Raw genomic sequence first — 72,089 nt, forward strand, 5'->3', positions numbered from 1 at the left:
GTGTGTCTTCATGTCTGTGTTTGTCCCCCAATATCCGCTTGACAACTGGTGTTGGTGTGTTTAGATCCCCGTAACTTAGTGGTTCAGCAAAAGAGACTGATAAAATAAATACTAGGCTTAGAAAATAAGTCCTGGAATTGATTTGTTGAACTAAAATACTTCAAGGTGGTGTTCCAGCATGACTGCTGTCAAAAGGTCTGATACTAGTGAAAGAATAAAAGAATATACATACATACATATATATATATATATACACTTAATTATATATATTCCCTCCTATCTATCAAAGGAGACACAAGCACTTTCACCATATACACATGATGGCCCACTATCAAATTCACTCACAAAGCTTTGGTTGACCTGAGGCTATAATAGTGTGTGTGTGCGTATATATATATATATATATATATATATATATATATATATATTTATATATTCATACATATATATATTTTTACATACATACATACATATATATTTATACATACATACATATATATATATATATATATATATATATATATATAATTATCTCTCTCTATATATATATAAATTATCTTGTACAGTTATACAGCAAACATGAGTTTATAAATTTAGCATTCATATTTATGTAACAGATGCATATTTAATAAGATTGACATACATAGAATATTTACATTAGCCACACATACACACGATGTAAGAGATGCATGTGCTTGTGTGCATGCCTCTGTGTGTGTGTGTGTGTGTGTGTGCTAATTTTGGGGTTGTTATTTTAAAGGAGGAGTAAGAATAATGGTTGGTGGTGATTCAATGCTAAGAGGAGAGTTAAATTTGTTATGAAATTTATTTTGACTGCCACTTCAAGATTCACCCACCAGATTATTTAAGATATATATACCAAAAGGATCTGTTATAATACTATTCCACATATATAAAAACAGCCATACCAACAATCAAACATACCTCTATCATCAGTTGCCTCACGGATATCATTATGGTTTCGACACCTGGCCAGTACCATTCAATCCAGCAATGTCAACAGCACTAAAATAAGTATTGTTTGGGAACAAACAAACCAAAGAAACCACAACTTTCAAATTCATTTACTTTATGTACAACCGCGTCAGTAAATAAATTCAATAAGTAAATTACAACTACTCCTGAATATGTAACTAAACAGCAACAAATCTATTAAGTCATAACAAAAATTATAATCCCTACCGTCTTCCATAGTGTAATATAAAAATAAAAGTTTAATAACCACATTATTTCAATCAATCAATATATAGGCAGGATTAAATACATGTATGTGTGTGTGTGTGTATATAGATATAGATATATATATATCATCATCATCATATATATATATATATATTCAGAGAGATTAGAAAGATATATACATAGACAGATAGATATCAACAGATAGATGGGAATTGGCAGCACATAGTACAAGCAAAGACCCAAACATCAGTGACAAACAGGCATCAAGATAGTGGTGACAGAATTTCGTGTGTATAATATATCTACATTAGGCTTTCCACCCATTCTAGTTTGCTGCTAAATCTCCAACTACGTCCATTGCGTCTCTTCCAATACATCTTACCTGCCATATCACTTGTAATGACATCTTACCTGTTTCTTCCTCAATTCCTCTCTCCTCACTGTCCTCCATATCTCAATGTCACTTTCATTGCAGTGGTTCTATCGCAAAGGATCACAATGAAGATGTCCATATCTCAGAGTTGTATAATATTCTGTTATTCTTTTGTTTCAGTCATTCGATTGTGACCATGCTGGAGCACTGCCTTGGAGGGTTTTTTTAGTCAAACAATTGGCACCAGGTTTATTTTTTAAGCCTAGTACTTATTCTATTGGCCTCTTTTGCCGAACCGCCAAGTGCCAGCACCGGTTGCCAAGTGATGATGGGAGGACAAACACAGATATAAAGACACACTCACAGATATATATATATATATATATATATGACAGGCTTCTTTCAGTTTCCATCTATTAAATCCACTCATAGGGCTTTGGTCAGCCCGAGGCTAGAGTACTTACCCAAGTTGTCACACAGTGGGACTGCACCTGGGACCATGTGGTTGGGGAGCAAGCTTCTTGCCACACAGCCACGACTGTGCCTATAGAAATAGATTTACACCACATGTAACCAAGTTCGACTGAGTTGAAAAGCCAACTAGTCATGATTTTCTACAGACAGTATTCTTTGTGATGTATTCATCTGGTTTATTGTACAAGTTTCTTTAGTGGAAGAACAAAATGTCGCTGTTAATTGAAAGCTCACTTCTGATATTTTCACTGTTTTATACGCAGCTCTTGAGAAACAAGAATTTGTATCAAGAGGGCCAGAGTCACCCTTCTACCAGCTAAAAATTTATAAATTTAAGCATTCATTGTTTTTCTTAATAGAAATATCCCTGCCTTACCAGTTCTTGGATGCTACATTTTATTCTTGGTACTGAAAAAAAAAAAAAAAAAAGTTCCATTTCCCTGAACTGTATGGAAACACATCCAACAAATAATAGCAGCCAGATTTTCCTCAAATTAAACCTCTAATGTCTTCTAAAAAAAGCACATTGATCTTGGACAAGGTAGTTTTAGTTATGCAGAAAGCTGAAAGGTCATGGCTGGAAGGCCTTTCATCATAGATCTGCTTCATGTCCCGGTTGGCTCAAGGTTAAACTATGACAACTACTATAAAGTTAAGAGGGATTAAAAAGTTCAGATAAAGGCACAGAGACTTATAAAAGGTATTCTTTCTGTGAGCATTACTGTTACTACTACTACTACCACTACATCATCCAGTACCATCACCACCACTACCATGACTACTATTCCTACTACCACCACCACCTTCACATTTTCCTCTCTTTGCCCTTTGGTAAAGGTTTCTCGGTCAAATGGAGCTTTCCCTTTACTTCCCTAAATCTAATTTATCTTAACCTATCTCAATGATATTTATATGATTGTTAGGTATTGACATAAAACTCTACCATAAATACTGAAGTCTCTAACAACTGAAGCATGACATCTTGTTTCTGAGTTCAATCCAAGCAATGGCGTAATCAATTTCATTATGCTCCCACTGTTTACACACATGTACGGATTCTAAGCAGTTTTCAAGTGAAGTCTGAAGATGGAAACAATTTCTATAATAATCCTTCTTACTATAGGTACAAGGTCTGAAATTTAGGGAGAGGGGGTGAGTTGATTACATTGATCCCCAGTACATGACTGATAATTACTTTATTGACCTCCAAAAGGATGAAAGGCAAAGTCAACCTCAGCAACATACTACCACTGGCACTCCATCAGTTATGGCGACGAAGGTTCCAGTTGATCCAATCAATGGAACAGCCTGCTTGTGAAATAAACGTGCAAGTGGCTGAGCATTCCGCAGACACGTGTACCCTTAACATAGTTCTCAGGGGAGATTCAGTATCACGAGGCTGGCCCTTTGAATTACAGGTACAACTCATTTTTGCTAGCTGAATGGACTGGAGCAACATGAAATTAAGTGTCTTGCTCAAGGACACAACATGTCGCTGGGAATTGAACTCACAACTTTGTAACTGTTAGTCGAATACCCTAACCACTAAGCCATGCACCTTCACACTCAGAACATAAAGACATACAAAATGATTGCTGAGGACTGGCAAGCCAGGAGGTTGCACCAGGTTCCAATCTGATTTGGCAAGGTTTCTACAGCTGGATGCCCTTCCTAACACCAACCACTCCGAGAGTGTCATGGGTGCTTTTTATGTGCTACTGGCACGGGAGCCAGTCAGGCAACATTGGCAGTGACTACACCTGAATGTTGCTTTTTATGTGCCACCAGTACAGGACCAGTCAGGAGGCACTGACATAATATATATATATATATATATGTATATATATATTTATATTATAGAAATATGTTAGTGATATTTAATTTCTGAATGGTTTTGCTGCCATTTGTTTATGTAGTTTGATTTCTTTATCCATCAGTTTCTACCAAGATAGAGATGCAAGTAAAATTAATAATAGAGAAATGAAAATAAAACTTTGGAAACAGCCTAAAGGGAGATTAATCTAGAATCCTTGTTCGGTACCAGATTAATCCCAAAATCTAATCAGTTTTAGGAGTCCAAAGCCCCGAGAAAATAATAATAATATTAATAAAGCATTTGCTGCCTTCCACACATACAGGCTTGTCCTTTTAAATGCTGATGCCACTTAAAAAGCACCCGTGCCAACGCTGCATTAACACACCCATGCTGGTGGCATGTAAAAAGCATGCAGCACATTCTGTTAAGTGGTTGGCATTAGGAAGGACATCCAGCTATAGAAACCATGCCAGAACAGACAGCTGGAGTCTGGACAGCTCCCTGCTAGCCAGCTCCAACCCATTCCAGCATGGAGAGCAGACATATAATGATGATGATATAGGAAGAAAGAAACATAATGAAGGAGGTATTTAATGGCATGGGTGGATGGGTGGGATATGTCTAATTGGGTGGTGGAGGCTGTGGAAGAGGTCAAGAACAGAGATGTGATATTAGTGAAGAGGTAGAGTAGTGTGTGTGTGTGTGTGGAGGTGTGAGTGTATTGGTGTATGGATGTGTTGAGTTAGAGTGTGATAAGAGAGTCTATGTGACTGTGAGTTACACTGTATCAGTGTATGCAGATGTGTGTGTGTGTGTGTGTGTAAAAAATGAAAGGGAGAGGCAATGTGATAGAGTATGTGTGAGTGTATGTATTAATATGTGTGTGTGTGTATGTGTGAGTGACAATGAAAAGATAAGACAGGTTGTTACCAGGTGCTCAAGTGATAATAAATGTGATTCAAGTTAAATGTACTAAAATGTGGAACGTTGAAATTAAACACACACACACACACACACCTAAGAGGGGGAGCTGAAAAGTTCCTGGCTTCAAGGATGTTGCAAAAGGCCTGGTTGGAGGCCCAAACATCCAAGTTCTTTTACAGGGGTTAGTAAAATCAAAGGACCACTGTAATAAATGTGTGAATCTGAGAAGGGAATTTGTTGAATAAAATCATAGTTAAATGATTCTGTTGTATTTTCTTTTGCCCAAAGCCAGGGACCTTTCAGCACTCCCTCACACACTAGCTTAAAAGCTGCACTCTGTGTGGACTTTTAAGCTAGCCCTTGCAGAGGGCTAATAGGGAACTTCAGCTGAAAACTGTAGGGGGCAATAATAATAATAAAGCATTTATTGGTATCCTACAATTTCAGACTTAGATCACAGATTTTTGGATTACTGTAAAGCAGCAACATGAACAACATTCTTGGTTTTACCATTTTTTTGTGAGTACAAAGAGATTGTTGCCATTTCCAACTCTAGAACAACCAACATAAAGCTGACCTTGAAGAAAGCACTGTTGCATCAACTGAAGTCCAACAATTTTGTGTGGATTATCCTTAATGCTTTGTTAATTAACATTTGCAAAACTTCTCTTCCTGAAAACTGAAGTCCCTTGAATCAAAAGGGCATGCCTGCAAGGCTAAGGCCATTGTGCATGCAAAACCATTGGTCACTCTATTTACTGGACATAAACTTAATTACTTTTAACACATTATTGCTCTGTGCTTCTTTTTTGGATATTAAATGAACTGAATTGAAAATATCTCTTGAACTCACAAAGTTTTAAAATGAAATTCATGGTTTCAGTCAGTTTTCTGACAGACAAAATGTTGTGTTAATTATTGTAGGTAACGAAGGTAGCTGTCAGAAAATATTTGGTATCAAATTCAAAACATTTTCACCAGTTTTCTGACAGACTGAATATCACGTTTATTATTTGAGTAAGGGAGGTAATTCTCGTAAACTTTTTATGGTCGCTTTTATCTGCTAGAAATAACAACCCAAATGCTTTTAAATAAGATCCCAATGCTGGATGTTCAAGAACCAAATGAAGGTCAGATTTTCAATCCTAGGATCATCCTGATTCCAAAAAGGTAAATGTCTAGACTGAAGTACAGGGGTCCCAGACAAACAGAATTTCATTTTCTATTTATCATCATTTAACGTCCATTGTCCATGCTGGCATGGGTTGGATGGTTTGACTAGGCTTGACTCCAGTCCGATTTGGCATAGGTTTCTATGGCTGGATGCCCTTCCTAACGCCAAACACTCCAAGAGTGTAGTGGGTGCTTTTACGTGCCACCGGCACAAAGGGCAGTCAGGAGGTACTGGCAACGGCCACGCTCAAAATGGTGTATTTTACGTGCCACCTGCACAGGAGCCAGTCCAGCGGCACTGGCAATGATCTCACTCGAATGTCTTTACACGTGCCAGGAAGGCGACGCTGGGCACAGGTGCCATCACGATAACCTATATGAGTGATAAATATGACTTTACAAGAGATTATATTCAATGTTGCTTCATGCGACGTTACTTTAGGCAAACATTCTGTCTGCGCTTCTAATAGGAATGAATTTGTTTTTATAGGGTTATGAATGAGATTTGGCGTTCGCACCCGATGAAGATAAAGAATGGGGTAACACCTGCATTTTACAATCCGTTCATGTCATTCGCAGCACATTACCTTTTCACACGTAGCGAGAGGAGAATTTTCCCGAGGAATATTTCTATAATAGGTCTTCCATCATCTTAATGCCAACCATGTCAAATATGATTTTATCAGAATGAATATGTTTTATCTTGTTTCAGTCATTTGACTGTGGCCATGCTGGAACACCACCTTCAGGTGTGTCTTAGTCGAACTTATCAAACCCTAGAGCTTAGTTTCTGTTCTCTTCTTAGGACTGCTACTTACTCTACTACTAAGTTACAGGGATGTGTACACTCTACACTGGTTGTCAAGCAACGGCGGGGAACAAACACAAAAAGCACATACATATATGATGGGTTTCTTTCAGTTTCTGTCTACGAAACCCACTTGCAAGGCTTTTGCCAAACTGTTACTCAGAGTTTCACATAACCGTTCATCAGGCAGTTGTGGTAATACTGTATCTATATTATCACGACTGATGAATGGTCACATGAAACTGAGTAAGATTTTCCCAGCTTTAATAAAATAGTACTTTACTCTACCTTTTTCCATCTATGTGCTTGCTTGTGTGTATATATTATTCTTTAACAAGAATAGCGTTGACAGTAACTTTGAAGTTTTGGCCAGCTAAATCATCAGACTGTGGTACACTTGAGTGCATCATGGCTTTAAAGAGTCTGTCAAAATTTCTTAATGAAAAAATTCTCCAAGATGTTTGCTTACCAACCACATGGTTCCAGGTTCAGTCCCACAGCATAGCACCTTGGGCAAGTGTTTTCTCCTATAGCCTTGAGCCAATCAAAGCCTTGAGAGTGGGTTTCGTTGACGGAAACTGAAAGGAGCCTGTTGTATATATATAATTAATCCAAAAAAACAAAGAAAACAACAACGTGAGGACTGTGGTACATGCAAAGTATTAAAAGACACTCAGGGAAAGAAAGAAAGGGTGTTTTATGTTTTGAGCAAAGCTCTTCTTCAGAAACAGGAGAGAGAGGAAAGTCCAAGAGAAAAGGAAGATGGAAAGAAAAAAATTGCCAACAATCTCCATGTAGTTACATTCTGAAATGACCGCACGTGTGTGTGTGTGTGTGTGTGTCTTTGTACCTCCCCCCACCACTATTGCTTGACAACTGATGTTGGTGTATTTACATCCCCGTAACTTAGCAGTTGGGCAAAAAAGAGACTGATAGAAAAATCCCAGGGTTGATTTGTTCGACTAAAAACCCATTAAGGTGGTGCTCCAGTCAAATGATTGTAGTAACAAGAATCAAAGAGCACCTTGCCACCACAACCGAAGACAACAGATGTTAAATGATGATGATGAGAACTCACCCCAGAAAATGTCAACTTACCAACAGACGCTATGTAAGATTAGATTTGCAGCACAGCAACAGATGGCAACACGCAACTGCATGCACAGTAAGAATTACTAGCGACCGTCATGAAGGCAGTGGGTTGAGTGACATCACTGTGCAGGTTGTGAAATTGATCATGTGTGTATACTGTAGTCTGCGATTTTGTCATGCACAAGAACAGAGCCAATGTGAAAATTTGGGAAGTCTGCTACAGAGGCATCGAGCATGCTTTAGCAAGTTTACGGTGATGAGGCAATGGGTTGTCTGCGATGTTTTGAGTGGTATAGGCATCAAGAACTCATCCCCCAGGGCCAGACCATCAGTCGTGAGTTCTACTGTGACATTTTAAAGTGTTTATGAGGGGGGACATTCAGCAAAGGTGACCAGTTCTGTGGAGCACAAAAGTTGGATTGTGATGACGATGCACCCTGTCACCAAGCAGTTTCTTTTGCCAAAAACAACATGCTGTCACTTGCGCACCCACCCGATTCACCTGCAGCCTTCCATCTCTTCTCCAAGATGAAAAAGCAGCTCAAAGGTCACCGTTTTAATACTGTTGCTGCACACAGCGACAATTTCAAAGGCGATGATGTGAAAACTCAGGTAAATAAGTTATTTTCTATTAACCATAACCAGTCTGGGAACTTTTTTGATACCACCTGGTATTCAAAATGGAGACTATCACACTTCTAAGCAAATCTACTTCTTTGGATGCAAAAAAAACAACAACAAAAAAAATCCAACTTTTGAAGTACCACTCACAAGTACAGAGTCAGAAGCAGTTTTATCCTGAAGCTGGATTACAAAATAAAAATCAAGAAAATCCATTGCATATTTTGTTTTCTGAAATCTATTTTTCAAAATATTAAAAGAAAAAAAATTAATGCAATTGTCATTCAAGATTTTCGTTTATTTTTGTTAAATAAAAAAAAATTTCCTTTTTATTCAAAAGGTTATTTGTCAATATATATTTTATAAAGGTGTAATTGTCATGTGATTCAAGAGATTTTTCTGCTGAATTTAGAAAAACAGAAATATTATATAATTAGGATTCTCCATGAAGATTTTTCTATGTAGTCCAGTTAATTATTGTATTTTCATAGGATTGTAATTTTGTAAGCATTAGTTAAATAAAATCACATTCAGACCCTTTTGCTTTTGACATTAAGTGATTTAAAAATATTTGTAGACTTTACTGGTGCTAGTATTGGCAAAATACTAGCATTGAACAGTTCAATAGTTTAACACACACCCCCTAATACACACACACACACACAAAACAAAATTGATGGCAGGTGTTCAGATCTTGACACACCATTAGTTTTGTATCCCCTAAATTCCAAGAGATGTCTTTTTTTTAGGTTTGTTATTTGTTGTATTTGCATTGATTGATAGATATCCGATTAATAAATTGATTTCTACCATAGGTGCAGGGCCTCAAATACATATATATATATATATATATATATATAAGAGTGTTGCAGTTTGCTTGAAGAATTGTAATGCTGAAGAAGGTAAAAAGGGAGAAAATGAAATGTCTCTGACAATGCAGAAAGTTTAAGAAAACCTTTATAGTTCAGGTGCAACCATCTTCAGAAGAACAGTTGAGAAAAGTCCAGTTCTACCGACACAACTAGACTTTTCTCAGACTGTTCTTTTCTTCTGAAAATGAGTCTTTGCGCTTGGAATACAAAGGTTTTATTAAACTTTCTGCATTGTCAGAAGCTTTCTATTTTCTCTTTACTTTCTTCTATATATACATTTTTATAAACAATCTTAGAAGCGCTGAGTGAGTTGGCATCTTGCAGAAAATAGCAGAAAGCTCAAACGTAGGATGGCTGTGAAAACAACTCAGAAGACTGGGTAAACGCCATTAGGAGACAGAAAAGCTGACTAGAGAGAATCGAGAGGTACAGGGTTTGGTAAGATCTGTCCCCACTTAAATGTGGATGTTCTGTTAGAACAAACTATATTACTTCAGACAAGCACGTTTAAGTGGGGACAGATGTTACATGTCAGTATCAATATTGCCTGTCACTAATAATGTACAGGGTTTAATCCTCTGTAGCTGCCTTCTATCAACCCATCTCCAAATGCTATTCACTCAATTTTCTTCTGGTTTCACAGCTATTCTGCATTCAAGATTTACTTTATTTTCTGTAAAAATTTTGTTTGCTTTTTTTTTTTTTTTTGGAAGAGGGAAAGCATAAATAGTTATATTCAACCTCAGTATATAACTGGTACTTTATTTCATCACCTCTGGAAACATGAAAAGATGAAAAGGGTGGAATTGGAATCAGAATCATAGCAAAAATACTGCAAGTCATTTTCTTCAACAGATGATCTCTCATTTCTTTCAATCAACTGCTCTAATTAATCTTGTTAATTAGTAATTTGTTTGCAAGAACCAGCACAAGACTAAACATTTTGGTTGCTTTTTATTTTTATAGTTTGTTTTTTTTCCTTTTACTTGGCCCATGTATCACAAGGGATACACAGGGCATATCTCCCTCAAGTCTAGTGGGATACACATTCCCAATGTTTTTTCAACCAAGTCACTTGGGACTTATGAAAGGAAAGCTTTATATTACTCAGAACATATGAAAATGCTTTGGATAGATTAAAGCTTGCAGGACTTCATCCACATTAACTCCCTTCCAATAGATTTCCATATTTTGTGAAAGATGACCAGCACACCTCTCCCTCTCATTTTCCCGGTTTTACTTCTTCCAGCAAAAATTTCGTAAACACACAATGTAAAATGTAAAAATTAATAAATGCTGTTAGGAATTTTTTTTGCAATGTGTGCCACCACCGTTTTTGCCAACTCACTGCTTCCTAATTATCATCATTAATGCTAACTAATTAGTATTTAACTCTTTAGCGTTCAAACCGGTCATATCTGGCCCAAATATTCTATCTGTTTTGTCACCAAACTGACAGATTAGGCCTCTCACAACTGAAATGGCATTCTAAAAGTAAACAAAGAGATCATCAAAATCTCAAAGCTATGAGATAATGCATGATTAATTGAAAACAATGTGAATAAATAAGCAATAGAGTTGACAGAATAATCCGAATGCAAAATGGTTAAAGAAACAAATGCACAAATGAAATCAATAAAGAACTAAAAATGATGGGAAAGAAACTTATCCAAGTTCAAATGCTTGAAACAGTTACCGGAAATGGTTAAGAAGACTGACCCCCTCGAGTTTATAAAATGGTCTTAATAGTCTGATACGCAACACTGCATTGACCAGACTATTGGATGTTGTTATACATCGCTGGTCACAATGCGCTTCCTTCCATTGTTGTGGCTTTTGAATGATGTCACTCTGCTGGTTCGGTGAACAGGCCTATATATTATTTTTTACTTGTTTCAGTCATTTGACTGAGGCCATGCTGGGGCACCACCTTGAAGGATTTTAGCAGAACAAATCAACCCCAGGACTTATCTTTTTACGCCTAGTACTTACTCTATCAGTCTCTTTTATTGAACCACTAAGTTATGAGGACGTAAACACAGACACACACATATATATGACAAGCTTCTTTCAGTTTCCCCTCAACTAAATCTACTCATAAGGTTTCAATTGGTCTGAGGCTATAGTAGAAGACACTAACTACCACACAGTAGGACTGAACCTGGAACCATGTGGTTGGGAAGCAAGCTTCTTACCACATAGCCATGCCTGCACCTATATATATATATATATATATATATATATATATATATATATATATATACATACATACATACATACATACATACACACGCATCACTGTATTAACCAGACTATTGGATGTTATTTTGGACACAAAAAGCTTGCTGCTTCCTTGCAGTGTTGTAGCCTTTGAACAATGCCATCATATCAGTTAGGGGGTCAGGCCAACCTTTCCCCTGAATGGAATGCCAGTCCTTTGCAGGGTTAGCCATTTACAGCTGGGTGAACTGGGGCAACATGAAGTCATTTGCTCAAGAACACAACTATGAAACCACAATATTGCTATCAGAGTGCAACACCCTAATCACTAGGTCACATGCCCCCCACCCCCACCCCACACACACACTCAGAGAGGATTGTTTATACAAACAGGAGAAATACAACTCTAAACATTAAGCGTAATGCCTATTAATATTATTAATTATAGCCAAGAAGAATCATCAGTGATGAAAAAGAGAGACTTGAGCAAATATAACTCACCAAGTAGTTTGATTGTTTGCACAGAACTGCCAGATCTTGGCGTCAATGATGTAAATTCATAATAGACCAAGGGCCGAGAGGAAGAGGAGCAAGAGACCCAGAAGCCAATTAATTCCAAACACTACATTCTTCAATAATGCAAAAGAATTCATTAGTAGTAGTCATAGCAACAACAGAAAATACCAGAACAAGAAAAAAAAAAAAACACAAACACACAAGCACTAAACAGTTTCAAAAACTTTTTCTTCATTCTGTATATTTTATTATTATTATTTTCTTTTTATTCCATTCTTTCAGATGGTGGTAGTGGTTTTCATCCACTTTTGCTGTTATTCCCAACTTTTATAAACTAACACCACTGAAACCCTTCCCCTCAAAATGACTGTTGCTTCGTTCATTCAAGAAATTGAATTTAATTAATTAACCCTTGCCTGCCCATCCTAATTTTCTTTTTATTCACCTACCCATCCCAAAACTTCAGGGGTTCTGTTAAAATGAACTCCCACCCCAAATTAAATAATAATGGTTTCAAATTTTGGCACAAGGCCAGCAAAGTTTGGGGAAAGGGATAAGTTGATTACGTCAACCCCAGTACTCAACTGGTACTTATTTTATTGACCCTGGAAGGATGAAGGTAAAGTCAACTCTGGCGGTATTTGAGCCCAGAACATAATGCCACTAAGCATTTTTGTTCTGCATGTTAACAATTCTGCCAACTCCACGCCTTAATAATAATAATAATAATAATAATCCTTTCCACTGAAGATACAAAGTCTGAAAATTGGAGGGAGGGGACTAGTTGATTACATCAACCCCAGTGTTTCACTGGTACTTAATTTATCAACCCTGAAAGGATGAAAGGTAAAGTCAACCTCAGCAGAATTTGAACTCAGAATGGAAGGACGAAATGCCACTTTGCATTTCTCTTAGCTCGCTAACAATTCTGCCAGTTCGCCACCTTAATAATAATAATAATAATTTCTAACTTGGCAATAGGTACAAGGTCAATAGATTTGTAAAGAAATGAAGGGAGTTGATTAAATTGCTCCCAGTGAGAGATGAAAGGCAAATCAATGCCAGCACCACCACCATGACCTCTCCACTGAATTTCAACCTAGATCATAAGAGATCTAAAGCAACTAGTATCAGGCCTTTATTGCTCTTGGCTAACCAATCCAATGTAAATTTAGTCAAGTACTGTTGATTGTTTTGTGTTTTTTAAATCAATCTCTCAGTAATTATTTTTAACAGAGGCCCAAAGGCCACCACAGATTGTCCTTACCATTAATAGTTGACTGATAACTTATGGTTCATCAATCTCATAAAGATAAAAGGCAGTCAACATTTGAATGTTGAACGTAATTAGGAAAAATTAAAAAAAGAGCAGAAAACAAGGCTAGATTTTGTCTGTTGCTTTAACAAGTTTGTCAACAACAGCCCAAATAATAACTATAACAACGATGATGATGATGGATTTAACTTTTGACACAAAGCCAGCAATTTCAGGGGAAACATTAAGCCGATTATATCAACCCCATGGCTCAACTAGTACTTTATTTTATCAACCCTGAAAGGATGAAAGGTAAAGTTGACCTCGGCAGAATTTGAACTCAGAATGTGAAGACAGGCAAAGCATTTTGCCTGGCATGCTAACAATTCTGCCAGCTTGCTGTCTCAATAATAATAATAATAATGATGATGATGTCTTTTCTACAATAGGCACAAGGGTTGGGATTTTGGGAGAGGGGGGGGGGCTAGTCAGTTACACAGACTCCAGTACATGACTGGTACTTATTTTCTATCAACCTTGAAAGGATGAAAAGACAAAGTGGACCATGGCAGAATCTGAAGTCAGAAGAAATAGAGCAAAGCAATTTCCCTGATGCACTACCGATTCTGCCAGTGTGCCACCCCAACCCTATGCCATTCAGATTATTCGGTCCAGTGTGAAACCCGTTTATTCACGTTGTTTTGAAGTGATTATGGATTATCTTGGAGCTTTGAGATTTGCTTATTTTTAGAAGGACATTGTAGGGTAGGTGAGAGAGGCTGTATCTGGCTGGTTTGAACATAAAACATGGAGAGTATTTTGGCTGGTTTAAGTACTAAAGGGTTCATAATAATAATAATAATAATACTTTCTTATATAGGCACAGGTCCAGAAATTTGAAGAAGGAGTTAGATTATATCAATTCCAGGACTGGACCTTGGTGGGATTTGTAATGAGGAATTAATGTGTCGCAATAAATACCACAAGGCATTTTGGCTGATGATCCGATTCTGCCAGATATTAATAATAAATGTATGCTTATCAACTAGCTTATAAACTATGTCTTTGATGAATTCTTTAAGAGTTTCTAACACTTTAGGCCACCAAACAGAGATCAGAAAGATCTGGCGGGGAACACACGGATGGACATATTCAATACATCCTTCTCCAATTCCACAGACCTCTGGCATGAGCTGAAATCAGACTCTAAAGAGATGGATAGAACTAAAAAAATTAGCGCAAGCCATTCTTGGTCAATGTTCTACAGTTTCTGCCAACTCCATTGCTTGTAAGAATAAATAAATAAATAAAAATAAACAACAATGGGAAATTCAACTCTGGCAGGAATTGAACTGTGACCAGAGAAGTATAAAAAAAAAAAAAAAAAAAAAAAAAGAAGAAAAAAACTATGAAACCACTTGGTATCGTATGCATTACTGTTTCAGCCCAAACATCACCATTATAAAAATTATCATAATAACAATAACAATCCTTTCTACTATAGGCACAAGGCCTGAAATTTGGGGAGAGGGGGATAGTCTATTACATCGACCCCAGTACTCAACTGGTACTTAGTTTATCAACCCCAAAAGAATAAACTCCGAACCTAAAGATGGACAAAATGTCACTATAGGCACATATTGTCTGGTGTGCTCATGATTCTGCCAGCTCACCACCTTAATAATAATAATAATAATAATTCTCTCTATTATAGGTACAAGGCCTGCAATAATTATGATAATAATCCTTTTGACTACAGACACTAAGCCTGAAGTTTTGGGAGAAAGAGTAAGTTGATTATCCATTGATTCCAGTGCACAACTGGTACTTAATTCCTTGACCTCATCACCACCAAAAAGATGAAAGGTCAACCGTGGCAGAATTTGAACTAATAAAAATAATAATCCTTTCTACTAAAGGCACAGGGCCTGAAATTTGAGGGAAGGGGACTAGTTGATTATATTGACCCCAATGGCAAAGTCAGCGTTGGTGGAATTTGAACTCAGAATGTAAGGATGGACAAAATACCGCAAAGCATTTCACCCGGTGTGCTAACAATTCTGCCAGCTTTCCACCTTAACTAATCATACCAGTAATAATCTTTATAATAACAGGTGCAAAGAACCGAAATTTGGTGGGGGGGGAATAGATGTGGGGCGTTACAGTTGATTAATTTAACACCAGTATTTACTTTAGAAGTTAGCGACTTTTGGTAGGAAGAAAAGTGAACTTGGCTTCAGTCGGATTTGAACTCAGAATGCAAAGAGATGTAACTGAAACATTCTGTTCCCTCTACCAATTTGGCCAACCCACCACCTTCATGATGATAATAATAATAATAATAATAATTGATTAATTATAATGTGTTGGTAGCCCCCATTGGTGGGGAATAGGGAGGGGTCAGAGAAGCAAGCAAGCCACAGCAGAGCAGCAGTTTCAGTCCAGTGAATGAATGATTGTTTGGTTGGTTGGTTGGTTGGTTGTTATTGTTGGTGGTGGTGGTGGTGGTGGTGGTGGTAGTGGTGGTAGAATTGGTGAGAGGGGAGGAATTGAAGAGCTGCAAACAACTCAACCAGCTCAGTGAACCACCATCACCATCATCATCATCATTTTCTTCTTCTTCTTCAGTGCAAATAGACAAATGGTTTAAGTGACTTTATATATACATATACAGTTCTCATTGGAGGACCAAACCAACCTGGATAGGACAAGAAAAGAAGAAATATTAAGATGTGAAGAGAGAGAGAGAGAGTATTAAGAGAAAGAGATAAAGGTAGGTAAGAGGGAGATAAGAAAAGGAGAGGGGGAGGAGTAGATGGAGGGAGGGAGAGGAGACAGAAAAGGAGAGAGGGAGAAGAAGAGAGGGATGGAAGGAAACAGAAAGGAAAGGAGAGAGAGGAAGAGAGAGAGCTAGGTAGGAGGAGAGAGAGAGAGAGAGAGTTAGGTCGGAGGAGAGAGAGAGTTAGGTCGGAGGGGAGAGGGAGAGAGAGAGAGAGAGAGAGAGAGAGAAAGAGAGAAGTAAAAAGATTGAGAAGCAATGTTTGAAACTAGTTAAGAGGGAAGTAGATAGAATGATAAAATGTGAAATTATGTCCACGGTTAATGATTTTCAGTCGGAATACATGTAAACAGTTGGACAGACAGAGACGCAGATCTCACCTGATGGGCCTCCATGGGAGTACATTTCCAGTTGTACAGGTAATATTGTAGATTGCCATCACCAATGCCAAACTTTAATTTCTCTAAGAATTCTCGGTTGTTCATCAGGTCCAAAGCATTGAAAACATCAAATCCCATCTGTAACAAACGACAAAAATTATATACACTGTGTATATACATATATATATATATATATATATATATAATTTGTATGTGTAAATGTGTGTGTGTGTGTGTGTACTATTTAAGGGGAAAACAATTGTTTCTAGTTTTTTTTTAATGTCGAGGGATCTATATCAAAGAGTAAAGAGCATACACATATTTCCATACAATTGTTTATTCTTTTTTCTTCTTCTCATTTGCATAAGATAAGGGTCATTGCATTTGACACCATCACTCCTTGGCAAAATACTTACATTTTTCGCTACAACAAGGGCGTCTTGCATAAGGTCGAGCCAGGGCGTCTGAGTGCTGACATTGTAGAAGGAATAAGCTGCTTTGAGGGTTTTGTGGACTGGATGATGCATCACGGTGGAGGGTAGAGTGTAGAAACTGACAAAGTCAGTAATTTTACCATCATTCTGGAAGAAGACAAGTTAAACAAGATAGTTAACAGTGTATTTATATTCTATATATTATACATATGTGGGAAATGGATGTTAAAATGATGATATATATATATATACATTTTTATATAAATAAGGATAAGGTCATTATTTAAAATACCAATCATATCAAGTGGCCAGCATAGGAATAAAAACCTTATAGGTAATAATTATTAGAATTATAATTAAGTATACCTAAGAGATACCACCATGCTAGAGATAGCAGTCAAAACTTGACTCTAAAACCACTTTCTCTATTCACACAGGCCTTTCAGATGGCTCATTGCCTTCCAGGGATGTTCTTCTGCTTTCGATGCCACTCAAAACATTGCACACAACTCACTGCCTCATCGTTGTAAGCTTGCCAAAGCATGCTCAATGTCTCTGCACTGTTTATTGCTCCTGAGCATCTGCCACATACAAAAACTATCTTCCTAGTTAGCCTTCCTTTGATATTGTTGCACCTCTTATGTGTCCATAGCTTGCACTGGGTACATCTTATAGAGTTTCTACCTACGCCTTTTCTACAGATCGAGCAGGCCTATCTACCGGAAGGGGTTTGTGTTTTGTCTACCTTCCTACTTATTAGGACTTTGGTTTTAGCTAGGTTGACTCTAGGGCCCTCCCATTCTAGTCCTTGCTTCCACACCTGAAACTTCTCTAGTTCTGATAGTGACTCAGCAATTAGCGCAGGGTCATCAGCATAGAGGAGCTCCCAGGGGCATCCTGTCTTGAATTCCTGTGTTATTGCCTGGAGGACTATGATAAATAGGAGGGGGCTGTACATATCTCGCAGAGCTCTCACTAACGATTCATCTGTCCCTAGTTTCCTCATTGACCACCAGATAAGGGATCTGGGGACCCTGTCAAAGGCTTTCTCCATGTCAATGAAAGCCAGGTACAGAGGTTTATCTTTGTCTAGGTATTTCTCCTGCAGCTGTCTTACCAGAAATATAGCATCAGTGGTGCTTTTCCCTGGCACGAACCAAAACTGCATTGCATCTAAACTGACTCTCTCCCTAATTAGTTGGGCTATGACCCTCTCCGTGACTTTCATTACCTGATCCAACAACTTGATACCTCTGTAATTATTTGTGATTGTTTATATTTAGAATGACATTGTAGGGTAGGTGTAAGAGGCTAAATCTGGCCAGTTTAACCCTTTAGCATTCAGATTACTCTGTCAAATGTAATGCTTATTTATCCACATTGTTTTGAATTAATCATGCATTATCCAGTAGCTTCAAGATTTCAATAATGTGATTGATTTTTAGAATGACACTGTAGGGTAGGTGTGAGAGGTCAGATCTGAACATAAAACACATAGAATATTTGGGTTGGATACAGCTGCTGGTTAAAATGTTAAAGTGTTAAACTTAACTCACCTCAACGACATAGCTGTCTACTATTCCAGGACGTGGCAGAAACCAGTGTCTGAACTCCTTTTCACTGAATATAGGTGCTAGGTCGAATTTATGGAGATACTGCAATTGATATAAGAAACAGAATGAACGGTTGGGCTATGTGTGTGTGTGTGTGTGTAGTGTGAGAAGTGAGAAGAGTTATTGTGGTGGGAGGGAATGAAAGAGAAAGAGTCAATGTCTTGTGCAGAAAGGGAGAGAGGGAATGAAGTAGAGAGACAGGAGAAAGGACGAGTGAGGAGTGAGAGAGTGAGGAAAATAGTGAGTGATGAGTGAGAAAGAGTGATGAGTGAGAAAGAGTGAGGAAAATAGAGAAAGAGTGATGAGTGAGAAAGAGTGAGGAAAATAGAGAGTGATGAGTGAGAAAAATAGAGGAGTGATGAGTGAGAAAGAGTGATGAGTGAGAAAGAGTGAGGAAAATAGAAGATGAGTGATGAGTGAGAAAAATAGAGAAACAGTGATGATTGAGAAAGAGGAAAATAGAGAAAGAGTGATGAGTGAGAAAGAGTGAGGAAAATATAGAAACAGTAATGAGTGAGGAGTGAGGAAAATAGAGAGAGTGATGAGTGAGAAAGAGTGAGGAAAATAGTGATGAGTGAGAAAGAGTAAGGAAAATAGAGAAAGAGTGAGGAAAATAGAGAGTGATGAGTGAATAAGAGTGATGAGTGAGAAAGAGTGATGAGTGAGAAAGAGTGATGAGTGAGAAAGAGTGATGAGTGAGAAAGAGTGATGAGTGAGAAAGAGTGAGGAAAATAGAGAAAGAGTGATGAGTGAGAAAGAGTGAGGAAAATATAGAAAGAGTGATGAGTGAGGAAAATAGAGAGAGTGATGAGTGAGAAAGAGTGAGGAAAATAGAGTGATGAGTGAGAAAGAGTGAGGAAAATAGAGAGAGTGATGAGTGAGAAAGAGTGAGGAAAATAGAGAAAGAGTGATGAGTGAGAAAGAAAGTTGAGTGAGAAAGAGTGAGGAAAATAGAGAAAGAGTGATGAGTGAGAAAGAGTGAGGAAAATAGAGAGTGATGAGTGAGAAAGAGTGAGGAAAATAGAGAGAGTGATGAGTGAGAAAGAGTGATGAGTGAGAAAGAGTGATGAGTGAGAAAGAGTGATGAGTGAGAAAGAGTGAGGAAAATAGAGAAAGAGTGATGAGTGAGAAAGAGTGAGGAAAATAGAGAGTGATGAGTGAGAAAGTGAGGAAAATAGAGAGAGTGATGAGTGAGAAAGAGTGAGGAAAATAGAGTGATGAGTGAGAAAGAGTGAGGAAAATAGAGAGTGATGAGTGAGAAAAATAGAGGAGTGATGAGTGAGAAAGAGTGAGGAAAATAGAAAATGAGTGATGAGTGAGAAAGAGTGATGAGTGAGAAAAATAGAGAAACTGATGATTGAGAAAGAGGAAAATAGAGAAAGAGTGATGAGTGAGAAAGAGTGAGGAAAATAGAGAAAGAGTGAGGAAAATAGAGAGTGATGAGTGAGAAAGAGTGAGGAAAATAGAGTGATGAGTGAGAGAGTGAGGAAAATAGAGAAAGAGTGATGAGTGAGAAAAATAGAGAAAGAGTGATGAGTGAGAAAGAGTGATGAGTGAGGAAGAGTGATGAGTGAGAAAGAGTGATGAGTGAGAAAGAGTGAGGAAAATAGAGAGTGATGAGTGAGGAAAATAGAGAAAGAGTGATGAGTGAGAAAGAGGAAAATAGAGAGTGATGAGTGAGAAAGAGTGAGGAAAATAGAGAGTGATGAGTGAGGAAAATAGAGAAAGAGTGATGAGTGAGAAAGAGGAAAATAGAGAGTGATGAGTGAGAAAGAGTGAGGAACAGCTTATTTTTGCCAGCTGCACAGACTGGAGTAGTGTGAAATAAAGCGTCATGCCCAAGGATACAAAGTTGTTGTCAGGAATTGAACTCATGACCTTACAATCCTGAGCCAAATAGCCACATGCTTTCAGAAAGAACGAGAAAGAGAGTTTGTGTGTAGAGGGAAGGAAGGAGAGGATGTTTGTGTTAAACCGGTGGTTTATACAATCCCTAATATTGTAAAAATACAATAGCTGGCTATGAGGGGTCACTTGAATAAAATAGGGACCACAGAGGTCCGTAGGTAGAAAGATGGTTGAAAAATCAGTGTTAACCAGTCGGATATTTTTTTTAAATTTTTTTTTTATAAAGATACTGTAACAGTAAGAGAGAAAATACTTTGGTCAATGGTGTGTACATGTCAAAGAGTACAGAAAGACAGAGTCAGAGATGTTAACAAACCTTCAATACAAGCTGATAGGCATTTTCCACATCCTCTACTCTTAAATCTCGGAAACCTTGAGTTTTAGTTTGCTGCAAAAGACAGAATACATTTGTTAATTCTTGGGTAGTTGTTTTTAAAGGAATTTTAAGGAATCACAATAGAGCATTTACTGAAAGGAGAGGAGGTCTCAATATGAAAAGTAGAAGCTAATTTATTACAAAATTAGTTTTGACCAAGAGCTTTGCTTATATTATTCAAGAAGACTGTATCAATAAAATCATGAACTCCGTTAAAGATAATCAGACACACACGGAGTGGAGGTGCATGGCTTAGGGGTTAAAGTGTTGGACTCATGATTGATGGATTGTAATTTCGATTCCTGGGCTGGGTGATTTCACATTGCTCCAATCTACTCATCATCTTCTTCATCATTATCATTTAATGTCCACGGGTCGGACGGTTTGAACGGAGCTGCACCAGACTCCAGTCTCATTTCAGCTGGTTAAAATGACTAACCTTATGACAGACAGGCATATTTTCCAGGGAGGAATATATAAACCAGAGAAACTAGGAGATTGGCCTTGTGCCCACCCTCATATAACTACATACACAGGTACACACACACACACACATCTACGAAAGACAGGTATGTATACAAATATACACACACACTGCAGATTTATAGGTGTATGCATGGCTATGTGGTTAAAAAATTTGCTTTGCAGTCACAGGGCTTGGAGTTCAATATCACTGTACAACACCATGGACAAGTACAGCATGGAAACTGAAAGTAGCGTGTGATATATCACGGTATATTAGGGTATCAACCAGACTATTGCTGGTCAAATGACCGAAACAAGAAAAAGAATAATTAAAAATCTTTCAAAGTTGTATAAAAAAAGTGTTAAAATATTTTGCATTTTGTAGAAGTATAACAAATCTATTGTTTATAAACTTTAACAATGGAATCTTATATGGACCCCCAAGGGTCATTTGGACCCTGGTTGAGAACCACTGATCTAAGCTTTCAGATTTTGCTATTTTTTACTCTTTCAAAAAGAGGGTTCCTTAAGCGAATTAGTATAGGAAATGCCACCCAAGAGAATGGACTCAAGTTGAGAGAGAAGCAGCAACGTTAGGGTTAACTTTCTAGACTCATCTACTCCCAATTAAGCATACAGCTCATACAATATTTCCAAATATAGCATTTAACAGGTTATCAAGAAGTTTGGTCGATCAAAACACTCACGTCAGGTAGTTTATAAAACTTTAGAGTCCTCTGCATTGTCATATTGCGTCCCAGGTGAGAGAATCGTACTTCAATGAGTTTCCGAGGATTTAAAGAACGATGCCAATACCTATACAAATAGAAAAGAACAACAACAATAATAATAATGGTTTTAAATTTTGGCATAAAGCCAGCAGGTTGGTGGGGAGGGAGGTAAGTTGATTGCATCAACCCCAGTGTTCAACTGGTACTTATTTTATCAACTCTAAAAGGATGAAAGACAAAGTCAACCATGGCAGAATTTGAACTCAGAATGTAAAGACAGACAAAATGCTGCTAACCATTCTGCCAGCTCATCACCTTAACAACATTGATAATAATAATAATAATAATAATAATAATAATAATAATAAATCTTTTTGCTAAAGGCACAAGGCCTGAAATTTCAAGGGAGGGGACTAGTCGATTATATGGCCCCTAGTGTTTCACTGGTATTTCATTTATCGCCCCAAAAGGATAATAATAAGGATGATTTAACATTTTGGCACAAAACCAGCAAATTCAAAGGAGGGGGTAAGTTGATTGCATCGATCCCAGTGCTCAACTGGTAATTATTTTATCAATCCCGAAAGGATGAGAGGCAAAGTCAACCTTGGCAGAATTTGAACTCAGGATGTAAAGACAGATGAAATGCTGCTAAACATTTTGCCCGGCATGCTAATGACTCTGCCAGCTCACTACCTTAACAACAACAACAACAATAATAATAATAAATAATTTCTCACTTTGGAACAAAACTACACATTAAGAGATGGATGAGTTCATGCTAAACAATTATATCAACTTTAAAATATCACAACTGCTTACTTTATTTTGTCTCTCTTGACAAATGAAAGGTAAAGTCAGAACACAAAAGAATGAAACTAAATACGAGAAGGTATTTTAGTTGGGCAACAATAATTATAGCAGTTAATTGATTCTAATAGATATTTATCATCAACTCTTTTGTTACCATATTTCTGTCAATATATGATACCTTTATTTCAATTAGTTGTTTTTTTGTTTTAATTATGAAAGATTTAATAAAATAACTTTCCCATTATTAAGCTGGGGTCTGGAACAAATAAGCATTAAGAAATTTTAAAACAGATAATCTTAAAATAAGGGAGTGATAAGTGCTAGTGACTAAGAATTAGGGAGGCAAAGGCTTGACTGGAGAAATGGAGAGAGGGAGAGAGAGAGAGAGAGAATGGAACAGGCTTTGTACATGGCCCAGGATATTGTAGAAAATACTTGCCCAAGGTCCTACACAATGGGATGAAACCCTGTCTTAATCTCACCACCCTGTATGTATTGGCCATCCAATATTGTTTTTAGCCAGTGTATCTAGGACTACAATGTTCAATGTTGTGTGAGAAAAAAGACAAGAAAGGTAAAGGGCTTACCTGCTACAAGCTATGGGTTTGGGTAAAACAACACCAGCAGTGTAAACAGCCTGGAACAAATCACGTTGATGGACTCGTCTCGTTATCTCCCGAATTAAAACAGGAGCCACCCGTTTTGATCTAAGTTTCTTATGTACACACAAAAAATTGATTTCTACCATATCTTTAAATCTGAAACAAAGTATAATAATAATAATAATAATAATAATAATAATCATCGTTTAACGTCCGTTTCCCATGCTGGCATGGGTTGGACGGTTCAACTGGGGTCTGGGAAGCCAGGAGGCTGCACCAGGCCCCTGTCTGATCTGGCAGAGTTTCTACAGCTGGATGCCCTTCCTAACGCCAACCACTCCATGAGTGTACTAGGTGCTTTTTACATGCCACCAGCACAGGGGCCAGAGGAGGCTGGCAACAGCCACGATCGGTTGGTGCTTTTTACATGCCACCAATACGGAAGTCAGTCAAGGTGGCGCTGGCATTGGCCACGTTCAGACGGTGCTTTTTATGTGCCACCGGCATGGGTATCACAACTACAATTTCCATTTGATTTTCATGTTGATGTTGATGTACTTGACTCAATAGGTCTCCTCAAGTACAGCAGGTCACCCTACAATCCAAGGTACTTTTGAATGGGCTGGGGCTGGTTATGCAAAACTGGTGTAGGACACAGCCGTGAACTCACTTTATTTGCTGGGTCAATAATAATAATCCTTTCTACTATAGGCACAAGGCCTGAAATTTTGGGGGAGGGAGCTAGTTGATTGCATCGGTCCCAGTGTTTCACTGGTGCTTGATTGACTTCGAAAGGATGAAAGGCAAAGTCAACCTTGGTGGAATTTGAACTCAGTGTGTTTAGGTGCATTGCTTAATCGTTAAGGTGTTGAAGTCATGATTATAAGATTGTGGTTTCAATTCCTGGAGCAGGCAATATGCTGCATTGTTGAGCAAAACGTTTCATTTCACGTTGCCTCAGTCCACTCAGCTGGTAAAAATGAGTCATCCTGCAATGGACTGGCATCCCATCCAGGGGGAAAATATAAACAGCATAGCAACCAGAAAAACAGCCCTATAAGTTGATACGACTCAGAAGGAACATTATTATATCATTTTCTACACTAAAGTAAGACCCAGAAAAGAAAACAGCCACTGCAGCCAATACAAGAATGCAGAACCCCAGCAGTAGTCAGACCCCCCCCCCCCCCCAGACACTTACTTTTTATATACTTTAATGTGCGCAGGCACGGCACTGATAAATCCTACTAGTTTAGCATTCTTCGTTACTCGTACACCACAATGCCAATCCTTTACCCAACCAGGAGGTTGTAATGCCCTGTAGAAAGAAGACAAAACAAACATATAGCAAACAAAGAAACAAAAGTAACAACATACAGACGGACGTCAGCTTGAAACCAGGCCAAATATTTTGCCTGTTTTATGTTGAAACCAGCCAATTCTGGCCTCTCACACCTATCCTTACATTGTCATTTCTGAGATAATCCAGGATCAATTCAAAACAATGGGAATAAATTAAGCAGTATTACATTGGACAGAATAATCTGAATGCTAAACAGTCAATTTACATTTCTTATGGCATTAGTTACCTTGTCCGTGTTTACTCATTATTGCTGAAGCATGGAATAAATTGCCCGCATCAATTGCTGAAATTCACCAATTGTACACTTGATGCCCCCCACCCCCACCCCCTGTTTTTCTTTTTCTTTTTGTTTTTTAATAACTTATTCACTGCTCACTTCCTAAATGAAAGATATGAAAAAAAAAAAAAGAGAGACACACACAGTGGACACTTTTGTGTTGTGAAGCTGTGGCTTAGAGAACGCCAACAACACAGGCCACAGAGTAGTCAGCAGTGTTGTTAACAACAGGATAATGAGTGGCCAACACAACTGAAGACACAGATCATACAGTGACCAGCAGGATTGAAAACAACTGGCCAGGTTATGTAGTGATGACCCTTGAACAGGCCTTTTATGTTCAAAATGGTATTTGTTCCCCTAAAAAATGTTTAAAACAATCAGATAAAAATAGCACAAGCTGTGTATGTGTATACCTGTGAAAGAGAGAGTGTGTGTGTGTGTGTGTGTGGGTACATATATATATAAGAGCAAGGCACACACAAGAAATTTTTAAAATTTATCAACTGACCATTGAAGAAATTCAGGAGAATAATCAAATCTGAACATATTATCATCATCTTCAACATAATTCTCACTTAAAAGGATGTACAGCTCTTTCAACTACAAAAAGAAATAATAATAATAATAATAATGATAATAATAATGATGATAATAATAATAATACATGAAGAAAAAAAATGCTTTCTAATTGATGTATCAATACCAGCAGATGACAACGTTTCTCTAAAAGAAATGGAAAAACTTTCAAAATACAAAGACCTGGAAATAGAGATAACTCGAATGTGGAATCTAAAAACAGAAACAATTCCTATCATAGTAGGTGCCTTAGGTATAATAAAAAAATATTCAGACAAATACATAACAAAAATAGCAGGACTTACAAATATATATAACATACAGAAAATTGCACTACTGGGTACTGCACACATTCTACGTAAAACACTTTCAATACAGTAAACATAAGAGCACCACAGCAAACCACAGCACGTACCCAAGGCACACAGAGCTGCGCTCGGTAGTGAAGTGAAAGCACGTTATAAAAATAAAACTACTGAATAATAATAATAATAATCGTTTCTACTATAGGCACAGGGCCTAGAATTGGGGGGAGGGGCATAGTTGATCACATTGAACCCCAGTACTTGACTGGTACTTAATTTATCAACTAAGAAAAGATGAGACAAAGAGAGACAGAATGAAAGAGATGTAGATAGAGCGAAAGAAAGACATACAGAATGACAGATACCAGCTGCCTCTTTCATTCTATATAAGTAAACACACAAGGAAGGAGATGGAAAAACAGAGAATTAATGAAGCAGATATAATTGAAAGAGCCAAATAAAAAGGTGAATGGTGAGGAAAGGGGCTCTACTTACTATATCTGGTTTGTTGATATCTAACGTATCCCAATGAAAGCCATCTGGTAGAGAGTAAGATTCTTGACGAATGTCATCAGGGAGCTTGTCAGTTTCAATACATTCATTAACATTTTCATCTATTTTCTCCGCTGGAAATTTAAAACAAACATCAACATGTCTATAGTTTTGTTATTTTGTTTGTTGACATTATTGTTTTACACCTCTGGGCCAGATATTCCAGCCAAAATCACCCTGTCTTGTTATTCAGATATATAATGTTATTGAGAACTGTATAATCCAATGTCTTCTTTTTAAAGACTGCAAGTGTGTGTGTGTGTGTGTGTGTGTGTGCATTCAAGGACCAAGTCAGTCAGCTACAACCTCCCCTTTATCATCAACCTCTCTAAACTATAGTCACAGGACTAGTTCAGCATAAGACTGCAACCTAACACAACACTCATCAATTTTATAGTGCAGCCACTACTTGCAATTAGATGACTTGCTAGAAACAGCTACTGAACTTCCCTTAAACCCTGCCTTACTGTTATAAAATAAGCACATAGCTGAATGTGATAGCATTTACAATGTCGGAAAGAATAACAGGACAGTTAAAACTGAAATATCTTAGATCACAGGTATTATTCAGTTACTGATGGCCAGGGGCTAAACAACAACACAACAAATTTTCTAAATAAAAAAAAAAAAAAAAAACTTACAGAGTTTAGGAACAGGCTGTGTCTCCCAAAACTGGTATTTCTTTTTGTTTGCTTCTTCTAAACTTTTTGGAGCACCTTGTGGCATAGAGAGTAACTCCATGGCCCACTGAATCTTCTGAAGACCAGCTACAATAGATTGATGCTGAAGACAAAAATAACAACAATAATAAAAATAAAGGGGAAAAAAAGAAAGACACCAACACCAAGAAGTTAATTAATAGGATGATAATTTTCCTGTTAACAAAGCAGTGTTTAAGGCATAAGCAAAATTTAGGTTAGTTAAAATATGTTTGTGACATATTTTAAGTGCTAAAAGGCAAATACACTGCAGTTACCATCTCTGGCTAATCGTTGAGAGGACGTTGGTGTTGCCTTGGTGGAAGTTTGCGCTCTCTGAGTGCTCCTGTTATTATTATAATTTTCTGGACAATGTACAGAACACACTGAGAAGTGGAACATTGACAAATTGGTCCGGATAAGCTGGAAAGACAAGGGCAACAAATGCTACAGTACTAGACAAGCTGAAAAGCCAAAGACAACTCTTGCTGAGAATCAAACCCACAAAGCTATGATATTTCAGATATACAATGCCTCAGAAATCATTGCCTGAGACCACCCCAACAGGAAGTGTGTCAAGAAGAGAGCAAAAGACATCAGAGGATGAACTGGAAGCAAGAGGAGCCCAACTGATTGTCTGCAGAAATAAAGAGGGAACTGGAGAGTCGTGGCAAGCTGACCACCGGACACACCCAGCCACAGAAAACCATGCCACCAGACTGGAACTTGGTGCAGCTCTCTAGCTTACTAGTTTCAGTCAAACTGTCTAACCCATACCAGCATGGAAAGCAGATGATAAATGATGATAATGATGATGTGATTTGAAGGAGATTTGGCTGCTATTTCTAGCAAAGCTAGCAACCATGTAGAGCAGTGACCATAGAAGATTTTGTTAAAATTATCTGCAATAAATTGGTTATACTTCTACAATTCACAATTTTTTTTTAAATACAATTCCTAATATTTAGTCATTAAAATATGATTCTTTAAACATGAAATGTTTAGGAGGATTCATCTTAGTAAAATAAGAATGAAAGGTGAAAAATAGTTGAGAAAGAGCAAAGTAGAGTATTCCTTGTTGGCTGATTGGAGTTGGTAGTGTTTCGTGCCAAGTCAGTACAAACAACAGATCTATGATAAAAGACATTAGAGTCATAGCCATACAGTTTACTTTGTATTGAAGATTAAATTACCCATGATTTTTTAGGGTTTTTTTTTTTTTAAAGATAGTAAGATGTGATTTAAGGGAGATAGGCTGCAATTTCAAGCAGGTTGTACATCCATATAGAGGCTTGTTGGCTAAAGCTAGCATAGTTGTGTCCCTTTAAACACCACCACACTCCTGATAACCACAAAGCTTTCAGAGCCAGACAGACTTATAAACATACACTTGAAATACTTGGGACTAGGCAGAACAACTATTCACCAAATTCTATATAACTACTGAAAACGAGTGGCTTAGTGGTTAGGGTATTCAGCTCACAATTGGAAAATCACAAGTTTGATTCCTGGCAGCACACTGTGCTCTTGAGCATGTCAGTTTATTTCATGCTGCTCCAGTCCACTAAGATAGCAAAAATTAGCAGTACCTGTGTTTCAAAGGGGCCAGTAACGTCACATTGTGTCGTGCTGAATCTCCCTAAGAACTACATTAAGGTACACGTGTCTGTGGAATGCTCAGCCACTTGCACATTAATTTCACAAGCAGGCTGTTCTATTGATCAGATCAGCTGGGACCCTCATCGTTGCAATCAACAGAATACCATATATATATATATATATATATGTGTGTGTGTGTGTGTGTGTGTGTGTGTGTGTGTGTGTGTGTGTAAAGGTATGATCCAAGGATCAAAGTGTAGGAAGTCAGTAAGCTTCGAGCAGTCCATGGAAGGTATAAAAAAACAACTATCAGAAACAATAGGGGTTTATTGACGTAGAAGGTTGGAAATTTTCCCCCATATCAAAGTTCAATAAACTGTAAAAAGTTATTTTGATAGTTCACAGTTAGCAGCTGGGGTAGCTGTGTATGCAAATAAAAATTCAAAATTCTGGATTTTGTCTACTCCATTCCCTAACTGTGGATATATATATATATATATATATATATATATATATATATATGTATAAGAGGGGTGACCACTAAGTGGACATCCATTTTGCTAGAAGACCACCTATGGTCTGAACACTAAGCAAAGATTGTTCTCAAGAAAATTCAAATGAAAAGATACAAAATACAAAGATCTTTATATTTTGTATCTTCAACCCTCTTATATATATGTAATATAATTTTTCTGAATCTTCAGATTTTTCAATTTGCTAGGCCACTGGTTTTAAATTGATATTAATCGAATTAATATTCAATTTTTCACCCCTATTATTTAATATATATATATATATATATATATATATATATATATATATATATATATATATATATATAATTTGGGATATATCAAGTCATTATGAATGAAATGTCCGATTTTCTCATACACAGTTGTTAACTCTAATGTTTTGTGCTGCCAATTCTTTGTTTTACAACATTGAAGAGCTACATCATCACTTTTCAAAATGCAGTTCCTGGTGTCTGATTACATTGTGAGTTTTGTCTTGTAAATCGATTTTTGTGAACCCATAGAGAGATCAAAAATTTGTGTTCTTTATGAATGAGTTCTGTCGTGGAACCAATGCATCCCAGACACCTCGAAACATCAGTGAAGGGTTTGGGGAAAATGTGGCGGATGAGTGCACTGTAGGTTGATGGTTTGAGAAGATCTGGTTTGGTGATTTTACTCTTGAAAATCAGCCCCATGGTAGAGCTGGACCAAGGTGGATAATGATGAGCTGGAAACTTGTGGAAGCAGATACATCTCAAACTATGCAAGGTTTGAGGTTTCGATTCCAACTGTATTGGACCATCTAAAACAAATCAGCACGGTAAAGAAGCTGGACGAGCAGGTACCACACAAACTGAACGAGCATCAAATGACAAGTCGTCTTGAAACTTGCTGTTCTTTGCTGTCTCGGCATAAAAGCGAACCACTTTTGCATTGTATTGTTACATCGATTCATTCAAGTCAACATTTAGTTTCCTCACATCACTCACAACCATTTGTGTTATATCTGTCACCAAGGTCCAGTTTACCTAAAATACCTACCCTGTTAAGTATCACAGGGTGATACAGTTCACTAGAGTAACTAGCAGCAGCAATGAAAAGGTGATGGATGTCTTGTTGGATTACAACTGCAGTTCTTATTTTAATTTTTCCGATAAGCACCTGTATCTGTGCAGGTATGGTTCTACAATTAAGACGTTCACATCCTCACCATATAGTTTGGGGTTCAGTCCCACTGTATGGCACCTTAGCGAAAGGTCTTCTAATACAGCACTGGCCTAACCAAAGCCTTGAGTGGATTTGGTAGATGGAAACTGAAAGAAGCCTGTCATGTACATGTATGCGTGTGTGTGTTTCTCATTTTTATGACATCGCTTGCTAGTTATAAATGAATGTCACTACCACACAAATGGTGATGTCCATATGCAGTCTTCTGTGAAATCATGTCCAGCCATTGTGCTGCTCATGTAGGAAGGACTTGAGAAAATGTTACCTTTCTTGAGAATGGGTGAGGGTTGGCAAAATGAAAGTCAAGGAGCTCTAGAAAATCTGCATCAACAGATTTCATTTGAATCATACAAGCATGGAAAAGTGGACATTAAATGATGACAGGCTTATGGATGAGCCTGTGGTATAAGCGACCTCCAGCGTTCTCAGCCGCCAGACCATATCCCTGCTCACAGCTATCGAGGTAGGGATGGGGAGATGGCTATCTGCAAGTACAGGAGCTGTGAGTCAGAGTGGCTGTTGCAGGGCATCTCCCACACCATCCGCAAGAGCAATGCCTTTTGTCTGTTGGGCCCATGAGGCAGTCTGAGTTCCAGGAAGTCAGGAGAATATAATATGAGGTGGGAGCGCGAGAGAGAGAGAGAGAGAGAGAGAGAGAGAAGGGGGCAGAGAAATAAGTGAGGTGGGGTAATAACAGTAATATATAATGAGGTATTTGAGAGAAAGAGAGAGAGAGAGAGTGAGCAAGAAAGAGAGAGTAATTTAGTAATGTATAATGTGGTAGCAGAGAATGATGATGAGGATGAGAAAAGAGGAGGATGAGGATGAGCAAATCTGTTATAATAGTATGAATTAATTAGGAAATTGCTAATAATATGTTAATTACATTGATTTGTCATGTAATAATTTAGACAGGAGAACCCTTCTTCCTTTCAATAGTAGAGAAATTAGGGCTTAAAACCAGTGAAACAGAGACTCGTGATTAACAGATGATTAAGTTAGACTAAAGATGGAAGGTGCACAAAATTGGTCCATTAGCACAATGGACAACAAGCAGAGCTAAACTGACCCTTTCAGTAGTAACCCCAGACAAATCTGTGTGGTCAAGAAGTTTGTTTCACAACTGCATGGTTCAGGGTCAAACCCACTGTAAAGCAGCCTAGGTAGATGTTTACTATATTAGCTTTGGTATTTGGAAACTAAGCGGAAGCCAGCTGGAAGGATCATCCCACTTCTTGTGGGGTAGAAAGCCTGCCTGGTCGAGCACCAGCACCTGGCCTTTAGGTGCCTTAAAGGAGTCCACTTTGTTGTAAGTATTTGGACCAGGTCACTGGTCTGAGCACAACTTCCTCCCATCAGTTTTCAGGGTCTTGTAAAAGGGGTCACAGATACGTCCTTGTCTTGTTAAAATATTTAAAGTGTTCAAAAGAAGTTAAATGAAGTCTAACTGCAATAAACAACATTGAAAGATCTGTGGAAACAAAAGTTATAGTTTTATTACATAAAAACCATTTACTTGTGTTCCAGAAACTAGCTCAACTTAGGAGCCAATAAGGACGCTTCTAGGTCATTGTTCAACTTGCTAGACACAGCAGCAAAAGCTCCCTCAAATCACGCTCTAAAGTCTTAAAAACGGAGTGATACATTGAATAATGTAGTCAAGATAAAAAAAGGAACGTTCATCGTTGACGTGTCTTTGATGTTAGCTTTGCTCGTTCAGACTTGACCTGGGGATAAACAACAACAAATAAATATAAAAGTTTCTGATTTCAATAGAAGCCCCTTTCCAAATTCTTCAAGTTTTAGAAATTTTAACAATAATAATAATGGTTTCAGATTTCGGTACAAGGATGGCAAATTCAGACGAGGGAGTAAGCTGATTACATGGACCTCAGTAATCAACTGGTACTTATTTTATTGACCCCTGAAAGGATAAACAGCAAAGTCAACCTTGGCAGAATTTGAACTTATAACATAAAGACGGGCGAAATGCCACAAAGCACTTTGCTCAGTGTACTAATGATTCTGCCAGCTTGTCGCTTTTTTTATAACATGATATATTAGATTGGAGCCTGGTGTTGCCATCCGGTTTCACCAGTCCTCAGTCAAATCATCCAACCCATGCTAGCATGGAAAGCGGACGTTAAACGATGATGATGATGATGATGATGATGATATATATATGATCCTGGTTTCAAATTTTCTGCCACATGTCAGATGGAATAAGTGTCCCAAAGATACGGTATGTGGCTGTGACATATGAATGTCTGTTTTTCCCAGGCTAGCAAGAGTCAAACAAGACTTACTGAGATTTTTTGATTTTTATGCATGGATGCTTCACTTTGGTGAAACTGAGTTCTAGAAGCACTGAGAGTTCCGCCCACATGTAACAACAATAAAACTTTTCCCAAACCCTATCCCAAAAAACCAAACTGCATCTCTCCTCTTCCTCTTTCCATGCACTATGCTTATGTTTATTTCTTGCTCCCCAGTCCTGTCCTCATTGCCCTGCTCACTGTATCATTGCTATCTTGTTGTCCCCCACACCCTCTATATGCCTAGGTTTTACCAGTCAGTGCATACCCCCCCCCCACTCCTTGCAGTCATGTGAAGTCTCTACTCCCTACTCTGGGAATCAAATTCACTACCTCATGATTGTGAGCCCGATGCTCTAACCACTGAACTATGTGCCTTCATATATATATATATATATATATATATATATAGGGTAAAGTGTAAAGACCCCCTTCAGTCATGAATGACCCTGGGATTGCACCTAGAAAGTTACCCTCTGAGGCACAAGTCCGAGCAAGGTTGTTTATGGAAGACCAGTAGTCGCTCATGCATACCAGCCTCCCCTCTCCATGCCACAGATATTATCCAAGGGAAAGGCAAAGGGACCGATACAGCTTGGCACCAGTGACATTGCAGCTCATTTCTACAGCTGAGTGAATGGGAGACGATTTGAAATAAAGTGTCTTGCTCAAGAACACAACACACAGCCTAGTCTGAGAATCAAACTCGCTACCTCATGATTGTGGGCCCGACATTTTAACCACTGAGCCATGCAGCTATGCTACATGCTTGTCCACAATGTGCACTGCTGGAGAACAGGGGAACAAGATGGTCACAGAGTAGCATATTTGTTGGATTCGTGCAGAGCAGGATCTAAACAACAACAACAACAACAACCTACCTTGGAATTCTCTGGTTGACCATCTTTTGTAACAGCTTTGTCATCCTTGTCAAGAGGGGCTTGATTTTTGGACTCTGTTCCTTCCGAATCAGCTTCAATTCCTGATTGTGATTGATCACTTTTGCCCTCAATCCGTGGAATTCTATGTTCTTTCTCATCAGCAAACACCTGGCTATCAGAATCTCCGCTGGATCTTTCAATGTCCTTTTGCTTACGTTTCTTCTTCTTGCTCTTTTTACGAGCTGCTGCTTCAGCACTGTAATGACAAACAAAAGTAAAAATTTAAATCTAGACACAAGGGATGTTAGATCAAAATATTGTTAATCAAGGGGGAAGGGTATGCTCTCGACTCTTTATGAGGCCTCTAAGATTGAACCCTCAGTGTCCTCAAGCCTGACTTCCCAACATCCATAATAATAACAATAACAATAATAATGGTTTCAGATTTTGGCACAAGGCCAACAATTTCGGGAGCTGGGGTAAGCCAATTACATCAGCCTCAGTGCTCAACTGGTACTTATTTTAGCAGAAAGGCAAAGTCAACCTCAGCAGAATCTGAACAGAATCCATAAAGACAGATGAGGCACTGCTAACTATTCTGACAGCTTGGTGCTCTATGATGATGATGATGATGATGATGATCTGAGAAGTGGTGAAGGAAAGCTCAATCACCTGCTATTTATGGAGGATTTGAAGTTGTTCACAAAATCCAAGGCAGAATTAAACAGATTTGTCCATTCTGCATGAAAACCTCCAAACGAAAGACCTTGCATAAATACTTGTAGCAGAATGGACTCTGCAACAGGATCTCAAGTAACAGGTGATGGTGTTAAACGAATGGAGTGATTAAGTCTGCCACCTAAGAAGGCCATGGTAGGATTTGAACTTAGAACACAATGGTATCAGAACAAATGCAATAAGGCATTTCATCTGATGCTCCAAAAACTTTCAGCCAATTCACAAATTGGTCGCATTCTTCCTTCAAATCCTGCCAAGATCCAGAACTGGGTGAGCTCAGTAACATTTATGGCATCAACACAATAGAAACTGCATAATTTCTAACATAGACACAAGGCCAGAAACTTGTGGTTATGGGATTGCTCCCATTGTACAATCCCTACAGCATGTACCAATTTTCAGCCTTGGCACAGGTCAGCCCAAGGCTGACCTGTATCTTGTCAGTAAAATTTAGCAATTTCTGTTGTGTTGCTGCCATCCATGTATTTGTGTATGTATTACTAATGTATACTGGAAATGGATATATGCACCAATGAACCCAATAACTGGCCCAGTGGAAATCTGTTAAAATTGCAAACCATGACTTGTTTCCAAATGAGGTAATAAAGTCTCAGTCTATTGAACAAGTAGCCGGGACATGTTTGCATGGAGAGCAGGAAACAAATAACTGTACATTTTACATGGGTTTTAAGTAGGTGGAATGATACGACAAAGAGAAATAAATGAGGTGGTGACAAGGTACCAGGACATGTTCTCAAGGTGTCATATAGAAGGTGAAGAGATGAGCAGGGCGATGAGAGAATCAGCAATGGAGGGGAAAATGGGAGTGATTGGAGGTGAGTGCTGTGAATGAATAAACAGGGATAAGAGTAATCAGTGGTAAATAGGAGTTGGAAGCCGTGAAATAATGCATGATTAATTTAAAATGGTGTGAATACATAAGCCTTACATTTGACAGAAAAATCTGAATGCTACCAGGTTAAACATGGATGTTCTGTTAGAACAAACTATATTGAACAAGACACCATGTGAGGAAGTATAGTTTGCTCTAACAGAACATCCACGTTCATCAAAGTGGGCATAAATATTACCTCTTGGTATTCATACTACTTCTGTAGCTGGTGTATATTTTTTTAACGAGCTTACATATACACACACAGAAATACACATATTTTTGAGGGTGTGGTTTATGGCCATCTGCTCATCTTTGTGCAACCCTTTTATTTGTATCTTCTGACACAGGAATACTGTTATGTCTTCAAAATTTTGAATACACATGGACTATTATACATTATACACCCCAACACATACAGTTAGATTTTGGTTATTCTTGAGAGAACAAAACCAGTCTTATGGAAAAGTGCCAATGAAGAACCTAAGCAAAGTATAGCATAAATCATACTAAAAACTGCTGATTACTTTACATATATATATATATATATATATATATATATATATATATATATATATATATATGTATATATATATATATATATATTTCTGGAACTTAAGCAAGATTTATAAGACCATATATGTTTATGCTAATATAAAAATACAATTTAAAACAATGGGCCACTTACTTGCCTGTGAAATTATAATACACCATCTTCTAGGAAGAAAACAATTCTAACAAAAGACAATAATGTAGTAAAGCATCCACAAGATATAACAGAAATAGGAGTCCTTTTTGCTTAGAGTCCTGTCTGGTTTATGAGAGCACTGACTAATGAAGAATAGATTAGCAGATTAGCAGAGTAATTAACAGAAAACAAAAAGTCACACCACATTAAATTACTATTGCTGCCACAGTGGTCGTAGTCTGGACATTATTTCTGGCACCACCCTCCAAGCTGTCTTTTACAGAAACTAAGTGCAGAACTTAGCAAGGACCTATCACACTCAACACAATGGTAGTCTACTAAAGTGCTTTTGTTAGACTTGGTCAGTTGGGACAGGCTGTGGTGGAGGTGTGTGTGTGTGTGTGTGTGTGTGTGTGTGTGTGTGTGTGTGTGTACCATGTGACAATGGTTAGAGAGCAATTGTCAACAACAAAGACAAAAACGCAACAGAGGATAATTTTACCGAAAGGTACAATTAAACTAGCCAGCTAGCTAAAAAGTCAGCTTAGCTAAATAATAATAATGCATTAGAGACATGAACAGTAACCCAGCTATCTCGGTACAATGGACTAATTGTAGTACAACAGTGGGGGAGGAGAAATGGCAGGGTAGACAGAGATATGAACAGAAAGAGAGGAACAGAGAGAGAATCTAAATGAATTTTTATGAATCAGTGAAGAAATGAAAAAATTAATAAATCCCTAAAAGAGTTTTTGCTTTTTTTTTTTATAATATTTTTTCTCAATTTCAACAATTTTTATTCCAATGATAGAACTTTCTTGTTAAAAGTAGAGAAAAAGAAAAAAGTAGTTAACTAACCCTGATTATGTGTTAAATAATTAAACAAAGTATTCCACTGTGACCTTCCATTTGCATAAGGTCACAAATGGAATGACCTTGAAGGGAGAATCACCTAAGTCCTCAAGTAGGGATAAACAGTTCAACAAGATCCATTGGGTCCAAAAACAGCTTTCTGTTCCAGTGTCCCCTTTAGCATGGTTTCTTCAACTTGATCCTCAACCATTTTACAGCATCCACTGGATGCAGCAGATATTTCGATTTGATTTCCTGATGAAATGGTTCTATCCACAAAATTGAAACTAATTATGTATTTTTTATATATTAAGCAGTCATATTAACGATAGTGCTTCACCATGAAAATAGCTGTAGAATCTATAATGAAATTCTAAAACATCAGTGAAATCTTTGCTTTTTTTATTATTCTGTTATGTTGCTCTGGACATTCATACATGGACATATTTAATCATCATCCACATTTAATGTCCATGTTCCATGCTGGCATGGGTTGGAGAGTTTTACAGGAACTGAATGCCCCTAAGACAGCATTGTGCTCCAATGTCTGCTTTGGCATTGTTTCTACAGCTGAATGCTCTTCCTAATGCCAACCACTTAACAGCCTGTACAGGGTGCTTTTTTCAGGTCACCAGCAGTAGTAAGGTTGCCATGCAACTTGCAAGACTTAAATTGTTGCATCGTTGTTTCAATGTCCACTTTTCTATGTATGCAGGAGTCGGACAACCAGAAATAAGTATATGAATGGTGATGGCTGAGCAGGTAGAGCACTGAACAAAATACCTTGTGAATATACATTTGTTATTGTCAGTAATATCAAGTAATGTTACATCTTTCACTTGCTTATATACGTATGTATATATGATGGGCTTCTTTCAGTTTCCATCTACCAAATCCAATCACAAGGCTTTGGTTGGCCCAAGGCTATAGTAGAAGACACTTGCCCAAGGTGCTATGCAGTGGAACTGAACCCAGGACCATGTGGTTAGGAAGTAAGCTTCTTAGCCACTCCTGCACCTCCTGATAACTATAATTATCATTTAATGCCCTTTTTTCCAAGCCAGCATGGGTTGGACAGTTCGATAAGAACAGAGGGGTCAGAGGGGTCAGTCAGATTCTATGTCTGCTTTGGCATGGCTTCTACGGCTGGATGCCCTTCCTAATGCCAAGCACGTAACAGAGCACCGGCATCAGTGAGGTTACCAAGTATCCACGAGACAAGAGCCCTCAAATGGGGGTTACAGACTGAAGGAATAGGGGAATAGGAGCAGGGGTCATGCTGAAGAGCTGAATATATGGCAAGCCCATCTGGAATGTGAGAGAGAGAGAGAGTGAGAGGTTTAGATAGAATGGGATAGAAAAGCAGAAAATATGGATGTGCAGGTAAGTGCAGTGGGTAAAAACAGTGTGACAGATGATTAGAGATAGGGAATGAGTTGGACGTAGAGGGGAAGATGAAGGAAATGGAGTAACAAAGAAGACTGATGGAAGAGTGGGTATTGGAAAAGGAGTTGGGGGGGGGGGGCTTGGCAAAACCTTGATTCTGCTGAACTAAACAGTCAAGTGCAGCATAACATCAATCATCTCAGTCCCCCATCTGACAGGCTCCACATCTTTAGGTCAATCTTCACCACTTTGTCCTACATCTTCCACAGGTTAGGGTTAGGATTAGATTGAATTGAAATCTAATTGGTCTCTTGCTGAAACCTATTACTGCCAATATGCCATAACTAAAAAATTATTTTTAGTTCAATCAACCATTATACAGTTCTAAGGAATTTTCTGACGTCAAAAGATCAAGGTCAACTTGACCCGTTGCTTGAATATAACTAGATCTCTACATATGAATGCTGTTTTTCTCTCTGGAAATATGGTGATGAGATTTTAACTTGTACAAACATAACTTTTGTATGCAATTTTGTAGATTGCTAAAATAATACAAGAAATTTTGGAATGTGAGATCTGTTCCTATTTTTCAATAATGAATTATGTATTTTACATCTTACATTTAGGTAAGTACATGGCAAAGCATGGAGAAATTTGCTTTGTTTTAATCTAACCAATTTGAAGGTAAGAGAAAGAAAGGTTTATTATTCACTTTTTTCCTGCCTTTCTTCCTAAATACTTTTATTAACATGTGCTTGGTGTCAGACTGAATTTTTCTTGATGTCTTTGAGCTGTGTCTCCATTGCTATTTACATTGATATATTTCTCTAACTTACATTTTTTCCCATCTTTTCTTCTCTATCTTTTTATTTATACCTCTTCATCTCTCTCTGCATGAATTTATCAGTTTCTCTTATCCCCACCTGTCTTTGCATTTCCATTTCCATCTCTCTCTCTCTCTGACTATCTCTACATTCCTCTATCACATGTTTTTTCTCTCTGTCACTTCATCTCCATTTACATCACTTTGCTTTTCTTGACTACTTTTACACCCCTCTCTCTCTGCATATGTCTACTTCTTCCCACCCTCCACCCTCCACGTCTCAGCAAAACCAACTACACCAAAAATAGTATTGCTTTTAAAATCCAAAGAAACTGGTAGTTTGAGGAAATAAAAACTATGCTCCTTGCATGGGATTTAGCAGAAGAATCACCACCAAACAATCTAATCACAGAGACTCTGAAGTGCTTTGGTTTTCACCAAACCATGGCTCAAATAGAAAGGGAAAAGAATGAATTGGTAGGCTCTGATTAAACTGCACATTGAGTTACTAAAACAGTATTTTCAAGGAGGATGAAACAGAAAAAGGCACAAAAAAAAGAAAAAGAAAAAAAGGCCAGTGACACACACTCCAAACTACTTCAATGGAAACTGAGAAGAACCAGAGTGATGCTGGAAGAGAGGAACGCAACAAAAGAGACATCAGCACTCCTGACACCAGTGTGCCGAAGGCAAACAACAGCAGCATAACAAAGGCCCACCAGGAAAAGTGTTAACTTTTGTGATCTAACACTTTTAAGCCAAATCGCAAGCCTAATGAAAAGCTATTCTATATCAACAAAACATCCAATCTATTCTCAAAATTGTGGTTAGAATGGCTAAACGTATTTCCTCAGTGTTATCAGTTGTAGTTTTTAATCTTCAATTTTTATTTTTGTCCCAATTCTGTTATGCTTTTGTTTTTTATTTCTTGCTATTTCTTATTCTTGACACAGATTATTTTACTTTGTTTACTCTTTTACTAGAATATTTTTTATACAAAGTTTTTCAATTCAACTATTGTTTGTATATATTTCTGTCACAGTCGACCCCCACTTGCATCCCAATGTACACTATTATTGTTTTTAAAGAGTTGCCCAATCAGCTTTAAATGTTTATTTGTTGAATTGGTAACCATAAACGTTTACATATACACACAATTTATAAAATTTCTTTACCAGTCTGTATCATCACAACTGTTTGATAAGCAGTCACGTGAAACTCTGAGTAATAGTTTGTGAAATATATTTTTGGCTTTAATAAAACAGTATTTTACTCCACTTTTGGTATTCAAGTACTCTTTTTTCCCACTTCATTTTGCACCTATGTGTACATGTATGGTGTGTCACTCCTTTTCTAAGTTCAAGTGATCTCTACAAGGAGAAAACAGAACAACACCTACTGAATTTTTCAATAACATAAAAGGGCATGAACTTGATGGCCTTAGCAAGAATCTTATTGTATTCTTCCAACAGATGGGCTTAAAAATTACAGTTGACATGAACCTTAATAGTGTTAACTTTCTCGATATCAACTCAGATTTGTGATCCAACACTTTGTAGAAATAAGTCGCAACATCACTGGTGCCAAACTGTATCGGCCCCTTTGCCTTTCCCTTGGATCACATCAGTGGCAATGGAGAAGGGAGGCTGGTAGTCATGGGTGACTGCTGGTCTTCCAGTGGTCTCTGAAGAAAAAGAAACTGAACTTGAAGTCATTCTGACTCAAACTCCCACAACACCGAACAGCGAATAGCCTGGCTCATCAGATGCAGTTTGCAGAAATCATGCTGAATAAAATTCACGAAAGCCCACAACTCCTTGTCAAGATTGTTCAGTCCGATGAGGCCTGCTTCAAGTTGTCGGATCATGTCAACAAGCATAAACTGTGTTTAAGAAAAGTTCCACTTGACATCAGCAACAGAGATGAATCAGCCAGATGTCATTGTGGAGCTTGGTCTGGCATACTCAAATGTCTTTGGACCTTCTTTTTTCAGAGAAGACAGTTAATGATAACAACTACCTTGACATGCTGTGCAAGGAGGTGGTGCCCTCAATGGTGACATTTCATTCCAAAAAGATGGGGCACCACCTCATTATGTAAGTCACACGTGCAATTTCCTCAATGCAATGTGGTAGCATTGATTGGTCTCCTCATTCCCCAGATGTCACACACATGAACTTCTTTTTCTAGGCGTGTTGAGAAAGAGAAGGTATTCCGAAGAAAACCTTACACTTTGCTCAACTGTGTGGGTTCGCTACAGAGGCCACCTGCCAGGAAATCAACACCAACCTAGACCTGTGTATTACCAGGTGTCGCAGGGTGGCCAACAGACACCAAGAATGTGTTTATGAAAAGGGTAGACCCACAATACTTATGTCTCCTACAACTGCTTGACAACCACTGTTGGTGTGTTTACATCCCAGTAACTTAATGGTTCAGAGAAAGAAACTGATACAATAAGTACCAGGCTCAAACAAAAAAAATAAATACTGGAGTTGATTCATTCAACTAAAAATTTTTGAAGGTGGTGCCCCAACACAGCCGTAGTCTGAAGACTGAAACAAATAAAAGATATACACAATGGGCTTCTTTCAGTTTCCATCTACTGAATCCATTTACAATGCCTTGGTTGACCTGGGACTACAAGAGAAGTCACTTGCCCAAGGTACCACACAGTGGAACTAAATCCGAGACCATGAGGTTGACAAAACACATGAACAGGCAATGGATTAGTTGTGATTCTCAGACTGGAAGGTGCAATGTGTTTTTATGCAAAAGCTTCACAGCTGCAATTGAATAAGAGCAACAGCTGGAGGTCAACCCTGACACCAACTGGGGGGTCTCATTCATGTTGGGAGCATTGTACCCTCACTCGCTTGAACACAAGGGGAACTGGGGTAAACAACAATCAAATGAGGCTGTAAGCACAGACTTGTGAGTTGTGTGTGTGTGGGGGGGGGGTCATTGGACTGCCTTGAAAGATTGGCACTACTTAAATACAGAGGTCCCGTAGGGTTAGAGTTAGTTTTTAGGGATCTCTGCATTTAAGTAGTACCGAAAGATTTAGCAACACCAATCGCCCCCAGTTCTTATCTTTGAAGTTTGACACTTACTCTATCGGTTACTTTTGCCGAGCCGCTAAGTTACAAGGACGTAAACAAATCAACACTGGTTGTCAAGCGGGGTTGGGTGGGAGGTGAAAAACACAAACACATATATCACGGGCTTCCACACAGTTTCTGTCTACCAAACCAAATTCCCTCATAAGGCATTGGTCGGACCTGCGGTTATCACTGGAGACACTTGCCTAAGGTGCTGCGCAGTGAAACTGAACCCCCGAACCTACGTGGTTACAAAGTGATCTTAACCACACAGCCATGCCTGCACCTAAAAAAGTTTTGCTAAGCAGTTCAAAGGTTACCCGAGCGGTCCACCCATTTAAGTATTTAACTACGCTCGACGTTGCTTAACTTCGACAACCGGACGAGAACCGGTGTTTTTTTTAACGTGATACGACCGTAAACACACACACACACACACACAATGTCGTCACAAATTACACAGCCGTAGTCTTAAAAGAAGATATTGGACGGTAGAGCTCTTGATATATATATATATATATAAAAGAAATGTGGGATGGCCACATCTGGAGAAGCCTTTGATCAAAAATCTAAAAGAATTGTAATAAATCCATTTTGGTTATTGTTCAGCTCCAGGTCAACAATAAATGGGGGAGACCTACAATCAAATATGTTCCAGCCTTGATCAGACCATCGTTTTGTAAACTTTATTATAGTATATGGCAATGAGCATTGTCTAGTATATTTCACACCCATTTGTGTAATGGTGTCCTTCCGCTTTAAAGATGACAGAATGTGATTTGGCTGCTACATGTAGAAGGTCGTGACACTATATTGATCAGTTTAAGACGCTCGACTCGTCTCATTTGCAATGTCATCGTATTTTGACATAACAAATTGACTAAAACAAGAGAACAGAATGTTTTAATCTCAGAAGACAGTGTCTCTGGTAAAATGAAGAGCTGAGACGGGTATTAACAGGTATTTTTGTGGTACAAGCAAAACCAAAGATCGCATTCAGTGCCTGTGATTCATGGGCATATGCGATTATATGTACATACATGTACCTATATGATTTCCACTGCGAGGATATGTATATAGGTATATAACGGATGTTTTTTCGATGCCGTATATATTAAAACATCTACATACATGTATGTATATCTATATATATATATGTTTGTTTTTACGTCGAGTTTATAATAAAGCAATTTTATATTAAACTGAAGGATTACTCAATACATTTTGCACAGTGGTTACAGTGACTTCGAAGTTCCCACAGTCCGATGAAGACTAGCAAGCGAACTTCGAAGTCACTATCACACAACTCATCTTATAAAAGTATTATATATATATATATATACACGCACACGCAAATATGCACTCACACGCACGTATAGAGAGATATAACATCAATAATGGAGCTACAGTTATTAAAAGGGAGGTGACGTGAACAGACCTTTCAGCCCTTTAAAAATTCGAATTTGTCGCCCTGTGTTCAACCAGCACTTTTATTCCCCATCTTCGCTGCTGATGCTCTTGAGAAGGGCACGAACGCCACACTTTCCTTTTTTCCATGCCTCCACCCTTCAAAACTCACCCAACTGCTAAGAATATTTTTATTAAATTAAACCATTATTATTACTACTACTAAATCTTAGATGCTTAAGCGTAGATTTTAAATGTAATTGAGAGATATAAACTCTCACCGAACGGACATAAAACCCGCCTGATGCATGTATGTATACATGAATGTATATAAATATATATAGTCCCCAAAAATCTGATAAAACGATCATTTAAAAGAAATTGTAAAATTCATTGCAATATCATTACATAATTATTCGTAAATATATATGAATGCATACATGTCTCTGTATGTGACTATGTGTTCACCGATATAATTTCCTTTATATTCCCGCAGTTATTACACCACCACCCCTCTCTCTCTCTCTCTCTCTCTCTCTCTTTTCATAAGGAGTTTCGGATTATTCTCTTTCCCACAACTCATAATTTTAAATGACATTTTGCAAAAATATGTTTTCTAGAATGTAAACCACGTAAGGCGGAGGTTTCAAATGTAAATCGGCAAAAATTAAATGCGAAAATTGCTTAAAGTTACGCAAATTGGTGGTAAAAAAAAAGAAAGTAGGGTTGGCCGAAAGGGTGGGGTGGATAGAACGGATTCGAAACTCAACACCAAATTCTCTTTTTTTACTGAATTTTATCAACATAATTGCTATCTAGACCCGCGAAATCTAATCTCAGCAAAATTTATTTAAAAAAAAAAAGAAAAACATGCATTTTTCAGAAAGTTATGAGGCAACGAAGTTTGAGGGAGGGGGGGCAATCTCTAGTTATACATACATTCATATATATATATATATATATATATATATATATATATACACACACATACACAAGCCCTCAACTCCCTATATTATTAGTTATTTCACCGGAGAAGGTGATGTTTGCCCTTCGTCTCGAATAATTACTGGTGGGAGTCGATTCAGTTATTGACTAAAAACCCCGCAACTCCCAGCAAAGTATGTCGGCTCCTCGTGTCTAAAGGGTTAGGGTTAGGGTTAGGGTTAGGGTTGGTTGATTAGCAAATTACGATAAAATCGGAAAGAAAGAAGCACAAAAAGGAAAGAAAATAGGAATTCGAATAAAGCTTTGCTCGATATTGAGTTCGTTTACGTCCAGTGCAGATTTCAAATCGCACCAAAGTCGTTATTTCTTTTAATTCCTTCGTTAAATATCTTCCATGAGGAGGAAAACGAAGGAGAGGGAGTGAATGGTTTGAAATCTAAAACTGCCCCAGTAAATTACAGATACACCTTATTGAATCAACGGTATAAATCTTTATGTCGCTACCACAGAAAAGTGATTTCGTGCCTGTGTTAATAAATCATTATTGTTAATAATATTAATGAAGATTTCGAAGCAATTCGTTAATAAACAAAAAGTGTTTTACATAGAAATAAACCAGAGAAATGTTGCAGAAGACATTGTGGGGGGAAATAAATGAGGAAGAGAGGAAGAAGGTTGGAGGAAAATGGAAATATAAATTGGGAAATTTAGGAGAAAGAAAGAACGAGAAAAATATATATAAATTGTTCGGTTTCTTGTCTACGCAGAAGAAGAAAAGACGATGATTGCGATTGAAGAAAGAAGATGAGAGTCGGGCTTTGAAAGCCCCGACTTGGTATAACGTCGGCATTTGTATGGGAAAACTGGGGATGTATGAGAGCCAATAAGGAAAGCAAATAGGAGGAGAATATCAATTACCTTTGTCCAGACACTTCATCATCTTCTACGTCTGCATCGACGGCGCTTTGATCCATATCCAAGTCAGAACTCATGTCATACAACGAATCGGCGTCCGCCATGATGAGAGCTTTCTCATCTGTACTAACGCCAAGACGAGGAAGTTTCGGCTTTTGCGGATTTGCAAGAAAAAAAAAGGGTTTAATTAGAATCTGAGTTTTTTTAATTATAAAATTATTTTCTGGATTAGAAAATGTTAAAAAATAAACTATCGGTTGTTAAAAAAAAACATCGCTTATGAGGCAAGTGTGTATATGTATACGTACGTATGTTTGTGTAAGAGTGTGAGTGCTTATGTGTGTGTATGCAAGGTAGTACACTTAGGAGAGACAGAACCTAAAACATGACTATATATATATATATATATATATATATATATATTTAAATCAGCAGAAGTTACAAAGTGACACAAAGGCCGGGAGTTTCGTGCATAAGTGCCATGCACAAAGCTCTCAGTGCTTGAGTCACTTTGTAACTCCTGCCGATTAAAAATAATACACATATATGCATGTATGTATATTATTACGTTAAAGCATAGCGATACTAATAACCTAGCGTTAGAATTTAATATATTTATGTTTCAGAGAAAAGCATTAAGAGATAATACAAATGATAAAGGAACAAGAAATTATGTAATGAACTTCATTAGCTTACAGCTGTTTCTGCTATGGATGCAATGCATTCATTGCTGAGTGCTTATGTATCACCTTCTAGCTTCGTCGGAGCTTTTTTTTTTTAGCGTAGGCGTTATAAAGAAAAATTTGGCTTCACATCATTGCAAAGACATTTTAAAAATCTAAAGAAGATCTTTTAAACAGTTTGAACAAAAGAACAGAATTGTTAGCTCCTTGTGTGCATGCAGTTAAGTTTCTCTGATGGAAATACCAGCTTCCTTGAACTTTCTTTCTGGTTTGGAAATATATGTTTTATTGATATGTTTTATTAACTGTTGGCGCAAATCAACAAGCGCATATTCATATACACATGTGTATATATGTGCATGTATATATAATTGCAAGCATATATGTACATATGAGTGTGCATATTTGTAAACATATGCATTTGCATGGGTGCAAAACTCACACATGAATACACATTCATTGTTTTTCAAGAATATTAATTTACAGTAATTAATTTACAGTAATTAAAAAGTATTACTTAAACGACAGTGTAGTTTCGTGTATCCCATAGTTACAAGAGTAATTTCACTTGTGGAAATATTACTGTAGGGATTTGAACCCCAAACATGAAATTACCAGTTCACTGACATGAATGAATCACATCATTTTCACATGGACAACCTACAAAATAGAGCAATCAGCTTGAAACCATGTCATTAACCTCATCCCGAATACTCTTGAGATTTCGTAGAATCAACAAATATGTAAAATAGTAGATAATCTAGAAATGCTGAATCGATTCTTTTGTCACAATTTTATTTTTTCATTTTTATTTAAATTTATTTAATGGAAAGTAACTTTACTTAATTTCAAGTCATACAACAGTCAAAGAATATTTTCTTAATGGATACAGTTTTAGAAGACCTGTCAAGCCAAGTGAAACCATAGTTGTGGCTGTTGTTGCTGTCACATAACTGGTACCCAGGCTGGTGGCACATAAAAAGCACCTTTTGAGTGTTGGGCCACTCAATTTGCTGTCACATAACTGGTACCCAGGCTGGTGGCACATAAAAAGCACCTTTTGAGTGTTGGGCCACTCAATTTACTGTGCTTGAGAAGATCCATCAAACCAAGTGAAATCATAGTCATGGCAGACACTGGTGTCATGCAATAGGCACCCATGCCAGTGGCATGCAAAAGCACCCATTACAGTCTCAGAGTGGTTGGCATTAGGAAGGGCATTCAGCCATAGAAACCATGCCAAACCAGACTGGTGTGGCGCAGACCCTCAGCTTAACAGCATGGATAATGGATGTTAAATGATGATAATGATTTTCTTTAATAGTTCTAGTTAATTCATTCAGTCTTCGTCTATTTACTGGGTTGTACTTAATAACATTACAATTCTAAACTGACATGAAACTGCTAGAGGATCTGATAAGCACGCCTACCCCTCCCTGTGCCATGGACACCAGTCAACAAAGTAGTAGTCAGTCAACTTGAAATTACTGCTGTGACCCCACTAACTTAATTACAAAATATATACTAAATTGTGCAGAGGCATTATGGTTTTGAAAAGAATAGAGTGGCATATAATTGGACTCCTTCTGTGGCAAAGAGTTTTGGAAAACCCACACGAGTTGGCTTTGTATCCTAAGATAAATGGGGATTTTTAAATGAAATTTTCTACAAATATCTTTCAGATGCTATAGATTACGATTATATCGGAATTGATAGTGAAAATCAAAACAGCTTGTAAGTACCATTTTGCTGTCAATATGTGTGTGAACCCACCAATTTTTGTTTTAATATTAAATTCCGATATAATCGTAATCTATACCCTCTGAACGGTATTTGTAGAAAATTTCATTAAAGAATACCCATTTTTCTAAATGTTATGAGGAAACAAAGCCAACTCGTGTGAATTGTACGAAACTCCTGTCTCCACCCTCGGAAAAAATCTTTTCACAATAAATCCCGATATAATCTAAATCTACACCATCTGAAGCATATTTGTAGAAAATTTCATAAAAAAACATCCATTTTTCTAGAAGACACACTTGTGTCGGTATGTTACAACGAGCCCCAAACATGCTGCTTACAGCTCTCTAATTTATCAGGTCATCATCGATGATCCGCTGGGTCAAAGATGGGATGGCGAAGAGGGTGTGATTATACGCTCGTGACGACATAGGCATTTGTGAAGGTCAAATATGCAAGAGGGTACTGATAAGTACCTGGTTTTAAAGGTGTCGCGAAAGGCCCAAACTTCCGAGTTCTTTTACGGGCTTAGAAAGACTGAATCTGAACATCGAATAAGATCATAATTAACTGATCTTCCTGTATTTTCTTCTGACCAAAAGCCAGTGACTTTCCAACATCCCCCTCGCATATTTAGTAGCGTGTGTGCCTGAGAAAATAACAAGTGCGAGATGTTTTGAAAAGTTCTCTTTCTTTTATTGATACATTCTCCAGGTACGAAGGACAGAATCTGACCTCAGCTATGACTAACTTCCGGTTGCAGATGCGACCTACTGCCTAGCAACGCCCTGAACGCTATCATATGTGACAGTGAGAGTAGCAGGAAGAGATTAGAAAGGAAGGGGTGAGGAATGATCTAGCAGCGGCGCCAACTACGTCGTCGCTCGATCCGCTAGAAATAGCAACCAGATCTCTTTACTCTCTGAAAAACAAAATGGAAAAGATACATTGAATGAATGATGCAAGTCATTGATGTATCGGCATAACTACACAGCAAATTCCGATATAATCATTAATCTACGCCATCGGAAATGTATTTGTAGAAGATTTCATGAATAAAATATCCATTTTCCAGAACGTTATGAGGAAACAAGATCGGCGGGGACTGACTCACGTAGTTGTGCTGACATTCTCAACATGTGGGAATTTGAAAAATAATAATAGGATGACTGACTAAGGCTGGAATGTCTTAGCGGTTCGGCAAAAGAGTTAGATAGAATTAGTACAAGATGTAAATTAAAAAAAAAATTTTTTTTTTAAACATAACTAAAAATCTCCTAGGCGGTGCTCCAGTATGGCCAGTATGGCCACAGTCCATATATATATATTTGTGTGTGTATGTATATACGCATACATGTTTATAGGCGCAAACGTGGGTGTGTCGTACCTTGGGTAAATGTTTCTACTATAGCCTTGGGCTGACCAAAGCCTTCTCAATGGATTTGGGAGACAGAAACTGAAAGAAGCCCATAGTGTGTGTGTATGTATGTGTGTGTATGTATGTGTGTATATATATATATATATATATATATATATATATATATATATATATATATATATATATATATACAGGGTTGGCCAAAAGTCACCTGACAGAAAATCAAAATTCCATAAATACTATCTGTAATTCTGTATTGAATGGGATGTGTCCCTCAAGAAGGACTTCAGTTCGAACACTTTTCATGATGTTTCATATTTGGATGCTTTTATAAAATTCATTCAGTTGTTAAACATAACTAAATCTTGGGAATTCCCTCCTTGCTAATTGAGTGAACTGATATCAAACATAAACTGACCCTTTTCTGACACAACTGAAACTGGTAGAAGGGAGATAACTCCATCTTGGCCAGAAGGGGTTTTCGCTTCCAAGAATTTTGTTTCGGGGTATTCTTACTTCCATTAGTAAAGTGGTTATGTACCCCTGGCCAGTAGGTCTGATGAGGTGCCTATATTGGTAGAGACAATAATAGACGTGAAACCAATAATAACTTTCTCACCGACCATAACTTATATATTAATGTGTGTGTGAGAATGTGCATGTCGCAGTGGCTTGAGCGTCGGGCTCACAATCATGCGGTCAGTTCAATTCCCGGACCGGGCTGTGTGTTGTGTTCTTGAGCAAGACACTTTATTTCACGTTGCTCCAGTTCACTCAGCTGTAGAAATAAGTTGCAATGTCACTGGTGCCAGACTGTGTCGGCCCCTTTGCCTTTCCCTTGGATAACATCGGAGGCATGGAGAGGGGGAGTCTTGTATGCATGGGTGACTGCTAGTCTTCCATAAACAACCTTTCCCAGGCTTGTGCCTCAGAAGAGAACTTTCTAGGTGCACTCCCATGGTCATTCATGACCGAAGGGGTCTTTATCCTTTATATACGAAAATACGAAACCACATTAAAAATCCAAATCCAAAACCGGGAGAGAAAAAAAACGGATAACATATATATTATTAACATAATATCTCGATAACATTATCTCCTGCAGCCAAGAAACACACTCGATTACATATATCTTTGAAATTTCATTGAAAATATACTTTTTTCCAAAAAGTTGTGAGGAAACAAAGTCAGTGGAGGACCAAACTGTAAGTTATACCCTCGAGGACTGGGCGACCTCCTCCGAGGACTGCCTAGTGGGATTAAACCAGACGATGGATTAAATCTACCACACAAAACAGGCAACGGCGGCATTTAAATTCAGAACGTAAATAACCTGGAATGGATAAATAAGGTATTTTTACGTCCGACACCCGAAGGATTCTGCCAACCCGTCCGCTCGACGGATTTTGTCCTGTTTCTGTCTACCAAATTCCACTCGTGGGGTAATTATTGCTTGACACGAGACTGCAGGAGAAAATATATACTCAGGCTTTCGCTGACAACAGCTGAAGCCAGAGTTGTATTAAAATAAATGAATAACTCATAAACGTATTATGTTTTGACGATCGTTTAGTTGTTGCCTAGCAACAAAAACGTTAAAACAATTACGGTGTCACAGAACTTACAAGTGAAGGCCATTAGAGGCAAAGAAATTTATTATTTGCGGTATAAATCTTTCTTTCTTCTCTACGTATATGTTTATTTATTTATTAGTCATTGTATTTTTACATAATTGCTTTAGGTCTTTATTGTTTCATGTTGTTTAACCCCAGGTTTGTCTTCATTCAGCCGATCTATGATCAGAAGCATTCTACGGGTCATGACTGCGAAGGGGCGCTGATAAGTTAGGAGGATCAGTTAATTATGATTTCATTCCACATATCCCCCTCTCAGATGCAGAGACTTATTGCAGCGGACCTTCAATTTTTCTAAGCCCTGTAAAAGAACTCGGAAGTTTGGGCCTTCGGTCAGGTCTTTCGTGACACCCTTAAAGCTAGGAACTTTCCCGCACCCACCTCGTAGTAAGGTTCACTTCATTGCAAAATATATTATCTAACATGTTTTCTTCTTAAAGAATAGAGAAGTAGAATGTTTGCCATACGTACGAATTGAGTGAAATCTGCTTGTGACCGCTTACAATCTTCTACAGTTACCGTTTTACAAAATTAAATTAGAAAATTGGACAAAACAGGGGGCTAATGCAGTTTCGCACCTCTTCTGGAAAAGTGCATTTTTTGGAAAATATTTTTTCGGATTCCTACGTTTTAGATGTTGGAGATTACGAATATGCAAAAAAAAAAAAAAAAAAAAAATTCAGATTTCACCTCCCTCCCGAATTAAAAATGTTGATCTTGTTTACTTTAAAGAGATTGTAGAGAACTGACAAACATCTGCAAATCGAAATTAAATATAAACAAAAACATTAAAGTGAAAAGAATTTGCGTTTTACTTGTGTTTGCCTTAAATAATTGTAAAACTTTTCCAGCCATTTATTTATTTGTCTCTCTATCTATCCCTATCCGTTTATTCATCTCTATCTGCTGTCTGTCTGTCTGTCTATGTATCAATTAATCTATATGTTTGTCTGTTTGTCTCTCTATTTGAATCGATGACAATATGGTTAATACAACCTGATTCAGGAAGAACACACTTGGGCGCCTACATGTGACCTGTAGCAAGAAGTGAAAATGTGACAATACAGAAGGCCATAACGCAGGGCAAATGTACAATTGAGTTATTCTTTCTACTTTACAGATAAAGAGAAAGGGAGGAAGAGGAGAGGAACAGAAATAGAGAGTGGGAAAGAGAACAAACCAAGATGAAACCAATTGTTGAACTTGCCAAGATAAGTCACTGTAAGTTAACACACACACACACACACACACACACATGCATGCTCAGGTGTTGTAAATGGTACCATTTACCCCCGCTGTGCTTCACATTATATCCCTAATGTTGTCCCTTGTCGCCTCCCCCTTTCCAGACCCATTCCTATTTCCTTCACCCTCCCTTCCAAACTCATATTCACTGTGTGTCCACTTCAATCTCCGTCTCTATAATCAGCCACTTGCACATTAATTTCATGAGTAGGCTGTTCCATTCTTTGGCTCAACTGGAACCCTGATCATAGGGACTCACAGAGAGCCAGTTATTATTAAGAATTGTATTAAAAAAATTGTTGAAATCTTTTGTGCATTGTAGAAGTGTAACTGATTTGTTGCAGATAAATTTCAACAGCAAAATCTTATAGGGACCTTTGTGGGGAACCACTGGTCTATAACAACTGACCTATAATGGATTCAGAGACATATTAGTGACCTGGCTATAGATGTACACCACAGTGTATAAGAATTGATCAACAACTGATTTTTAATTGACGCAATGGTCTTCCTGCTTTTAATATGATGAAGTGTGATTTGAGAGGAAATTTGACTGCTATTTCTAGTAGGCTGTTTGAATACATAAGTGCTCTCTTATTGGTTTGTTGTTATATCAAACTCTTCTGTTTGACCCTCTGAGAGTTAAACATTTTCTGTTTATCTTTCCAGTTTCACGCTATGAAACAAATCACCTTATTAAGATGTACCAACACTACACAGACAAAAAACTAGACAGGATCAGGTTCCGGGATATTCTGTTGTATATATTTGGAATGACTAACGACATTTTAATGGATCGAGGTATGTGAAATCTGAGTCTTATGGCTGCTGTGACAGATTGTATGTCTTTAAACTGAAATATCCTTTTCTTATTTTGGCACAAGGCCAACGGTTTTTGAGGAGAGGGCTACATAATTTCATCAACCCCGGTGCTTAAACTAGTCCTTATTTTATTGATCCCCGAAAGAATGAAAGGCAAAGTTGATCTTGGAGGAATTTGAACTCTAATCATAAAAATGGATGAAATGTTGCTAAGCATTTTGTCCAGCATTCTAACAATTCTGCCACCTTGCTACTTCTTTAAACTCAAATACAATAATAATTTCAAATTTTGGGACAAGGCCAGAATATAGAGTCAGGAGAAATGCCGTTGAGCATTTACCCCCAATGTGCTAATGCTTCTACCAGCTTTGCCACCTTAATTTGTTTATCAGTTGTTGATTACATTTCCTCTGTTTTATTCATCACACATGAATAACCATAACTCATATGATGGCCCTCTCTTAGTTTTCAGGGCATTTGATAAAGATAATGACAGCTGGATCTGCATTGAGGAATGGATAGGTGGATTGTCTGTTTTTCTCAGAGGAAATAATGAAGAGAAGATGGCCTGTAAGTGGTTTTCTTTTTCATTTTCATCCTGGGTGTCTTTGTGTCTGTGTTTTTCCCCTACCACCACTCGACAACCAGTGTTGGTGTGTTTACATTCCTGTAACTTAACAGTTCAGCAAAAGATACTGATAGAATAAGTATCAGGCTTGAAAATAAGCTGGGGCACTTCAAGCTGTGCCCCAGCATGATCGCAGTCTAATGACTGGAACAAGAAAAAGGTAAAAGATAATTGTTTTACGCCCATTTTTTCCATTCTGGCTTGAGTTGGGCAGGTTTTCTAAGACATTGTTTCACCAACCCTTCAGTCACCAATCCTTCAGGTCTCCTCTTGTGAACATATTCTAAAATCAGAGAGACTTTCTTGTTATTGTCATCATTACCACTGTTGTTTAACGTCTGTTTTCCATGCTGGCATGAGTTGCATGGTTTGACAGGAGCGGGCATGCCAGAGATCTACACCATGCTCCAATTGTCTGTTTTGGCATGATCTCAGCAGCTCGATGTCCTTCCAAATGCCAACCACTTTATAGAGTGTACTAATACCTTACGCTGTGTTCTTTACTGCTTTTCATCAGATTGTTTCGATGTGTATGACCTCAACGGTGATGGTTATATTTCCCGAGAAGAAATGTTTCAAATGCTGAAGAACTGTTTAATCAAGGTTAGTTTTTCGGTTTGGTTTGATTTGAGCAGCATGGATGAGAAAGCAAGATTCTCCATTATATGCACGGGACAATAAGTTATATATCCAAATGTATTATGTGTGCATAACAGTGCAATGTCTTGTTGGTGATTTAATTGTGTGTGTGTGTGTGTGTGTGTGTGTGTATTATTAATCTCTACTCTGTCACTGAGTATTCTTTTTCTCAACAATTAACACTAAATGGAGATACAGACATACACACATACATATGTCAGAGATGATGTTTCAATTCCTGGTTGTTGCTGTTGTCATCATTGTCAGTGTCACCATCACTGCAGCCATTGTTATTGTCATAGTTACTATCATCATCATTAGAATATATACATACATAAACAAACTGGTACATTGTGAATATCACGTGATCAGGTGACCGACCAGGCTATCAGATGTTAGTCACAATGCGTTTTTGCTTTGTTTTAGCCTTTAAATGATGCCCCCTCCCCCCACTGGCTAGGTGAGGAGGCCAACATTCCTCTTTCAATCAAAAGGGGGACTGGAGCAACATGAAACAAAGTGTTTTGCTCAAGAACATAATGCACCACTGTCAGGGAATTGAACCTACGATCTAACGATTGTGAATGCAACTTCGTAACCACTAGGCCACACACCTTTACATGTGAATATAGACGAGAGAATAAGAACTAGATGTTCGAAATGGAGAGGTTTGCAATTTATTGCAATCTCAACCATGCAAAGTTTGTTTTTTTTTTCTTCTGTTCAGTATTTGCATTTCTGTCTCGAATTCCCTAGCAACCAACAGAAGAAGATCCCGACGAAGGAATCAAGGACCTGGTTGATATGGTGCTGAAGAAAATGGTAAATACACTATTGCTATTGTTTATCTTTTATCTTTTACTTCTTTCAGTCATTAGAGTGTGGCCATGCTGGGGCCTCGCCTCGAAGAATCTTTAGCTGAATGAATCGACTCCAGTACATTTTTGTTAAAAACCTGGTACTTATTCTATCAGTTTCTTTTGCTGAACTGCTAGCTTATGGGTATGTCAGTACACAAACACTGGTTGCCAAGTTGAGGTGGGAGACAAACACAGACACAAAGGCACACACACTCACATTTATATATATATATATATATATATATATATATATATATAGGGATAATTCACAAAGAAAAAACAAAAGACGAAGACAGGTGGTGTAGTAGAAAACAGATGTATTAGTATACACAAACAGATGTATTAGTATAACACTCGGGAATTGAGAAAGTCCTTCACGTTTGGAGCCTACGCTCTTCCACAGAAAGGAACAGAGAAAGAAACAAGGGGAGAGTCATGACAATAAAATAGTCCTTCGTCTCCACGAATGAAGAAGGCGCAACAGAGCCACAACTCAATCAAGAGGATGCTCATAGTTTTTGTTTTTTTGACATCTGTGGTATTGTGTATTGAGAATTCATTCTCCAGGGCCAGACTGTCAATCGAGAGTTCTACTGCGAAGTTTTGAAGCATCTGAGTGAGGAGATTTGGTGAAAGCAACCGGATGTTTGGAGCATCAAGTGTTGGATTCTTCATCATGATGATGATGATGATGCACCCTGTCACCAAGCTCTCCTCACTTGTGAGTTTCTCACCAAAAACAACATGGTATTGCTTCTGCACCTGCCCTATTTTCCAGATTTAATATCTGCAAACCTCCATTTCTTCTCCAAGATGGAAATGCAGCTTAAAGGTCACTATTTTAACACCATTGTTGAGGTCCAGAGTGAATCACAGAAGCTCCTTGACTTTCTTAAAGAAAACTACTTCCAGGCTGGATTCCAAAAATGGCAGGAATGCTGGGACCAGTGTATTGCTGCACAAGGGGACTATTTCAAAGGAGATGATGTTAAAACTTAGGGAAATAAGTTATTTTTTAAGAAACATAACTAGTTCCGGAAACTTTTTGATACCGCTTCATCATAATTTTATTTGAATATTTATTTTTGTTATTGTCTTCGATTTTAACCTTTTATCTCATTGTTCATCTTCCTCTGCTGACGCAGGATGTCGATCATGATGCCAGACTCTCATTCAGCGATTACCGAACATCTGTCATGGCTGAACCCCTCCTTATTGAGGCTTTTGGTCCCTGTCTCCCAACTGAAGAGGTTAGTTCTTTCACTTGTTTGTTTTTTGCTCTGTCTTTGTGTTATTATGTTCGTTGGAAATATGTAGAATTTAAAATGATTTAACTATAAGAAATTATAACTCAAAGAAAATTATAATATCACAGGGCTAGTATCGACCCCAGTGCCCACCTGGTATTTATTTCAATGACCTAGAAAGGCTGAAAGGCAAAGCTGACCTTGGTGGAATTTGAACTCAGAATGTAAAGACAGATAAAACACTGTTAAACATTTTGCTCAGCATGCTAACAATTTAGCCAACTTGCCATCCTGCCTCTAAATTAAATTTCTAATTTGCTTAAATAGTTCAATGAATTACAGGTGTCTGGACATTAATATAAATGATACAAGTTTATTAATACTTGTATTATTCAAGTTACGAGTCAGTATGAGGTACCTGTAATTAGAGTGCAGGTGCATGGCTTAGTGGTTAGGATGTTGGACTCATAATTGGAAGATTGTGGTTTCGATTCCTGGACTGGGCAATGTGTTGTGTTCTTGAGCAAAATGCTTCATTTCATGTTGATCCAGTCCACTCAGCTGGCAAAAATGAGTAATCCTTTGATGGACCAGCGTCGTATCCATGTGGGAAAATTATATGCCATGGAAACCAATTATTATTCATCTCTCTTGCAGCAAAAGGAGTTATTTATGACGACACGGGTATGTGAGAAAATCCCAGGCCATGTCTGTGAAGATTGAGAATATTTTACCACTGTTGATCCGACATAAATGGAATCCTATTATAAATATTATATAAAATTTGGCAGCATTTATTCTACAAATATTAATTTATTGCTGTTATTTGTTTTCTATTTGTTTTTTGATGGGGAAGAGTTTGTTTTGTTGTGTTATTGCTGTTGTTGTTTAGCCCCAGGTCAGAACTGATTGAGTAAATCTCTTCCTTCTTATTGTGTCCGCTGAGTAGCTGGCACTCTGTTGGTTATGATGATGAGTGTTCCGATTGATCTGATCAACAGAACATTCTGCTTGTGAAATTATCGGCAAGGGACTGAGCAGTCCCCAAACACACGTGCCCATGACATAGTTCTCAGGGAGATTCAGTGTGACAAGACCAGTCCTTTGAGATACAGGTACAACTCACTTTTTCCAGCTGAGTGAACTGGAGCAATTTGAAATAATAATTCTTGCTCAAGGACACTAAATGCTGCTGAGAATTGAACTCATGATCTTGCAAATGCAAACCAAACACCCTAACCGCTAAACCATACACAATTGGTTGAGCTGGGATGTAAACCTTTTTTTGGAGGAGGAGGTTCCTTCACTGAATTAGAACCAGAGCTGGTGCCACGTGAAAAGCATTCAGTACACTCTAGAGTGGTTGACATCCAGTTGTAGAAACCATACCAAAACAGACAATCGGAGCCTGGTACAGTTCTCCAGCAGGCCAGCTCCTGTCAAACTGTCCAATCCATGTCAGCATGGAAAACAGGTGTTAAATGATGATGATAATGATGGTGATGATGTCCGGTGAGGAGAGACATTTAGGCCAGTTTTGTTTGAGGATCTCTTTCTCAATTTGTTTCCAGTTTGCCTTATGGAAGTTCAAATTGGAAAGATTCTGAGAGTTTCTTGTAGGCTGCATGTCCATGGTTTCCTTTGGTCCGTACATGGTCAGCTCTACCATGTTGTGATCCGAGAGTATATATATACACAAAACACACACCTACATATATATACTGTATTTAGGGAGCTTGAGAGGCTGAGAGAAGGACGGTGCGATGGAGAAAAGTAAAGAGAAAGAGAGAGAAAAAGAGAGAACAGTAGAAGAGAGATTAAGGGTCTGAGAGAAGAATTATGGGATGATGGAATAAAGTAAAAAGATCGAGAGTGTATCTACGTATTTAGAGAGAAGCAATAGAGAAAGGGGAAAAAAGACGGTATGATGGAGAAGAGAGCGAGAGAGAGAAGTTATGCAAACTCTAGAGAAGGATTCGACTTGGATAGGGAAAAATAAATAAATAAAGGAACAAACAGTTATATATCTGTAACTAAAGAAAGAAATTCTCTTAAATCAGGAATAATGAAAGTTAAACCTCTCTACAATAATCTCGTAAGTCAAAAGCAAAACAGAAAACACCTTATGTACATTTAACCTTCTATTTTCCCTAAGAATAATAAGCTTTCAATAAACGACAGAAAAAAAAGAACACAAAGATACTTATCTAGTTTTTCCAAAGAGAGATGGGTATTTCCAAGGCAGTGGAAGATTCTAAACTTCTTTTCAAGTTATGGTGATACCATGTGCTGCTCGGAGACATTGTTTACGTTTTGGGTAATCTTTAAGTTTAGGAGGTGGGTAAAAAATAAATAAAAATATTCAAGGGAAGTAACTGAACGTCTTAGCAGTTATCCGGACTACTTTGTTTATAAATAAATCACACAAGTGATTGAATATCAGAGTACCAGCGGTTGAGAGATCGAAAATGCCTCGTGGAAGACCGGCTGCACAACAACTTATTGTTCCTCAAAATGAAATCCTCACTCGTGAATTAATATTAGAAGAATATTGGAATATTAGTGAGTTATGCAGCAGTTCAAGACACAGAATGATGGAATGGTGTGCGCACCGTCGGCTTATTAAGAATAGATAGTATTCTTCTTAAGGTACCATGAGTTAATGGGACAATGTGTTGGTTATCAAGCAATAGTGTGGTAATTATTGCAATTTTGGCGCATTCCATGTCTCTTGAGTTTTACTATATCAAAAGAGGTGATACTCTGCACTAAGCTGGATGTAGTTGGATATGAATAGCTTTATTATGTTTCTATTAAAAGAAACGCGGATAGAAATGGTGTGGAGGGAAACGCTGCTGTAGTAAAGAGAAGAAAGTCCTGAAAAAGAGTTGTGACATCAACATTGTACATGTGTGTGTGTGTGTGTGTGTGTGTGTGTTTATACGAAGTAATCTTAAGTTGGCAATAAGGTTGATCTGAATTGTAGTTTTTAGCCCCAGGTTTTTAAGAAACAGTAGGGGTCATTTTTCTTTAGTTAGTGTCCCTAGGGTGAGCTGATAAGAATCCACCTACACCATACATATACCACCATCATCAAAATATAGTGATGACTTTGTTCAATATCATTTAACGTCCATATTCCATGCTGGCATGGGTTGGACAGTTTGACAGAAGTGTGCACAGAGCTTTTTGGTGTTACCAGCACACATAAGTCATCAAGTAACTTGCAAGATAAAATCCTGGCTTTGCGTTAAGTGTTGAGAGGCTAAAATATGATAGAGGACCAGGAACAGAAGAGGAGGAGGAGGAGTCACATGGCTACCCCAGCTAAGAGGCTTGTCTTGTGAGATTGTCAAGTAGCTCACAAGTGCTGGTGACATGAACATGCTGCATTCAGTACACTCTGTAAAGTGGTTGGTGTTAGAAACGGCATCCAACTTTAGAAACTATGCCAAAGAGGACATTGGAGCTCAACACAGTAGATCCTGTTAAACTAACCAGCACATATCTGGAAGACAGATGCTAAATGTTGATGAATATGATGGACACTTAATCTCCTCTACATACTGCAGATGTTAGATTAAACAGGTCATATGTTGGATTGGATTGCCCATGTTCAGTCCAGTGTAGAATGAAAGCCTCAGCATGGTTCTCTTCACTAACCACAGTCTCGTGTGGAGACTGTGAAGTTGAGCTTGAGATCATACTGGTCTGATGAACCTACTCTGCTACACTGGCTCAACATGGCTTGGCAGAGGAATACAGTTTTTATACTCATATCCAGGAGTAGTTAAATTGATTACACAGAGGATGTAAAACTCTGCTGCCCCATTAATTTCTTTCCTGTCAATTTTTCCCCAAAGAATGCCTCTGTCTGAAACAATGGACTTATCCACTTCTTACAACAAGTTTGATTTAATAATTCTTGCCAACATAGACCAGCAACAGTTTCTTTGATCACACATATCTAGAAATACACACAGATAACTGCAATGCTGCTACAACACAGTAATGTCTTTATAGAAACCTCTGGAAGAAATAATTATAAATTATTCATTTATTTTCGCAACATCCAATCTCATAAAAGAAAAAGAGAAATGTATATTTTAATACATTTTGCTGAAAATACTAAAATACCCCTTTGGAAGTTGCTAACGCAAAAGTATAATCTGGATGTCAGATTAAATATTGAGGTATTTTATCATCATCACTGCTGCCATTCTCATCAACATCATCATCGTCATTGTCATTGTGGTCATTATCATTTTGATAATTTGCATGAAGAAATATTGAAAATGTAAATGCTTTCAATAGCGCTGAAAGTCTGTTATGGGTGTAGAACTTAGTTTCATTTACACAGTGTTAACAAAACGAGAGAGAAATTCTTCTTCTGGATAGGAAACTAGTCTCTCACTGCTAACATTCCCATTCCAGACATCTAAGTGAACTTAGGTGCACAGAATTAAGTGAACTGTTGAAATACACAAGAAAACAGCTGCACAAGATTTAAACTGAAGATATAAGAGCAGCAAGTCCAGTTCCACATGTAAAGACTCAACTCAAGGAAGATCTAGGGGTTAATTTGCCGATTTTTTCTTTGGAGGGGGAAAGGGGGCATATATATATATATATATATATATATATATATTTTTTCCTTTTTTTTTTTCCTTTTGAATAAAAAATAAAAACAAATATAGCTCTGAAAAACAAATTTGTTTCTCATTTTGTCTTTGTGAACAAATGTTTTTACTATAGTTTGAACTCTTTTATATCTTTTTAAAAGATTTTTGGGGTGGTGCTTTTTATTTATTGTTTCTTTTTTTTACTATTTATTTTGGTTTTGAAAAATAAAATTTCTTGTAATCCAACAGTAATCATTCAGTCTAAAGCCATACATTTACAGGAACAACCAGCTACAGGGCATTCCATGTGATCTCTGAAAAAAATTTAGAAAAGAAGAAAAATTAAGCAATCATTGCAAAAATCTGTTTTTCTAATGATTGAAACAGGCAAAAGATAAAAAGAGTACTTGCAAAATTGCATTGAAGATGGTGCCCCAGCATGGTTGCAGGTCAATAGTTGAAACTAGTAAACAAATAAAAGAATCTTGCTACTTACTTGAACCAATCTGTAATATGACCTGCATGACCTCCATGTCGACAAGACTGACACCAGGTAAACCAATTCTTAAATGGAGAAGTTTTTGAATCTGGAAATTGCAAGAAGGAAAATAATAGAATTTAAACAGAAATAATAATGATTTCTTTGATTTACTTCTTTGGCAAAGGACGAGGGGAACAATACAAAGACAGACATAAAGTGTAGGGGTTTATACGTAATGAAATCATCTGGATTAGCCAGGCTGTCTGGCGCTCAGTCAGCTTTACTGCCACAGCATTTGCTCCACCCCCACCCCCCTCATGCTCTCGCCATTCTATTCCACATTGTTCCAATCATCTTCCCACCTGATTGGAGGTCTTCCGAGTAGTCTCTTCCATTTACTTGACAACTGCCTGAGTCCACCAAAGGGTAAGAACAGGATGGAGTGCATGAAGGATGTGGTTTTGATTTCTGGTTTGGGTGGTCAATTTGTGTTCTTGAACAAAACATTTCATTTAATATTGATCCAGTCCACTCAGCTGTAAATGGTTAACTTTGCAATGGACTGGCATCCTATCCAGGAGAAATGTTGTGATTTCACAGCTTAACAGGAGCTGGCAAGGCCAGGGGCTGTACCAGTGTTCATAATCTGTTTTTGGCTTAGTCTCCACAGCTGGATGCTCTTCTTAATGTCAGCCACTTAATAGAATATATCAGATGCTTCTTATATGGCACCAGCATCAGTACTTTTTATGGTGCGCCATGAAAACCAGGGTCCTAGAACTCTAATCAGTAATGTTCAGGGTTGATTATGATTATGGTGATGATATTGACATCTAGACACCCTGAGATCAGAATAAAGGTTGAGGGTGGAGGCTATTTAGAAGTGATATGACCCTTAACAACAAATACTACAGAATCCCAGAAGACTGATCCGTTCTGGTTAGGGTTAAAATTGAAAACCAAACAGAACAAAGAAGAAAGTGTAAAGATTCTGACCTGGAGATCCTTCTATAGACAGGGCCCCTGAAGCAGTCCCTAAATTCTTCAGACACAAAGCACACCGGGGTAGAGGATTACGACAGTGTGGACAGCAAGAAACCTGAAAGAAAGCAGAAAATCAGTAACAGACTGGAATTGATGATCAGAGATTTACTAAAAAAATCCTTTCTACTATAGGCACAAGGCCTGAAATTTTAGGGTGAGGGGCTCAGTGCTTAAATAGTCCTTATTTTATTGACTCTGAAAGGGATGAAAGGCAAAGTTGACCTCAGTGGAATTTGAACTCAGAATGTAAAGCTGAAAAAAGGCCACTAAGCAGTTTGCTCAGCGTGCTAACGATTCTGCCATCTTGTCACCTTAATAACATTAGTAATAATAATAATTAGGTGGACCTGTGAAAACATCATGGAAAACATAAAGCACTGGGGACTTAACTACTCCTGGGTGGGAGTATAAAAAATTGCATCCTTCTGCCCAGCCGTGTTGAGTGAGTGTGGCAGAATAGGCTCATCATACCAGTAGGATCTCAAACTCAAGTACACAGCCTCCACATCAGACCATGGTTGGGGGAAGAGAACATGCTGAGGCCCCTTGGTCTTGCAGTGGACTGAACATAGGTAACCCAATCCAATCTCATTTATATAAGTGGTTATGTATACATCTGGGCATTGTTGGGTTACCTCTGCCAGTATAGATGTAAACACATACATACAAGCACACACACCACACACAAGTGCATACATGGCTACACACACACACACACTAATAAAAAATAAAAGGTTCCAGAAAAAAGAGAAAGAACAAGAAGTGAACAGTTTTTTTTTCACCTTAACATGTTTCGCTGTGTTGCTCGATCGACTCCAGTTCTGTTGTTTGTTTTTCACCACTGGCTGTGCATTTCGGGAGACTGACTTTCGACAAGAATTGCAGCTGACAAATACTTCTGAGTGCTCGTGATTCTGTGAGTCACAGCCCTGCCACAGTATATCAAACAAGGCTCTGTAATAGAAAATATTGAATATTACTGCACCAAACATACCACTACCCATGTTTAGCATTCATCACATTTCCTTCTTCCCCCATCTCTATCCGTCACTCAACTCTCATACTCCTGTGAACTTAACAACCAACACTGCAAGGGGGTGCTGAAAAGTTCCTGGCCTTAAGGGTGTTGCAAAGGGCCTGGTTGGAGGCCCAACCTTCTGAGTCCTTTTACAGGGCTTAGAAAAACCGAAGGACCACTGCAATATGTGTGTGAATCTGAGAGGGGAATATGTTGGATAAAATCATAATTAACTAATCCTATTGTATTGTCTTTCATCCAAGGCCAGGAATTTTTCAGCACCCCTTCTTTTATTCAATGAGAGAATTGTTTCATTCAGTTACTACCAATACTTCCAGTGCCTATACCATACTTCCATTTACCTCTTTCAATGAGGGAAGTGTCTCACTCAGCCTCTACCTCCAAAGCTTGTAATGAACCTACCTTTGATGCCATAACTTCCATTGGTTCAGAAGGTTTCTGTAGCTGCAAAGGACATAAATTGATGTGAACAATAAGAAAGAAAGAGTGAGAGAGAGAGGTTTTAAAACTGTCTCTACAGATATCCTATAGAAATTAGAGCCAGCACTAGTTTGCTACAACATTTTGTAAATGAATACCTCAATGTAAACAATGCACTTGAAGACGGGAAAATAGGTAAAGCGTGTAGATGGGTGTGGATACATATTTCAGGAGTTCTTGCTCCTTCTTCAGTAATACATCTAAACCGTTAACCATCCATAAACACATTGCTTAAATAGCTACCAAATATACTGGTGTAACATAATTGGATAGACCAATTTCACATAATAAACACATTCCTGACAACTGGTATGTACATTCGATATTCGTGTAATTCAAAATATTCATTACTATTTCATTTTAAGATCTGTTTTAGTGGGGAAATGAAAAAATTATCCTCAGAGAAACACTTAACAATTGTCCAACTTGTTGAGAAATAGCTACTGAAGTTGGCTACTTAGTCACTGTTGATCAGCATGCTGTGGCTACTCAGACCATCTTTGACTAGGGTAGTCAGAATAACTGCCACCATCTGAAAGGTATTTGCAGAAAATTTCATTAAAAAATACCAATTTTTCTGAAAGTTATGAAGAAACGAAATCTAAACACGTGAATTACTCAAAACTCTTCCCCACCACCAAACACGTTTTCGTAACAAATTCTGATATAATTGTAATCTATGCATTCTTGTAATCCAACAGTAATTATTCAGTCTAATAGGAGCAAATAGATAAATAGGTGCAAATATAGCAAGTTAGTTTGAAGCACTTCCTCGCCAGACTGATGGATATAGGCATTTCAGACTAGTTATCTCCCCTTCAGCATCAGACACTGGGAGGGGAAAGCACAGTGGACTGACCCGAGATATAATCCCTCTCGTTATATTCCACTCAGTAGTGATGTTTATAAATATAAACTTGAGAGCCATTAACTATGTATGTATACACTGAATAAATAAGAAAAACTGTGAGGAGGAAGATAGTGAAAAAAGATAAGAGTGAAGGCCTGAGAATAGAAGGTGTTACCCATGTATCCAAGAGTCAGCCCGACTGTCCGTTGATAACCAGCTGGGAAATGTAGATATTGCAATGAAACAGGCCGTTTGCATATCACTAGAAACGTCAACATACTTCTGTAACAACTGTACACCTTTCTCAGACAGACCTGAATAAAATTGGAAAGGAAAGAAGATATTAGTGAAATAGCCATAGATTATGTCAAGACTTTCGTATTGGTTATTATAAGTAAAACAATAAAGAAATGATTGACAATAGAGAAATACAGAGTGCCTCTGTTTTTTAGTACATGGTAAATGCGACTCTACCAAAATTCAATGCACAATTACATCCAGTTATTTTTTTTTTACTTGTTTTAGTCATGGCTGCAGTCACATGACTAAAACAAGTAAAAGAGGAAAAGAAAATGCAGAAATATTACATTTGCTTGCAATTAAACAGTATGCCATGTGACCACACGAAATACGTGGTGTCACTGGTAAGTTCCAGTAACAGGCCATAGTGGTGAACGTGTTAAAGTATCGTTCACCAACATCATCGTTTAATGCCTGCTTTCTATGTTGGCATGGGTTGGATGGTTTGATATGGAGCTGGCTTGCAGGGAACTGTCCAGACTCCAGCTGTCTGTTGAGGCATGGGAAATATGGCTGGATGTCCTTCCTAATGCAAGGGGATGCGATAAATAAGTAAAGGTTTTTCTAATTACTCCAAAACAATGCATACCCTATCCATCATCATCATTTAACATCCGTTGTCCATGCTGGCATGGGTTGGATGGTTTGACCAGGGCTGGTAAGCTGAGGAGCTGTACCAGGCTCCAGTCTGTTTTGGCATGGTTTCTAAAGCTGGATGCCCTTCCTAATCCCAACCACTTTACAGAGTGTACTGGGTGCTGTTACGTGCCACTGGCAATGGGTGCCAGTTGCTTGACACCAGTATCTGCCATGACAACCAATGGGTCTTCTTCTCAAGCACAAAATATTGCCAAAGCTCTCGGTCATTTGTCCACAAAACAAATACAAATTTGTACGTGGTCTTGCATTACTTTTTTGAATGATGCACAAGAGGAAGAGAAAGAAAGAAATAAAAGAGAGGTGTATGGCTAGTACTCACCAGTGAGCAAGATGCCGTCCAAATTTCCAGCCACCACCAACTGATTGGATAAAGACTGGATGTATTCTATCAACTGAAATGAGATACAGAAATGGCAAGATGACCAATGGAACTGATTAGTGTTTTGGTTAGTGTGTAGGTGGGGAGGGGGCGAAGTGTGTAGTTTTTTTATGTCCTCTGTGGTCGAGTGTAGTCTGGGAGGTGAGAAGGGAGGAGGTGAATGTTATTCCTGTGCTCTGTGCGAAGAGGGGAAGGAAAGGAAAGAAAGATGTAGAGTGAACTAAAGAAGAGATGGGGGAAAGGAAGAGGGAAGACACTGTGTGGGAGTTGGATGGAGTCTGTGACAGGGAGAGGAGGAGGGAGGGAGAGGAGGAGGGAGGGAGAGGAGGAGGGAGGGAGAGGAGGAGGGAGGGAGAGAAACTATGAGTATAACAAAAGATGTGTGTATGATACAATAAGTGTGTGTGTGAGAGAAAATATGAGTGTATGCAAAAGTTAGAGGGAGTATATGAGTATGTGAGAGAGAGAGAGAGAGAGAGAGAGACAGAGAGTATGTGTGAAAAAACACAAGCTGGTACTCACAGAATCATCTGGAAGAAAAGTACAGGCAAATGCCACCCTGTCCCCAACAGCCATTCCTTCTTCAAACTGGAAACATAAAATTTCATAATGGCATTATCATATTATTGATTGTTACTTAGAGCTAAATCAAGAACAAACACCACACAAAACTTATACATTCTAAAGGTCTTTTACAGAGCATGGTTGTGTAGTAAGAAGATTTCTTCTCAACCACATGGTTCTGGGTTTAGTCCCATTGCATGGCACCTTGGACAAGTGTCTTCTACTATAGACCCAAGCTGACCAAAGCCTTGTGAATGGATTTGGTAAGTAGAAACTGAAACGAAGCCTTGTATGCACGCATGCATGCATTCACTCATGAATTATTATCATCATTTGATGTCTGCTTTCCATGCTGGCATGGGTTGGACGGTTTGACAGGAGCTGGCCAGGCAGAAGACTGCACCAGGCTTTACTGTCTGTTTTGACAGGGTTTTCACAGCTGGATGCCCTTCCTAACACCAACCCCTCACAGGGGTTTGGCTATATCCTATTTTATTGTTATTTAGTGCTGAATCAACTCTGATCAAGAGTTCCAGCCATGACCATCCTGTTGTTTGTATATCACTGCTACTACTCACTACAACTCACCCTTGTCTCTGCACGAGGGAGTTCAATCTAATGACTGAAATAAGTGAAAAAGAAACACACACACACAAAACATGTACACAACAACAACAAAAACATAATTGCAGTAACACTACAAGTATAAAAACACGAACAACAAAAAGAGCACAATAACAACAACAGCAACAAAACTCACCAATATTTCTTTGTAGTTATCCGTTTCTGATGAGGAAAGGAACCAAAACATAGCTCTTAGGTAAGGATTTGTTAACTGTCGTCTGAAATTACGGCACATTTTCTGCCAGAGGGCATCTTTGTTCTCTGTGAAACCAGCCAGTGCCATGCCTACCAATGCCAAACTGCGGTCAGATTCTGAGAAATAAAACATAAATGAATGAGAAAAGAGAGCAGCAGGGGGGTGGGGACAGGATAGGAAAAATGATAATTATATCTTTTTATCTTTTGTTCCAGTTACTTGAATGTGGTCATGCTGGGGCATTGTCTTGAAGGGTTTAGTCACCCGACTTATTTTCCCCTCAGTCCCCACAATAACTTTCCAGAAAATTGTATGCCCCACTTGTGGTTGGAAAAAAAAAAACTTTATTTTTAATATTTTTTTAACCTAGTGGTAAGGCTGTTGCACTCACGATTGTGGGTTCAATTCCCTGATTGGGTGGTGCATTGTGGTCTTGAGCAAAACACTTCATTTCATGTTGCTCCAGTCCTGCTTTCAATCAGGGGGGAATGTTGGCCTGCTTGCTTAGTCAGTGGGGGTGGTGTCATTTGAAGGCTAAAACAATGCAAAATGCATTGTGACCAGTGATGTGTAACGACATCTGATAGCTTGGTTGGTCACGTGACATGATCACAATTATTTAATACAAAAGAATCTATTGGTAACTCTTTTATTAAGTACTTAGTCCAAAAAAAAAAAAGGGTACATTATTGACTAAGAATAAAATGAGAACCTTATGCCTGGTGCTTATAGAACAATGCCCCACAGCAATCTTCCCATGACCCATGCTGTGAATCACTGGTTTAGTTGAACAAATTGAGTCTGGTGTTGATTTTTTTAAGGCCAGTATTTATTGCATTGGTCTCTTTTACAAAACCGTTTAGTTACAGGGATGTATCCCCTCCTCGTGCCACCAATGTTATTCAAGGGAAAGCAAAAGTGGATACAGCTTGGCACCAGTGATGTCACAACTCATTTCTACAGCTGAGTGAACTGGAGCAACATGAAATAAAGTGTCTTGCTCAAGAACACAACACACAACCTGGTCTGGGAATCAAACTCACAACCTCACGTTAGCCTGACACTCTAACCACTGAGCCATGCACCTTCACCACACACACAGAGAAATGACATTAATTTACCTTCATCTGAAGAAGGGGACCGTTCATCATTGAGAATAGCCAAAGCTAATGTTATGTGGAGGTTAAATAAAGCTATAGCTGCTGCCCTCTCATATTCACCTTGTTTCTGTAGTCTACAAAAAAGAAAGAACATACAAGACACAACTTAAAGAAATTCAAAAGTAGACAATAAATATAAAAAGTTGGAGGTAATGAAACATTAACCTAACCCTAACCACATGGGGCCATCGGTGGTTCATTGCAAACGTCATGCAACCACCATATGCACCATAATATTTTCTAATTGTTGTTGGCGATGGCAGCTTTATCTTGTAGCCAAGAATTTAGATTTTTCTTTTCACTATATTCTCCATTATGGTTTAAGCATGTGTGTGTGTATATACATACATCTCTCTCTCTGTGTATATATATGGGCACATGGTTTGATCTATTTGATGATACAAGGTATGTTATAAAAATCTGCTTAACCATGTGTCCCAATGGCAAGAAACTATTAGTAACTCTTATTTTACTTACACTAAATGAGACAAGTGGAACCTGTGGAAATTCCATAGGATGAAAAAGATAAAGAGAAGATATTTAAGAAAGAAAGGATGATATGCATTATTATTTTGCTAATTTATTTTACTTCCAGTCACAAAAATATATGATTTTAAAATTTCCCACTGCTAAGCACTTTGTATTTCTCTCTTTCTCTTCACTTTTCCCTCCCTACCCTACAGCACGTCATTAACAAAATGGAGAGAGAAAAGATGTGTAGGGATTAACCATATATATATATATACACACACATACATATATACAGTCATCTAGTTATATATATGCAATTATCTATAGTTCTCTCTCACCAAAATAACAACAGCTAATGGAAGTAACTCACCTTCTCCTGAACTCACTTATTCCAGTTGGATTTTGTAGATTGTCCCAGCCACACATCTGTAGAACATGGTACCTGTAAGAACATAGTAAATAAGACAAAAATATATGGATTGCTCTAAATTCAGGTAGAGGGGAGAAAACTGAGAATAAATGAAAACACGTTCTATTAAAACAAAATGTTACCTTGCCCAGAATTAAGTGACAGTTGGGGGACAGGAAATGCCTCTGAATGTAGAAAAAAAGTCCAAAACAACAAATTCTCAGACTTATAGCAAGATGCCATGTAGTGGGATTGAACCTGGGACTTTATGATCACAAAACAATCATCATAAGCACTCAGCTATGCCTGGTCTACAGGCATAACCCTGTCGACACTGGGCCACAATAACATTCCTGAAGACTAGAATGAAATGAGGCTAGTATGCTCCACTGGATGTGTAATGTAAGTGTATATGTGCGATAGAGGTTAAGTATAAGAGGAATTGGTTGCTGCGTGTGGAAGAGAGAAGACTGCACTGGTTTGGTCATGTGATCCAGATGGATGCTGACAGCTCCATAAAGAAGTGCTAATCTCTCAAAGTGGATGGAACACGTGGAAGAGGGAGATCCAGGAAGACATAGGACAACCTCCAGGATGCTGAACCTTTCAGATAAGATGACAAAGGACTGGGATACCTGACACCTTGCTGTACTCAAGAAGACCTGTCCTGTACAGCAGAAGTGTTAAGACCACCCCACCCTCTAGTGAAAGGGATTGACCTGCATGTGTCCTGTGTTGGGGCCACATTAAATGCACCCATCACACACTGTAAAGTGGTTAGCATCAGGAAAGGCATTCAGCTGTAGACACCAAGCCAAGTCAGAGTGGAACCTGGTGCAGCTCTTCTGCTTGCCAGCTCTGGTCAAACCATCCAACTCATGCCAGCATGGAAAACGGATGTTAAAGGATGATGATGATGATGATGATGATAGGCCACTGACACATTTACTGACAAAATTATTAAACAAAATAAAAAACCCCAATAAAACACAAAAAAAGGCACATCTTACCTCTCCTCACTGCGATAAACATATTTGGCACATGTTTCATTATCTTCAAGTCCCTGCCATTTTTCTCGCGTCTCTTTACTCTTCAAGTTTAACAGAACACTCTCAACTCCATAATAGCAATTCTGCTCAGTTTTTCTCATCTTATCTCTAATTCTATCTTTACACACTGGGATAAACAACAGTTAAGGAAACAATGGACCAGTTTCATACAAATAAACATTATTAATCACAAACAAACAAATTTGGTAATTAATAAAGATTTGTGCACAACACACAACAGATATTGGAAACTTAAAATAAACTGAAGGAAGTGAAAATACAATTTTTAAAACCTTCACTGTAAAACTCTAAATATGAGTAACTTAGATAAGTTCGGTTTCAGCCAGTATAGGCTCAGGCCATGTCTAACTTAACAGCGCCACCTGGTGAAGTCTTTTAGATTGTGATTCACACCTCAGTCATATATGGGACACCATGGCCCACTCTAGCAACAAGTTATTATTGTTGGAGACATATCTGGGTGTAGGAGATTGGTCCGGGATTTTTTTTGAGAAATTTGTTCAAAGAACTTTTGAATTTTATGGGATCTACACCTGATGAAGGCTGGAGGGTATATCAGCTGAAACGTGTTAACAACAAACAAGATGAAGATAAATATCTGTCAAATGTAAATAATGTGAATAATGTTTATGGGATCTGTTTCTGTAATTTTCAAACAGAATTAAAAGGATACTTGCCATCCACGTCCAGAGTCGTGAAAGCACTTTGTCATCTTGTACTATTTCAGCACTTTTCCATGGTTTATCTATCTAAAAATATAAAATGACAATACACAGTCAACAGATGAGAGATCCACCACCACCACCACCAACTACCGTAAGTTGAGATTTACAACAAAAACAACGTCATGGCTAGTGTAATTAGGGACTGACCTCCATTCCATATTCAAGCATGGCTCGATTCTTCATAATCATCCCAATGTCTTCTTTGAGGAGTTCTTTACAAAGATGAATGTCTTCTTTCTTCTTCCCAGAAACTTCTGTTAAATTAAATTCATTCGACCAATCCTGTAAGATAAAGAGATAAAAATATTCATGGCTGAAGCAGGGAGGGGATGAGTCTTTTACCTTTTTACTGATGAAAACAGTAACACCTTTCATAATATAGGTGTGACTTGGGGTTAAACAACAACAACAACAAAAAGGGGACACATTAGATAATGTAGTCCTAGATTAGCTTGTTGACTATAAGATGGATAATCTCAGCTGGAACACTTGATAACTGGTCTGACACATTACAGTTGATGTGGAGCTATACAACAATACTTGCTGCTGCTGCTACAACAACAACAACAACAACAACAAAACTACAAAGATGGAGAAGTAACTTACCAGAGCAATTTGGTTACAAATCGTCTC

The 72,089-nt window shown here is 38.0% G+C and overlaps 3 protein-coding genes and 1 long non-coding RNA gene across 7 annotated transcripts in view; 1 reads left to right on the top strand and 3 right to left on the bottom strand.

Moving 5' to 3' along the window:
• Positions 1-9,633: 9,633 nt before the first annotated feature.
• LOC149130773 (uncharacterized) lies at positions 9,634-10,025 on the bottom strand. The gene is made up of 2 exons (XR_016238589.1): positions 9,885-10,025; positions 9,634-9,801 (listed from the first exon to the last, which is right to left on the bottom strand). It is a non-coding gene; the product is annotated as an uncharacterized LOC149130773 (long non-coding RNA).
• Positions 10,026-12,316: 2,291 nt separating this feature from the next.
• Positions 12,317-45,634, bottom strand: LOC106875636 (glycylpeptide N-tetradecanoyltransferase 2). The gene is made up of 13 exons (XM_014923866.3): positions 45,510-45,634; positions 33,760-34,015; positions 27,166-27,307; positions 26,468-26,598; positions 25,600-25,691; positions 24,650-24,766; positions 23,434-23,604; positions 22,010-22,118; positions 20,778-20,849; positions 18,497-18,595; positions 16,923-17,087; positions 16,507-16,644; positions 12,317-16,045 (listed from the first exon to the last, which is right to left on the bottom strand). Exons 1-13 carry the CDS (start codon positions 45,608-45,610, stop codon positions 16,025-16,027), a joined length of 1,614 nt encoding a protein of 537 aa, XP_014779352.2. The 5' UTR covers positions 45,611-45,634; the 3' UTR covers positions 12,317-16,024.
• Positions 45,635-50,836: 5,202 nt separating this feature from the next.
• On the top strand, positions 50,837-60,958 carry LOC106875643 (calaxin). Of its 2 annotated transcripts, none has more exons than XM_089343216.1 (8): positions 50,837-50,972; positions 52,062-52,162; positions 52,856-52,987; positions 53,474-53,578; positions 54,154-54,239; positions 55,032-55,097; positions 56,281-56,385; positions 60,817-60,958. In XM_089343216.1, exons 2-8 carry the CDS (start codon positions 52,126-52,128, stop codon positions 60,826-60,828), a joined length of 543 nt encoding a protein of 180 aa, XP_089199342.1. In that variant the 5' UTR covers positions 50,837-50,972; positions 52,062-52,125; the 3' UTR covers positions 60,829-60,958. The 2 variants fall into 2 exon arrangements, with proteins under 2 accessions (XP_089199342.1, XP_014779359.1); XM_014923873.3 differs by lacking the exon at positions 60,817-60,958 and adding an exon at positions 57,040-57,207.
• Positions 60,959-61,076: 118 nt separating this feature from the next.
• Positions 61,077-72,089, bottom strand: part of LOC106875642 (GATOR2 complex protein MIOS) — a 25,608-nt gene continuing 14,595 nt past the window's right edge. For all 3 annotated transcript variants that reach the window (XM_014923870.3, XM_089343213.1, XM_052977238.2), the window contains exons 14-28: positions 72,063-72,089; positions 71,604-71,738; positions 71,405-71,480; positions 70,672-70,837; positions 69,623-69,694; positions 68,743-68,855; positions 67,562-67,737; positions 66,760-66,825; positions 66,178-66,250; positions 65,074-65,212; positions 63,971-64,012; positions 63,312-63,483; positions 62,482-62,584; positions 61,501-61,591; positions 61,077-61,318 (exon numbers count right to left, since the gene is read on the bottom strand). The exon at positions 72,063-72,089 is cut by the window's right edge and continues 92 nt beyond it. In XM_014923870.3, the coding sequence (XP_014779356.1) occupies positions 61,261-61,318; positions 61,501-61,591; positions 62,482-62,584; positions 63,312-63,483; positions 63,971-64,012; positions 65,074-65,212; positions 66,178-66,250; positions 66,760-66,825; positions 67,562-67,737; positions 68,743-68,855; positions 69,623-69,694; positions 70,672-70,837; positions 71,405-71,480; positions 71,604-71,738; positions 72,063-72,089 (1,509 nt within the window). In that variant the 3' untranslated portion in view covers positions 61,077-61,260. The remainder of the gene's footprint in view (positions 61,319-61,500; positions 61,592-62,481; positions 62,585-63,311; positions 63,484-63,970; positions 64,013-65,073; positions 65,213-66,177; positions 66,251-66,759; positions 66,826-67,561; positions 67,738-68,742; positions 68,856-69,622; positions 69,695-70,671; positions 70,838-71,404; positions 71,481-71,603; positions 71,739-72,062) is intronic.

The sequence above is a fragment of the Octopus bimaculoides genome, chromosome 27 (assembly GCF_046866305.1).
Source record: "Octopus bimaculoides isolate indiv1 chromosome 27, ASM4686630v1, whole genome shotgun sequence".
Classification (NCBI taxonomy): Eukaryota; Metazoa; Mollusca; class Cephalopoda; order Octopoda; family Octopodidae; genus Octopus; species Octopus bimaculoides.

What these genes read in the sequence shown, in the direction of transcription:
- LOC106875643 (XM_014923873.3), top strand. Translation starts at nt 52,126, where the DNA reads ATGAAACCAATTGTTGAACTTGCCAAGATAAGTCACT. An exon ending in TGAAGAACTGTTTAATCAAG is followed by an intron (nt 54,240 to 55,031) that starts GTTAGTTTTTCG and finishes CGAATTCCCTAG; the next exon opens with CAACCAACAGAAGAAGATCC. An exon ending in CCTGTCTCCCAACTGAAGAG is followed by an intron (nt 56,386 to 57,039) that starts GTTAGTTCTTTC and finishes TCTCTCTTGCAG; the next exon opens with CAAAAGGAGTTATTTATGAC.
- LOC106875636 (XM_014923866.3), bottom strand. Translation starts at nt 45,610, where the DNA reads ATGGCGGACGCCGATTCGTTGTATGACATGAGTTCTGACTTGGATATG. An exon ending in GATGAAGTGTCTGGACAAAG is followed by an intron (nt 34,016 to 45,509) that starts GTAATTGATATT and finishes TTGTCATTACAG; the next exon opens with TGCTGAAGCAGCAGCTCGTA. An exon ending in AGTTTTATAAACTACCTGAC is followed by an intron (nt 20,850 to 22,009) that starts GTGAGTGTTTTG and finishes TGTCTTTTGCAG; the next exon opens with CAAACTAAAACTCAAGGTTT.